Source organism: Camellia sinensis, chromosome 7 (genome assembly GCF_055761805.1).
Source record: "Camellia sinensis isolate YWXY chromosome 7, ASM5576180v1, whole genome shotgun sequence".
In the NCBI taxonomy this organism is placed as follows: Eukaryota; Viridiplantae; Streptophyta; class Magnoliopsida; order Ericales; family Theaceae; genus Camellia; species Camellia sinensis.
The window spans coordinates 3,685,595-3,746,542 of record NC_138967.1 but is presented as its reverse complement, the minus strand read 5'-3'; the positions used below and the strand labels follow the sequence as shown (position 1 = coordinate 3,746,542).

General features: G+C 37.1%; 3 protein-coding genes, 1 long non-coding RNA gene and 1 other non-coding gene across 12 annotated transcripts; 3 read left to right on the top strand and 2 right to left on the bottom strand.

Moving 5' to 3' along the window:
• Positions 1-234: 234 nt before the first annotated feature.
• On the top strand, positions 235-7,662 carry LOC114314574 (DNA-directed RNA polymerases II, IV and V subunit 9A). 2 transcript variants are annotated; one of them, XM_082881581.1, is made up of 5 exons: positions 331-425; positions 1,368-4,015; positions 4,203-4,278; positions 5,689-5,847; positions 7,349-7,662. In XM_082881581.1, exons 2-5 carry the CDS (start codon positions 3,987-3,989, stop codon positions 7,427-7,429), a joined length of 345 nt encoding a protein of 114 aa, XP_082737707.1. In that variant the 5' UTR covers positions 331-425; positions 1,368-3,986; the 3' UTR covers positions 7,430-7,662. The 2 variants fall into 2 exon arrangements, with proteins under 2 accessions (XP_028116840.2, XP_082737707.1); XM_028261039.2 differs by lacking the exons at positions 4,203-4,278; positions 5,689-5,847; positions 7,349-7,662 and having other exon boundaries at positions 235-425; positions 1,368-2,465.
• A 1,069-nt stretch (positions 7,663-8,731) lies between these two features.
• LOC114314573 (RNA cytidine acetyltransferase 2) lies at positions 8,732-35,703 on the bottom strand. Of its 7 annotated transcripts, none has more exons than XM_082881575.1 (28): positions 35,568-35,703; positions 32,274-32,385; positions 32,083-32,174; positions 31,082-31,253; positions 30,858-30,980; positions 29,779-29,952; positions 28,935-29,045; positions 28,694-28,827; positions 28,586-28,597; positions 25,268-25,349; positions 23,190-23,288; positions 22,604-22,740; positions 22,288-22,385; positions 16,292-16,415; positions 16,124-16,211; positions 15,876-15,975; positions 15,744-15,796; positions 15,160-15,336; positions 15,036-15,073; positions 13,524-13,620; positions 13,038-13,217; positions 12,840-12,948; positions 12,667-12,736; positions 12,445-12,592; positions 10,634-10,762; positions 9,571-9,696; positions 9,285-9,350; positions 8,732-9,207 (listed from the first exon to the last, which is right to left on the bottom strand). In XM_082881575.1, exons 2-28 carry the CDS (start codon positions 32,376-32,378, stop codon positions 8,983-8,985), a joined length of 3,069 nt encoding a protein of 1,022 aa, XP_082737701.1. In that variant the 5' UTR covers positions 32,379-32,385; positions 35,568-35,703; the 3' UTR covers positions 8,732-8,982. The 7 variants fall into 7 exon arrangements, with proteins under 7 accessions (XP_082737701.1, XP_082737699.1, XP_082737700.1 ...); XM_082881573.1 differs by having other exon boundaries at positions 35,572-35,690; XM_082881574.1 differs by having other exon boundaries at positions 31,187-31,253; positions 35,572-35,690.
• Positions 16,674-18,867, top strand: LOC145796456 (uncharacterized). Its single transcript, XM_082881580.1, has 2 exons — positions 16,674-18,247; positions 18,561-18,867. The coding sequence occupies exons 1-2, from the start codon at positions 17,194-17,196 to the stop codon at positions 18,593-18,595; spliced, it is 1,089 nt and encodes a 362-aa protein (XP_082737706.1). The 5' UTR covers positions 16,674-17,193; the 3' UTR covers positions 18,596-18,867.
• LOC145796457 (uncharacterized) lies at positions 25,358-27,186 on the top strand. The gene is made up of 2 exons (XR_014336864.1): positions 25,358-25,543; positions 25,586-27,186. It is a non-coding gene; the product is annotated as an uncharacterized LOC145796457 (long non-coding RNA).
• A 10,520-nt stretch (positions 35,704-46,223) lies between the features above and the next one.
• TRNAH-GUG (transfer RNA histidin (anticodon GUG)) lies at positions 46,224-46,295 on the bottom strand. The gene has a single exon. It is a non-coding gene; the product is annotated as a tRNA-His (tRNA).
• Between the last annotated feature and the right edge of the window lie 14,653 nt (positions 46,296-60,948).

Sequence of the window (60,948 nt, the reverse complement as noted above, 5' to 3'; positions counted from 1 at the left end):
AAAAGGCAAAAAAAAAACCTTAACCCAAAACACCACCAAGTACTTCTCAAAAAGTTGAGTGATTTCTTAATTAATTAATTTTAAAATCCAAAAAAAAAAAAAAAATTAAAAATTAAAAGGAAAATGCATGAGACCCCCAGTGGGGTACTGGGGTCTCTCCTGATTGGTCCAAAATAATTTTTTTTTTTTTTTTTTTTTTTTTTTTTTTTATTTTCCTTCCATTGCCAGCCCCCCACGTGGAGGTGGGGGGGTGCTGGGGGTCCTTCCCTGCTGGGGGTCTCCAGCAGGGCTCAAATTAAAAAATCTTGACCGGGTTGGAGTACGTCATTCTAGGCCTCACCGCCTCCGTGAGTCTGAGGTTTATATCGGGGGGGTGGGGTGCTGGTGCTCTCTCATCGCCGCCTTCTACATCTGGATCTGAGTTGGTACGTATGAGTTTTTGATTTCGCATTTAATATTTGAATTTTGGAGGTGTTTATCTACACAAGCACAAGCACAAGCACAAGCACAAGCACACGCGTATTTGCTTTTGTTGTGCATCTGAGTTGTTCCTATTGTTGCCAAATCCATTTTTTGTTTTTAATTTCGTTGCAAAATCATTAAGATTAGATTATAAACGCCAACTACCTCCAAAGCTAGGTTTTTTCGTTGTCGCAGAAGATCAGAATCTAGGGTTTCGATACTAGATCAAATTTATTTATTTATTTATTCTTTGATTGAATTGGTGGTGGTATTGCCAGAAAAATTAATTGAGAATTTGATTATGACCGATGATTTGGAGATATTTGTGTGTTGCTTTATTTAATTGGATTGTCATTTGTTCCTTGCTTTTGCTTTCTTATTTCATCAATAATTAAGTGTGGATTCATTTTCCTGTGGTATTTTAACCTAAATTTCCAATGGCCTTTACATTCTTCGTTTTCATTTTTAATAATCTCGTTATTAGGAATGAAGACAAAGTGGATGATTGAATTTGTTTGGTGGTGCATTTGATCTAAATTTGTCTTCAATTTTAACCATTTGTATAGTTTGATGGTACCCTTTTGTCAACCCAAAAAAAAAAAAAAAAAAAAAAAAAGAAATATGAATGAAAGAACAACCCATTTCCAGGGAGGTATACCTCCAATTGGTTGACTTCAGGAGGACCAGACCTCCATAAACCTTGTTTCTATGGATGAGAGTTACAAATGACTGAACCCATATCCCTAAAAAGTAGAAAAAAACTATCTAGAAATTGCCTAACCCACAGTATTATACCTAACATTAGCTACTTTCTTGAAGTTTCATTCTTATGCTTTTATACCTTATCAGTTGGGAACGAAGAGTTCATTCGTTTGTGTTGGACTAACATTTTGTTGTGTGTCCAGGATACTGACTTCAACTTTGAGACGGGTTTTCTAGGCATATAGGCGTGGAAGCATCTGCATATCGTGATCTAGTTGTCGACTAACAAGATGTCATCAAGCAAGAAGGAAGAGAAAAGTGGTCAGGATGCAGCGGAAAGGATTAAGGCTGCTGCTTTGACAGCAGCAAAGGGGCTTAGCCGTGCTCAGGCTGAGCGAGCAGCTGCAGCTGCGGCCAGAAATGTAAATGCATATGGGCAGAAGGAAGAAGGGCCCAGTAGATGGCAGGAGAGAAAAGAAGCAAAGAGACAGATGTATTTGATGAGTACTGAGAAACAAGTGAGATTAGGTGAAAGGAAAGACCTCAAGCCATCGATGTCTACCACGACTGGCTCAGCTTCACAATGTCAGAAATGTTTCCAAGCTGGGCATTGGACTTACGAATGCAAGAACGAACGCGTTTACATCTCACGACCATCTCGTACCCAGCAACTTAAAAATCCAAAGTTGAGGATGAAGTTGTCGATTTCTTATGACGTGGATAACCCAGATGTTCTGACGGAGCCAAAGAAAGAGAAGAGGACAAAGAAAAGCAAAAGGAAGCATAGGTCGGACACTGAGTCTGGCAATGACAGTGAAGCTTCTGTTTTTGAATCTGATAGTGGTTCTGTTACTGGATCTGATAATTCTTCGGCAGAGAGTGATTCGAGCTACAGCTCATCTACTGATTCAGAGGAAGAGAGGAGGAGGAAGAAGAAGAAGCAGCAGCAGCAGCAGCAGAGAAAGAGGAGGCACCGGAGGCATAGCTCTACTTCTGAGTCTTCTGATTCGGAATTGGAGTCAGAATCTGATTCTGACGATAGGAGCAGCCGGAGGAAGAGCAGGAGGCACAGCCGAAAACGCTAGGCAACGTGGTTTTGAATATCAGCCAGTGTGAAAGATTTTGAACTATTGATATCATGAATATTGGCAAATACTGTTGGATATGTTAGACATGTTGGGAACAGGCCCTCCATTCAGTAGGTGTTTTGCTTTTAGCATTACTACTTAGTAATTGTGTGAGGCATGTAATAATTTCAGAATTGTAGTTGCTTTTCTCTATCAAACTTATATTGGGGTGAATTTCTAACTTCATTTTTACAGTTTGGTCATGCAATAGGATTATATGAAGCAGGGTTTCTTCTTGTGGTTTTGTAGCACCGCATGATGAGGTATAAACATGACTTGTGCTGTTACTGAAATGCTGCCTTGGTGTTTCGTTTGCAGGAATAATTTTGAGCAAGAATGAAATGATTATTGTTTGGTTACCGAATTAAACATGGAAAATAAGTAGACCTGATTTATTTATTTAAAAAAAAAAAATATCGTTTTGGTCCAATTAGGTAATAGTTCTTTCTTATTTCCTTTCTTTGAGCATTACTTCAGGGAGATCAAATCGGTTTCGTTTCTGTCAACCCTCTAACGGGAGAAGGTCAGTGGAAGAGGAAAGTGATAGGGGCGATGGAGAGAAAAATAGAAGAGGAAGGGAAAGGGGAATGGGAAAAGGTCAGTGGAAGAGGAAAGTGGTAGGGGCGATGGAGAGAAAAGTAGAAGAGGAAGGGAAAGGGGAATGGGAGCGACAAGGATTATGAGTTAGGGAAACGGGAAGTGAGGGAGAGTGGCGGAGGAAGGGAAATGGGGGGAGGCAGTGGAAGGGGATGGAGAATAGACGGTGGAGGATAAGGCGGCGGTAAATGGAAGGAGAGGAGACGGGAAAAGAGAAGACAGTGCCATTAATAATAATAAGAAGGAGAATGATAGAGTTGATATCGTGTAGTCTAGTGTATAATAAATTTAAATAGTAGTAATTTGAATGTCGATAAAATTGGATAATGATTTAGTGTGATTAAGGTAGAAATTAAAATTATCTCAAAATAATTTTATAAATGAAAGATTGACATAAATGTTATACTGAGCACGAATTAATAGTTGAAATTATATCTCTTTCTTCATATTAAAGTTTAATTTGTAAGGAAAAAAACTCATGAATTTGATTTGTTACTAGAATTAAATTTGAGATTTTTTATTTTATTTTTTTATAATTTTCCTAGAAACAAAAAAACAAAATGAGAGTTAAACACGCACATAATTTCTTTCTTTTTATACCTAAGCCTTCGTTTGGGAAGTGGGTTGACTTTTTGACTTTGTGACTTTTTTGGCTATTTTAGCCTGGGTTAAAAAGCTTGGTTTGGGAAGGGTTTTTTGACTTTTTGGCTTTTTTGACTTTTTTTGTGAGGGAAGGGTTTTTTGACTTTTTGGCTTTTTTGACTTTTTTTGTGAGAGAATAGTTTAATGATTATGGATTGGATGTGATGTTTTGTTTTTTGTGACTAAAATAGCCTATTTTATTTTTTGTAGCTAAAATAGTCAAAAAAAAAAAAAAAAACCCCTAACTCTTCTTGCCAAACGAACCATAAATCTGTACTCAACTCTCTACTAATCCTCAATAAAAAAAATTTAAAAAATTCGGTCTATAAAAGCACTTGAACCGCCATTAGAGAGAGAGAGAGAAGAAAAAGCACAAGCAAAGCAAGTGAGGTTTGAACAAAGGCAGAGAAGAGAACCCAAGTCTCCATCTCTTTCTCTCAATCTCAGATTTTCAAAATGAGTACCATGAAATTTTGCCGCGAATGGTTAGTCCTTCAATCCTCCATTTTTCCACATTCGCACTCACAGAGATATATGTTCGTTCACTTCTACATAACCCTAAACCCTAAACATGGATGTTAAACCCTGAAAACCCTAAACATATAAATTAATTGTAAATGTAGACTTATAAATATGTGCTTAATGTGTATTACACTTGTGCTCTCCCCTCAGCAACAACATTCTCTACCCTAAGGAAGACAAGGAGCAGAAAATCCTCCTCTACGCTTGCCGCAATTGCGATCACCAGGTCTCTCTCTCTCTCTCTCTATATATATATATATATATATGTATATACACATAGAAAGACGGCTAAGTTAGGGTTTTGTGGGTGAGTACACGTTTCATCAAGTGTAACACATTTGCTCCATTGATTCCGAGCTCGGCTTTTTAGAAAGCCCTAATTTTCTCACGGGTTTTGTTTTTGACAATGTGTGTTTTGAGTAATGTGTATTATGTTAGCTTGGAAAGTGCTTTTGCTTTCAAAATGTCTGTTACAATGGGAAAATTATTCAATATTTCCGGAGTACAATGTGTCTATACTCCCTAACCAATCATCATTTAATATGCTTCTCATGTTCTCCAATCACCCAACACAATATCCAACTTATCCACTTATCCACTTCTCCACCAAAATACACGTCCATGCTCCGAGATTATTGAATAATTACTCGTTACTCTGTCTGGAGAAGGGTTATGCTACAAATCTATGGAGTGCAAATATGTTGATTTCTTTTGAGATGTGAAAGGGGAAAATGTGGAACCACTGATTGAAATTGGGACATTTGAACTGTGATTGCTATGGCGATGTAAACACTTTGTCAGTTCAAGTGTTAGGTTCAGGCGGTGTTTGGGAAGCGCGGGTAGTGACTATTTTAGCCTCAACAATAAAAAAAGTCTTTTAGCCCCTTTAGACCATTGATTTAAAAAAAAATATATATATATATATATATATAGCCCGGCTGTGGGCTGTCACAGTGACAGTGTAGGACTGTCACTGTGACAGGTTGGTTAATTATAATTTTACCCCTTTAAATTAATTTTGAAAAACGTGAAGTTAGAGACAAATTTGTTATTTTAACTTTAAACATCATTTCAACACACCAACCCAAATAAATATCCGTCCCATCTTCCCAAACATAAAAACTAAAATAGCCAATTAAAATAGCCAAAAAGTCAACAAGCCTCTAAAATAGCCACTTCCAAAACACCCACTCAATAAGCTTTGTCCATCTGTATTCATGTAAAAAAGTTGAATTCTACTGGAAATGATTGGTGGGGGGAGTAAGACAGAACATCCCCTCATAGAAACAATGAAATCTTTGTTTCATTTCTCAGTGTAGGTAAAATGTATAATATGAGCTGCAATTTGTTTCAGGCTTATATGGCTCGAGAGGAGGGATTGGTTGACCCATTCTTGAACCAATTTTTGGACTTTGTAGAAGTCTTTGAATAAGATTTTGATGTTCAGATCATAGAGGGTTTTTTTTTTTTTTTTTGGTATTGTAGTATCTGTCATGGATTATATTTGGTTAGGCATGTGAGATCATGTTCTGATTTTATTAAGATTTCACTTGGCATGTTCTTAGCTTACTTCATTAGGGGTTAAAATTCTAGTGCCTTTAGGCCCCTTAAATTTTCTTTCTTTATCACTATACAGGAGGTTGCCGATAACAATTGTGTCTACAGAAATGAGATACACCACGCTGTGGGGGAGCGCACCCAAGTCTTGCAGGATGTGGCTGCAGATCCGACTCTTCCACGTACAAAATCAGTTCACTGTGCTCAATGCGGTCACGGAGAAGCAGTTTTCTTCCAGGTCACTTTTGTTGGTGTGATTATGAGTTATATTTAAACAAAAAACTGTCAATATTGCTTATTTAGTTTGTCAATATAGCTCAAATTAATTGCTGCCTGGGTTCCTGAAGAGATAGGCATTTCAATGTTTCAGTCCCCTTCAAGCAAACTAGGATTTAAAGAGTAACAAAACAATTCTAGCAATCTAGAACTATGGTTTTCATTTCAGAATTAATTACAATAGTTCATGCTTGTATAATTTGAAACTGAAAACTGGATTTGATGATGCACGATGAATTACCAGTCTAAATATAAAATCTACTTGGAAAAGTTCTTAAATTTAAGCAAGAGTAAACTTGAAGAGAAGATCTACAGAACCCTATAGATTGCTAGGGAAAAAGGTCATCAAACCAAAGAAGTCTTCAAAGAAATAGTTTGGTGCAATGGCAAATTTCATAGTTGGTGTTAATATTGTGACATCCTTTTGGGTTGGTAGGGGAGTAGTTTTTGTAGCCTCTTGCTTGGTTTTTGATTTGTTGTCTTCTTTGCCTTTTCCTCTCAGCTTGTAACAGTTTGTTTTTGTATGGCCTAGCCTCCCGGGCTGAGGGGTTGGTCATTTGTTTCTTGGCTAGATCTCTTGGGATGCCTCTTTATGAGGAGTTTAGCGGGTTTGGCTTTGTCTCTGTGTTTTCATTATTAGAGAAGTGTTTACTCGCCCAAAAATATCTAAATTTTATGTCTGAGAAAACTGAATGTTGAACGAATGTTAATTTATAATATGAAGAAATGAGTTTTTGTCAAGTTCTAATATTCCCAAAAATTTAGAGTTGGCTTTTTGAGTTTTATTGAAGTCTTCTACAACGTCTGCGGACTGCATGCACATGCTAAATACTCTGGTGCTCTTAGCTGTTTCACTCTCTTGAGGTCTTAGCCTCTCTATCTATGGAGTACATTAAATGTACAACTTCTTAAACTAATGAAGTCCCATGATTTAGTTCAACTCATTGAGTTCTAACTTTGATAGTTGTTCTGCCAATGTCTATTTCTATTTGTGCACTTTGTTTCTACTTATTGTTATGCTCACTGATTTAAGCTTCATGGTTTTTCTTTTATTTTATTTTATATATATATATATATATTTAAAATTCCCCAAATTGTATGCCATTGTGAGAAAATTATTTCCAAACTAAAAAAGAAAAGAAAAAGTGGAGGTTGTTTTATCATTGCAACAAAATTAGGGTCTGGAAAACGTGGAATTGATTAGCAAAATCATCTTTCTTTTCCTCTTTATCTTTTGCTATTATTTTCATTATGCATTTATAAGGAATTTGAGAAACTTGTAGAAAATTAACCTTATCATGAGTGTGTTGTGAAATTCTTTTCAAGTGTTTGTTAGAAACAATATAATGTGAGCCATTAAATGATCAAGTTTCCTTACAAACCTCTCTGTAAGTACCTGATCAGTGAGGATTATAGTTTGTGATTCTGAACTTTCCCTTTTGTTTGTTGTACTAAATATGCAGGCGACTGCAAGGGGTGAAGAGGGTATGACACTGTTCTTCGTTTGCTGCAACCCCAACTGTGGCCATCGTTGGAGAGATTGAGATCGATCTCCTTATGATTAATCCCATACTGTAGCTCAGTCTAGATGCAACTGATCACTAGCCATTGTTCTTAGCTGGATACATTTAATGGCGCAATGAAAAACTTTTGATTTATCTTCCGGTGAAAGAAATGAACTCTGTAATGACTTGTTATTGTGTACTTCCTGAATCTCAAATCCAACTGTTATTGAAGTTTTAACATTCTGAAATGTCAGCCTATATGCGCTTTTTAACTCTGGTTAGAACTATTTGGTTTGGTATGATTCTGAGATCGCAGCTGCAAGCAGATCATTATAGAAACAGCTACAAAATCACATGTAAATGACAATGTGCCAACAATTTACGCCATTCGGCTGGCAAGGTTGCTGGCATTTTTCAAAATCAATTGATGCTTGTGGTTTAATCCTTTACAGACACCATTTATTTTTGCTTCCTTAAAAGGGTGATGGGTTTATGGTATTATTTTGAGGGAAGTGTTAGGTGTGTAAGGTGCATATCATATACATTTACATAAGTTTTCATAAATATACATAAGTTACTTCATAAAATTGCGTAAGATCTGATAAATATACACAAGTTGTGATTTTTAAAATTTTTATGAATTAACTTACATATGTTTGTGAAAATTTGCACAATTTTGTAAAGTAATTTACATATATTTGTGAGAATTTATACAAGTGTATATGGTATGCATTTGCGCACTTAAGAATTGCCCTTTTGGATGAATTGCCCTTTTGATTGCCAAGTCCAAAAGGCAAACTTTAGATGAGAAATTACAAGACCATAAGAAGTAGGGACATTATTTACCAAAAGGTTGGGGTACAACTTCTAATGTGACTCCTTTGCATAGAAAAGTTTGTAATTACTTTTGCTCTTCTACTTTGATTTGTAATTCTTTCAATTTTAAATCTTCGGAGTGTAAATTTGATCACACTTTTGTAGTGTATGAACATTACACTTCGATCTGATTGATTCTTTAGGGGAAGGTAAATGTAAGACCACCACATTCAACCACCAATGGATTAGTGTATTGTTCACCTTGGTGCAATTTTCTCACCATTTTCATGTTTGGTTGAGTAAAAATGAAATGTATATTACAAATAAAATCATTATTTACCAATCTAAGTAGTGACCATTCCATAGCTAGCCAAAGAATATTCGTTTCATCGCTGCTTAAAATTTTTGCAAACCAAACACTAGCTCAAGGCTCGTTAAGTTCAACCACAAGTGAGCCTATGCCCCAAATGTCTCTTCTTCAATTGAAGCAAATGCAACTTGTGTGAGCAGGAATGAAAACTTCACTCACTTAAATATCATGTGCATTTATATACACAAATAATAACTAGGTATGCACACTCCATAATTACTGTGCTGTTAAAATATAAGAAATTACAAAATTTGAATAATATAGGAATAGAAAAAAAAAATGAGACAACATGTGTTCATACCAAATCACCTATACACTTCATATAATAGTATAGATAGTATATATTTAATAATAATCTATTAAATATTGAAGTACTCAAACTGTAACTTCTTTGATTGGATGTGATTCATAGATTGCTTTTCCTTTTCCTCTTTTTACTTTCAGCAGTTTTGCTGTTTTTACCAACTTTCTCCTTTTTACTACTGTTGGACTTCACACTTATAAGGCCGCTGGGAGATATCGTCATGCAAGTTCGAAGAGTTTGTTCGAATCCTGCTTCCCGATCTGCAATACAATATTGTTGCAGCGACTCCAATTTTAACAGCCCCGCATTATCAACTTTCATCTTTTCCTGAATGTCAAGTGTATATTATATGATTAGTCTGAGCATATGCCACCACCAAGTTTGTTTTACAAAACATGACTCACCATTACTTGCTTCGCACCATCATCTAGATCATCCTCCACTGATATGCTATGAGGCATCAATGAAACCTAATTGTAAAATCCAAAGAAAGAGTATGTGAAATAGTGATGAACCAACCTAGCAGAAAGAAAGCTTCTACAAGCGTGTAAAAATTACATGAAGCTCCCATAAGACAATGTAAAAAGCAGTTTTTTAAAGTCACATCTCACAAACTTTAAGAGGCACACCATAGTTGGTTTTAATCAAAGCATTGGGATTTCATAATACCATAAATTAATACTTGCTTACCTCCCTTTCTTGAGGGAAACTTGAGACAAAATTTTTGGTTAGAACATCATATAAATGCTTGTAGATTTTTATCATAATTTTCCGGAACAATGACAATACTTGCTCCCTTTCTATCTTCATCATTCCCTGTTATGTAATGAAAGCAATTGAACTTCAACTTAAGGTCAACCAAAAAAGGAAAGAAAAAAACAAAACAAAAAAAATGTAAACTAAGCTCAGCCTTGTCCCAACTAAAACAGCCAAAGAAAGAAAAAGCATTCACACCCTAATGTAACAATATATGTATGCAGTTCAATCCAACAAAATTAATGCAGCATCAAATTCTCAGAAAAAACAGGGGCACAACCATGTTCTCAGCAAAAACAGCATCATGTGCTCCCAAAGATTTGAACATTCCCTTTACACATCATATTTATAAAAATAAAAAGATAAAAAGGTCTGCTTACAGCAAGGTTGGGAGAGGTAGTAGGGGCGGCCTTACCCTCATTTTTTCCTTTTATTTATTTATTTATTATTATTATTGTTAAGGTAAAAGTAGTCCTATAAAAGGCATGAACAAAAAGAAAAACATTTTTTTTTGTTGTTGTTGTTGATTGACAAGAACTCTCATCCTACAAGATCTGGCCACTAGCACACCAAACGTCCTTTAATTTTTTCCTTTGTAGTAAATGATATTGTTGTTGGCTAATACTAATTTAATTAATATTAACGAAATTGTGAAACCTTCCACATCGGTTGAATGGCTCATCATTAAACACCACCACTATTATCACAACATAATTAGAGAGATAAGTCGCACAAATAATATTGGAAAATTAAAATAAGATACCCACGAAACTCTGCAGTCTGCAGTTCACTAATGACACCTATCATTGACAACTCTTATAGCCAAAATCTTGATGCTAATGTTAGCGTCTCCCAAATTTAGAAACATCCTATCATCAATTAGGTATATTTCTCGGTTTTGCCCGAGTATTAAAGAATTACTTGAGTTTAAATATTGCAATCAAATTTTATAAAGCAATTAAAAGAAGAATTTGCCTAATTTTCACCATGTTCAGACCTTAATATCCGTTATATCCTGGATCTGCAAGCCCATGCACAGTAAAACAGAAGCCTGGAGATATGACAAGGTAATTGGAAGCTTCTCCTGAAAATAGCATTGAGCAAGGATTGGCACCAGAGGCCTGACCTGCAAAATGGAAGAAAAATCAAATCCTAATCTGTTTTCAAATATCTGCTAATGGCATCTCTACATGAGATTCAAATGGCCAAGGAAAGAATACACAAAATGCACAGATGCACTAGCACGCCTCTAAAGATCAAGCAAAAAAATTTCAAAACACAGTTTTAATACTTCAACATAGTAAACTCTATAAAATTTTCAGAAGCAGCAACCATCTATAGTACTTCAACATTTACTTGCTCTTTAAAAGGAAATTAAGAGGTTTACTCAACAATGATTAAGTAGAAGATTGGCATGTGATATAATCCAGCACACTCTGTATATAGTAGCCAAACCACTGCGGGTTTTGGTAACTGTGAGATGTATAGAGCCTTACCCTCATATGTGGAAAGGATGTTTCCATTTTTCAAACATGTGATACACAGGTCGCAACAGAGCAAGTTTTCCATTGCACCAAGGCCCGCCCTTGGTTGTATAATTTCAATATCAAAGAAAATCCTTTTTTGAAATAACTATGCTGATAACTATCGCATTTCTATAATATTGAATTAACATCTCAAATGGCATCCTTTTCAACTTTTCTCATTGCCCTTGTAAATTAATCAATTTAACTTAAGCCAAAAATAACCAATATACAAAGACCAAACCATCATAAATGACTAAGTACCATTTGAAAACTATTCGGTTTCCCAAAGTCATCCATTTTAATTTATTGATCCTTGTTTCAATTAATTCATCTGAACTACGTATTTTAACAATACAGATCAAAGGTTCTTACTTTTCTCAAGTTCAAAGGAGAGCATCAGGTATAGTTAGTTAGTATGTTAGTTCTGTAGGAAGACATGTCGCTATTTGTGGGAAATTGAACCCAGAGAGGAGAGAAATGTGATCCTTATTTTACTACTGGGCCAGACACCATGTTCTAGTTTCCCTTGTACCACCAACAATGCATATCAATATTTTGCCCATCTCAAATGTCATACAAATAAAGGTCTCTCAATAAGAGTATTACCCAAGCGTGTCAGACATTTTCTTCAACGTGTCTAAATTAAATATATTAATTCCTAATAACAAACACTTTATAGACACTTCGGCGATGCTTCTTGAACCCTCCGTACAAAACTATGTGATGAATCTTTTCATAGTAGCAATGTTTTGTATTATTTACTTTAATATGTTTTAAAGCATTTATAAGATGAATACATCATGTGTGTTTCTATATTCTACAATTTTTTGACATTCTTTAGATTGTAATTATTACGTGAATGAAATTTTAATGTTTTAAGTTGTGGGATATATGGCTTTTAAATTTAATTAGTGTTATGCTGTTTTTTCATTACCTTTGAATAAACTATTCATATATTTCATATATAATAAATTTATAAAAATATAAATTTGTAACATATCCAAGGCATAGTGTGTCCTGCATTTTTTTTAAAAAACATTAATGTGTCGGCGTGTCAATGTCAATGTCGTATCGTATCTACGTCGTGTAACATGTCCGAGATACTTCAATCAGAGATACTTCACACACTATTTCTACAAATTATGCAAGAATATGTTCACTTTTTTTTAGCAGCTATACAATTGGTACTAAGAAGAAATGTAAACAATTACTATTAAGCTAGGATGCATCCATAGCAACCAAGTTTCAAAACCCACTCACAAGAAAAGTTCTAACATCTCACCTGCCCATAATCTTTACGATTATTGGTGTAAGCTTCCAGCAGCTTTATATCATCTGGCAAAATAATTAACTTCATCAACATTGTAGATTCATCTTTTGATGATACTGAAGGTTCACCTTCAGAGAAGTTAATCTTTGGGTCCAAGATGCTACAAGAGAGAAGATAGATTCATGAGTGAGTTAGCACGCAGCACATGAAAGAAGAAGTCTATTGGGATTTTACCTCATTGCAAGCTTGTAATCCAATTCCCTAAAGAACAAAGGCAACCGTCTCACAAAACACCGTTTGAAACCTGTGAAAGGCATAGAACTTAACTGTACCATTTTGAAACATGAAAAACAAGTAGAATGAAAAAGAAAAAAACCATAAATGCTATGCAAAGAAAAATGACTTACGCTGATGAAATGGACTAAGAAAACCCACTGGACCATTTCCACTGTCTTCAATCTCATCAGTATTTAAAGGCTTAAGGACCATGCAACTGTGCTCACCAGTCACATTATTCTGACGCAACAAGATTACGAGTCATTAAAGTAAAAACTAAAGGTTATATGGATCCGAAACAAAACATAAAAAACTGTGTATATAATTACTGGATGGTCACAAATGTAGAAAGGAGAAAACTTGTGCTTCTTCCAGAAACGAAAAAGATCAGCAGTAAGGCCAAACGAAGCACCAATATAATGAAGACTTTCAGGCAAGCGCTCACGAAGAGGAATAAGCATAGCAGGTAAATTCTTCCTTGGAGTTACTGTTTCTTCTAGCAATGAAACCTGCAATTTTGATCAATTCTAAATGGATGCAACAGAAGATAAACATCCCACTATGTTTTAAAAAAAATAAAAATAAAGAAAGAAAAAACACTGACAACTAGAAAAATCTGTGCACCTCCTTCAGCACAACACACAAAGTATGAGAGAGAGAGAGAGAGAGAGAGAGGCAAACAAACAAAACAAAGCACTCACAACTAGAAAAATCAAAGGGTGGGAGGAGAGATGGGAAATGAAATTTCTCACACTATAAAAAACACACACCACCCAGGTGCGTTCATATTAAACTAACTTCAGCAAAGGCCAAACCTTCTCCGAAGCTTCTCTCACATTGACCTGGACATTTATATCATCAGGTTTCTTGATGTCCGATTCACTATTAGGAGTTAATTGGCCTTCATAATACCTGCAAAGAATTGGAAATATCTTCGTTAAATATATTAATCAATCAATGCCATGACAAATCATGTTAACAGGATGAATGCCTCACAATCAATTGAGAATGGTTGTAATAATTTCATTACCACAACCTCCAGCTGAATACTAAAGTTCATTGCCTTAAAAAGAAAGAGCCTTTAAATTAAGTTATGAATCATTTGACAAGTCACTTGTTCTGAAGATGTAATTACCAAGATGACCCTCTCTTCCCTTTTATTTTATCTTTAGCCTTTTATTTTAGATTGGAAAAATTAAAATAAGACCTCGCGATGTTTCCGCATGTCCTTGCTGTGTCCCATGAAAAAAAAAATAATTAAAAAATGGACATGCCACATGGCGTGTTTCATAATTGTTCCTGCATGTCCCTATCGTCTCCGTGTCCCATACGTGTCCGACATTGCTACGGCACCTATGTTGAAGTGTCCGTGCTTCATAAGAAAATGCAAAGAACTGAAGAAAAAGCCAAATAGAAATGGACCAAGTAGAAAAGAGGTATAGATGTAATAGAGAAACCCAACAAGAATGTGTTACCAAAGGAGAATCAGTCGCCATTTCCTTTCTACAAAAAGTAAGTAGAGATATATTATCTACCCCCTTTGTTGTCACAAACCCAAAAGCTAAAAAATACTAAACCTTACCAACCAAAGTAATGTCAAACATCATGCTTAAAATTTCTAATGCAGTCTCACACAAGCACACACCCAGAGGTGGGATCTTTTTTTCCTTTCTGTGAAAAAAAAAATTAATTAAGGGTTACTTTACATTTTTCAGAAGGATTATTCATTTTTTAAGAACACAGATTTTAGAAATAAGGAATATTAAGGTTTTTTTTTCTTTTTCTTTTTTTTTTTTTGGTCTTTGGGGTGTTTGCTTTTTCGGTTGGAGGGGAGGGGGCATATGAAAATGACTATAACCAATATTATATAGATTGCAAAAATATATATATATATTTATGTACATATATTTTATAAGAGGATTGCAGAATATGTGCACACACATATAATGTGATGACAGTTAAAAAATTGTCAAATTGTTTAAATTCAACATTCTATCAACACGGGAAAAATAATTAGCAATAGGATGACAATTTAACAATAGTCAAATATTCGAATTCAACATGATATTCTATGACCTAAGGTATAATAAGTTCCAAAATGTATGTCATCATAAAATTAACTACTGACTAACTGAATCATAGCATTGCAATATTCAAATTGTATTGGATATTCAGCATGGGCATACGTCTGTCAATTTTGACAAAAGACCAAACACAAAACCAAGTTTAAAAACTAAACAAGCACAAGAACTCCACATTTGTCCAAGGGCCTTCACAGCGTATGAAGAAATGAATTTGGAGGCAAGAGTCATAAAGTTTCCACAAACCTCGTGAGTTGGTCCAAAGCAGCTGAGCCATATCCATGCTACAAACATAGAGAGTGCAGTTATTAATCAAATGGCTTAGACATTGTATTTTGCAGTGATAAAAAGTGAAATGATTGATCGTTACCCCAAGTGCGTATGGGTGAACAGCTATTCTTACAATACGGGCACCTGAGAGGGTCGGAAAATCAGTGTCTTCAAACACTTCACAAAATTTCCATGCTAGTTGATCCCCTGAAGGTTGACGACCCATACGCAAGCTTTGCAGTGCAGAATCACGAGAAATCTTTCCTTCAAGGCAGACCTGTTTGATTGACGATTAGTACCCAATTATTATTAAGATTTTTATTTTTTTAAATGAAAAGTTGGAAACAAAAAATCAAAAATAAAGAAATCAATGAAGTAAAGAGCATGTAATATCTTAGTTCCAAAAGTCAACTGTGATAGGAAGTTATTGCAATTGTAACAAACTTGGTAAAGAACATTCGATAGAGTGAGAATTTTAATATCACAAACTTGTTAAACACTTCCACTTAAATTTAAGATATGAGCCTCAATATCAACTTTAATATCACAAAGAATATTTGGAAGTGAACAAAACAAGAAGGAAAGAAAAATCATCTAATAATTCATGGATGCAAAAGGCTGAGCAATGAGAAAAATTAAGAATAAATAAAAACTTAAAAAAAAATTGTGTACAAAGATACTCACTTGAATAACACAGAGAATATCGGGAAGGATGTTCTTAGATTCATCAACAGGACCTGCATAAAAGCTTGCTGCTGAATTCTGCTGCCTAAAAGAGAATGGAATTGCATTTGGATTTATAAAGAAGAAATATACCAAGTAATACAAATAAGTGGTGTGCTGGAGCATCAGCCATCAATTGTAAGTCATTCGGAGAATTTTTGTAGTGAGATGCAACATAAAGAGCCACCATCCGCTGTTAAAAACATAAATAAATAAAACAAACAAACAAACAAAAAAGAAGTAACAAACCCCCCCACCCGAAGAAAAAAAAAATGCATATCGGTGATTATGAAGGCAAAGTAGATTAACTTGCTTTAAAATCTAATGAGTGTTTCAGGTACCTGCAGAAATGCTTCACTTTCTCTGTGAAAGGAGAACAGAGTATCTTTATTAACATAGTACAAATTGCATTCACTGGGATGGGGGAACCTAATAGTTCAAAAGAGAGAATTTGTCAACATTGGAGGAACAACTAATTTTTATATGCTTTTAAACAAACCGATGCTAACCTGCTGATTGGAGGGATCGAGTTTGTAATATCCAAGCAAAGTAAACTGTTGAGCCAAGTCTCTATAGGATCCCCAGAAGCATATCTGATGGATTCCTTAAGTTCTAATTTCTGGAAAAACCCAACTGTAACAAGAAGGTGAAAGTATTGATCTTTCCGTCTCCACATCAAAGGGCAAAAAAAATGAAGAACTGTTAAGTATTATTGTATAAGGGTAGTTAAGGATAGTTATGTCTTTTGTTCCTTTAGTCTTTTATTATAAGTATGTGTAACCCTAATAGGTTTAAGAGTGTGAATAATATACAATTCTCTTCCTTTTCTTTCTTTTATGCAAATCTAACATGGTATCAGAGTATCATCTTCCTTCTTGAAGATTCGTTTCTTTTTCTTGTTTCTTTCGTTCTTCCTTGTACACAGAAAAAATCGACAAAAAAAAAAAAAAAAAAAAAAAAAAAAAAAAATCTTTTATGGTCGAAATTTGATGGGTTTTCACCCTAGATTTTTATTTTAATTTTTTGATGAGTTTTTGAGTGTTTTTCCAATTTTTGTTGATTTTTGGAAAAAACGATTGATTTTTTGGAAGCCCCTGCTGCGGCCTGTTTTTGGCTGTTTTTTCCCTTCCTCCCTCTACCTTGGGAGCCGACTGGGACTGATCTAGGGTTGGGAGGACTGGTTTTGATGATTTGGCAAGCTTTCACTCTATTTTTGTCAATTTTCCTCAGTTTCAGCACGTTTTCTCTCAGTTTCTGACTGGTTTTGGTCTCTCCAGCCCCTGTTTCGGCTCTGTTTTTGTCTCTAGAGGTAACTATTGTCCCTAAGTTGAGTTGGTGGATTGCCTCTGTTGGTTTTTGCTGTTTTTCGACTGGTATTTGCTTTTTTCCTATTGTGGGCATTTAATTTTCAATGGCTGAGGGTGAGACTAAGGATACAATTAGTGATGAGGGTGGCCTCCGTCGTGTTATGACTCTTACCGACAATCCCTCTCTTCAAATTAGTCCTGTTAAATTGGATGGTTCCAACTATTTGATTTGGTCCCGCTCATGTGGTCTTGCTATTGCTGCTCGCCGTTTGACTGGCTACATTACTGGTTCTCTTCCCCTACCGGATGGTGATGCCTCACTCCATACTCAATGGATTTCTGAAAATGCTCTTGTTATGACTTGGCTCATCAACTCTATGCAGCCCACTATTAGTCGGAGTTTCCTTTTATTAGATACTGCTCATAAGATTTGGACAACTGCAGCCCAAATGTACTCCCAACAAGGTAATGATGCACAGGCGTATGAGTTGAGGAAGAAGCTTCGGAGCTTAGATCAGAAAGATAGATCACTCGCAGTCTACTATGCTGAGTTGAGTAGTTTGTGGCAGGAACTAGACTATTACCAAAGCTTCCAGGCTGTTTGTTCTCAGGATGCCACGTTGTTTCAACAAACCGTTGAGAAAGAGCGTGTGTATGACTTCCTTGCTGGCTTGAACTTGGAGTATGATCAGATTCGCGTCCAGGTGTTGGGTCGTTCACCTTTTCCCACCCTACGCGAGGCTTATGCCCTTGTCCAGCAAGAGGAGAGTCGCCGTAGTGCTATGGTACATTCCTCTATTCAGGATCGTTCTGCTTTAGCTGTTGCTCCTCCTTCTCGGGCTCCTCGGCCTAGTCCAGTTCAGTCTGGGAGTCAGGGTACACTGGTTGATCGAGATCGCTTGAAGTGTGATTATTGTGGGAAAGACAGACATGATCGAGAGCATTGTTGGAAACTGAATGGTCGCCCTACTCGGGGTCGAGGTCGTGGTAGTACAGCTCGACCCCAAGCACATGTGTCCGAGATTGCTGTGAGTCCTTCTGAGCCCAACACTCTTTCCCAGGATGAGTTACACACTCTCAGACGTTTGATGGCTCGACTTGACTCTCCTTCTACCACAGTTTCTTCTACTTCTGCTTCTTCCAATTTTGCCAACACAGGTATTCCTGCTAGTGCTCTTAGTACCTTACATCGCCTTCTTGGATTATTGATTCCGGTGCCACCGATCACATGACAGGTGCTTCTAGTCTTTTCTATTCTTATTCTCCTTGTTCCGGCCGAGACAAGGTTCGAGTGGCTGATGGCACTTTATCCTCTGTCTCTGGCAAGGGTTCAGTTCATTGTTCATCTTTGCTTTCTCTTTCCTCTGTGCTTCATGTTCCTACTTTTTCCACTAATCTGCTTTCTGTTAGTAGTCTTACTACTTCTCTAAATTGCTCAGTGACATTTTTTCCTACTCATTGTGTCTTTCAGGACCTGGCTACGGGGAAAACGATTGGCAATGGTAGAGCACAAGGTGGGCTGTACTTTCTGGATGCCGTTCCTCCTGTCGTCCCATCTCAAGCTCTCAAGTGCACTATTGGCTCCTCTCTTTCTCTCCTTCATCAGTGGCATCGCCGTTTGGGTCATCCTTCCTTTAATGTTTTAGAGAAACTTTTTCCTTCTTTAGTTCGTGATTGTCCTAGGAGTATTTTTGGTTGTGATGCTTGTGAACTTGCAAAGCATAAACGTACTTGTTACCCTTCAATTAATAAAAGAAGTACTTTTCCTTTTATGCTTATTCATACTGATGTGTGGGGCCCTTCCCCTGTGGTTTCTACTTCTGGGTATCGATGGTTTGTTACTTTTATTGATTGTTTTTCCCGTGTGACTTGGATTTACTTGCTTCGAACTAAGAGTGAAGTTTTTTCTTGTTTCCAAACTTTTCATAAAATGGTGACCAATCTTTTTAATGCTCAAATCAAAATTCTTCGTAGTGATAATGGGACTGAGTATGTTGATGGAGTTTTTCGGGCATATTTAGAGGAGCATGGCATTCTTTATCAGACTAGTTGTGTTGGTACTCCTCAACAGAATGGGGTTGCCGAACGCAAGAATGGCCATCTTCTTGAAGTTGCTCGCTCTCTCTTGTTTACCATGAATGTCCCTAAGTCTTTTTGGGGTGATGCTGTTCTTACCGCTGCTTACCTTATCAACCGTATGCCTTCCAGTGTCCTCCAATTCCAGATTCCTCTTCAACTGCTTCCTGTCGTATATCCCACCTCGTCTCTTCCTCCTCGGGTGTTTGGGTGTGTCTGTTTTGTTCATTTGTAACCTCGTACTCGTGGGAAACTCGATCCTAAGGCTGTGCGTTGTGTCTTTATTGGTTATTCTGCTACTCAGAAGGGTTACAAATGTTATGATCCTCACACTCGCAAAGTGTATGTCAGTATGGATGTCACTTTCCGTGAAGCTGTGTCCTTCTTTCCTTCTCCTCCGCCATCTCCTCCGGGGGAGAGTAGTGGTATGGATGAGATTGCGGATGAGGAGATGGCCTATCAACACGAGTTGTCTTTTTTCCTTCCTAGTCAGCGGACTATTATTTGTGGTGAGGGGGAGCCTAATAGTTCTCTTGATGTGGAGCCTGACATTAGTGGTCGTTTGGACAGGGCTGATTTTAAGACTTATTCTCGACGTCCGAAAGAGCAAGCATCTCTTGTGCCACCAAACCCATCATCATCCCTCATGCCAGTTCCAGGTAATGCATCTCAGTCTATCCCTCTACCTGTAGTTGAGAGTCCTGTTGTCAATGATTCGAGTCTTCCTATTGCTCTTAGAAAGGGGGTTAGGGCATGTACTCAACACCCCATTTCTAAATTTGTGTCATACGATTCATTGTCTTCTACATATCGTGCTTTTGTTTCGTCTTTGTCTTCTGCATGTATTCCCCAGGGTTGGACAGAAGCTATCAATGATCCTAAGTGGAAAGTAGCTATGGTAGAAGAGATGCAAGCTCTAAGCAAGAATAACACTTGGGAGTTGGTTTCTCTTCCTAGTGGAAAAAAGCCTGTAGGGTGTAAATGGGTGTTCACCATCAAGCAGAAAGCAGATGGAACAATTGAACGGTACAAAGCACGGTTAGTGGCCAAGGGATTTACTCAGACATATGGAATTGATTACCAAGAAACCTTTGCTCCTGTGGCGAAGATGAATTCCATTCGAGCTATTCTCTCATGTGCAGCTAATTTGGGATGGCCTTTACAGCAGTTAGACGTGAAGAATGCATTTCTCCATGGTGATTTGGAGGAGGAGGTATATATGGATATACCACCAGGATTCTCATCTCAGTCTACAGTTGGGAAAGTTTGTAGGTTGAAAAAGGCGTTATATGGTTTAAAACAATCTCCTCGGGCTTGGTTTGACAGATTCCTAAAGGCTATGTTGAGGTTCGGGTATAAGCAAAGCAATGCAGATCACACAATGTTTGTCAAACGTCACGCAAATAAGGTAACTGTGCTTATAGTGTATGTGGATGACATAGTTGTGACAGGTAATGATGAGGGAGAAGTGACACATCTTAAGATGCTGTTGGCCAAGGAATTTGAGATCAAAGACCTTGGTTCATTGCGGTACTTTCTTGGGATTGAAGTTGCCAGATCTGACAAAGGCATCTTTCTTTCTCAGCGAAAGTATATTCTAGATCTTCTTGAGGAAACTGGCATGTTAGGCTGCCGACCTGCTGATTCTCCAATTGAGGCTAATCACCATCTTTGTAGTGGTGTTGGTGATCTTGTGGAGAAGGAAAGGTACCAGCGACTTGTTGGAAGACTTATATATTTATCCCACACTCGTCCAGATATTGCCTATGCGGTTGGGATAGTGAGTCAATTTATGCATGAGCCTCGTGCCCCTCATTTGGATGCAGTGTATCGTATTTTGAGGTATCTTAAATCTGCTCCTGGAAAAGGGATTTTATTTTCCAATCATGGTCACTTGAGGTTGGAGGCATTCACAGATGCTGATTGGGCTGGTTCTATAGATGACAGGCGATCTACCTCCGGTTATTGTGCATTTGTGGGGGGAAATTTAGTGACATGGCGTAGTAAGAAACAAACAGTGGTGTCCAGATCTAGTGCAGAGGCAGAATACAGGGCTATGGCGCATGGTACATGTGAATTGATGTGGCTCCAGTCCTTGTTGAATGATATTGGGTTTGTTTGTAGTGAACCATTGACACTGTACTGTGACAACAAAGCTGCCATTAGTATTGCTCACAATCCTGTTCAGCATGATAGAACCAAGCATATTGAGATTGACAGACATTTCATCAAGGAGAAATTGAATAAGGGTTTCATATGTATGCCTTTTGTGAAGTCTGCAAATCAATTGGCTGATGTCTTTACTAAGGGTCTTAGTAGTAAAGTTTTCCATCCTATTTGCTGCAAGTTGGGCATGAGAGATATCTTTGCACCAACTTGAGGGGGAGTGTTAAGTATTATTGTATAAGGGTAGTTAAGGATAGTTATGTCTTTTGTTCCTTTATTGTATAAGGGTAGTTAAGGATAGTTATGTCTTTTGTTCCTTTAGTCTTTTATTATAAGTATGTGTAACCCTAATAGGTTTAAGAGTGTGAATAATATACAGTTCTCTTCCTTTTCTTTCTTTTATGCAAATCTAACAAGAACCTTTATCATTGCAATCAATTTTATCATACTGGATAGTGACGAAATGCATATTGACTTTTATGAACTAAATAGAGTACAGTTAATGTAGGTATTAACTATTTAACGATCTAATCTCATGCAGCAAACAAGAAAGGAAAGCAGTACTGAAGCTAAGGACTTCCTCAGAGGATAGCCTTTTACCAATTAATTGTCCCAACAATGGATCTCAAATTCCTCCACATTACATATCTCATATATTTTTTTCTCACTGTAACAGAAACTATTTATCATACTACAAATCATACTTTTAGCTTTTGAAGGCAAAAGCATGAGACATCTTTACTGCCTAAATAGACATAGTGTAGAAGGGTAAGCAATCCTAATTATGTCATCATCTATGAGCATCACACTGACCCCTCCCCACCACGGCAGTCAAGGCATAATGAATTGGGCAGAAATTAGAATTCAAACATTCAGCAATGAATAAGACTCAAAAAACAACGATTTAAGAAAACTATAAATGCTGCCATAAATAGAAGCTAGAAATAAATTTGGACCATTGTGACTGTCATTAGTGCTCGAAACCTTTATCTGACTTTGCTTTTCCAAATGACTAAGAAGCTTCAATGACAAGGAACGACCAGTGCCTTCATATCTGTAAAAGAAAGAACATTCAAAACAAAAACTAAAAACTAAAAAAACAAAAACCAATGAGGTTGCTATAATGTAGACATAATTGGAGAAAAGGGGGGGAAAAGATATATGTGCCAAACAAACTGTCATTTATAGCCCAAAGAACTCATGAGGAAGAGAGTTAGACAGACACCCAAAGAATGACACGCACAGAGATGGAGACAGGGATGCATATCATACCCGTTCACCGTAGATGACAGAAAAACTAAGTAAGGCCCGAGCAAGGTCCTAACAATAGCTAGGGGAATGGCAGCTGCTTCATCAATAACCAAAAGTTCAACTTGGGAGAGTTTTACATGGTCATGAGGCTGGATATACTGCATCAAAAGCACATTCAGATTAATGAAACAACATAAACTGAGATATAATTTCAAATATCAACATATAGTGGCAGATCCAGAAATCAGCTCAGGAGGGGCCAAGAATTGCACAAGTCGGTTCAAGTTGAGTTAAAATCGAACCCAACCACTAGACAAAATGAACACCAAACACAAAAAATTCTAACTTCCATGTTCATGACAGGTCAAAAGAAACTTCAAAAGGGATGAATAACAAAAGAGAAAAATAGCAAAGGGCAATGCACCAAGAAATGGTATACCTCTTTCAATTTAGTCATGCATATCGCACAATTTTAAAAAGGAAAAATATCGTATGCACTTGTGTTGCAAGTAAACTTCAGAAGAAAAAAAAAAAAAAAAAAAACCGGCTTATGATATATAAGATCACAAATAACATATTGTTACAGGAGATAAACCAGTCTATTTACCTGCACTGTTTGCCTATGCTGCTTGAATATGTTTATTTGTGTAATTGCTTTCTGGTAATCAGGATTACTAGTCCTCAGCAAATCATAATGCAAATGCTCCTAAAAGGAATTATGAAAAACGAATCAAATAAAATTAAAGAGTGATATTAAATGTAGTATTAAGGTCTTCAGAGCATAGGACAAAAAGCAAAAAACAACTATATAATTAAAGTCATAACAGGATGCCAGTGACACATGACTATTTTAAGGGAAAATGATTTTTACAGCCAAGGTAGTTATTGTGCATGTAGTCCTTCCCCATTCTTTCAGTTACATTTATGCAGCCAAATTTATCAAATAATTAGTGCATCTGGGCTCATTTTGTTTACAAACAATTTACCAGCAACATTTTCCCGCTCTCTACCGTGATAATAAGAGTGCAGTCTGGATTGCTCAAAACCGTCTTCCTTGAGCGGACAAGGCACATACAAAGTGACTGTCGTTTTGTTTATCAGAGTCTTCAGTTGAGTTCCACTGATGGATCTGTCACTCATCTTCTCTTCCTTGCAACTTGCAGATTTCTTCCTTACAATTTAGTCCTTAGTTTTTATTATGGTTTGTTTTGTGTTTATTTGGGAAAACTAGGTAATTATGTGTAAGGATGTTATTTGCAATAACACAACACACAATTTCCCATCACATCTACCATGAGAAAGTTTAATCTACAGGTAGTCACACAAAAGTATTTCAGGGACTTGTTATAGTTAGTTTCTTTCAAGATGCCTGATAGAAACTAGAATCTCTCTGTATAGAAGTGGCATACCAAGGGCTGAAACTCAGGCTGGCTTTGGAGGTCAGGTAGAGAGGAATGAAACCTCAGAGGTCAGGTGGCATACCAAGGCCCATGATAACAAACCTCCTATTAGTTCTATCCAATTAGTTCCCTTTCAAATTTGAATTCTACTTGGATGGGGTTACCTTAGCACCAATTGAAGATAAGTTGAGAGAGAACGAGCTAAGATGGTTTGGTCATGTACAACGAAGACTTATAGATGCAACAATAAGGAAGAGCAATATGATCACCATAAATGGAAATGTTAGAAGGAAACGAAGATCTAAACTAACATAGGATGCATTAGTAAAAAAAATATATGAATTTTTTTAATTTAAATGAGCATAGATCCCTCAACAAAGCAGAATAGCAAAAAAAATTGATGTAGCCAACCCCACTTGATTCATACACAAGGCATAATTTGGTTTGGTTTGGTTTGGTTCTTATGCCATAGTTCTACAGTTATAATATTTTCTTCCATTGAAAAAACCATGCTTAATTTAAAAGAACCTTATCATCTTAGATTTTCTTCCTCTTCTTACAAACAACTAAAAAAATAAGAAAGAAGAGAAAGGAAAATTTGATGTTTAGGGTGTATTCATCCTTTTTTGGGAGTGACAGAACATTATTCTGGCTAATTATCCAATCTCATGCAAGAATATTTTTGGAAAGTTCATAAGGGAATGTTGACCCTCTCCACCCACACTTGTTTCAATAGTTAGAACCAAAATATGCCTGTCGATTTTCATACTTATACTAAATGATTGCATCACACTCCAAATAATCAACACACTTCATGCTCATTTCCATTCTGAATGCCAGGGATCCACATTCCAAGTAGCAACAATATGGTAAATGTACTCCTGAAATCAAGAGCATCAAAGTCGGACTGCTAAAGAGAGTTCAGGATGTTATATTGCATAATAAGTCAATGATATATTCCTATTAACTCAGTTGTCGTTTATTTAAATTGTCCTTGTTCTTTCAAAATTACCCCTTTTTCTTCATAAAATTATCATTTAGCAAAGGAACCATACAAAAATATACATGTAAAAAATAAAATCCCGAGTACACATAAATTAGATATAAATGTAAATAACATATACCGTCTAAAATCAAATAATAATGAAATGGATGAATCAATTTATTGAAAAGAAAATGAAAACATGAATTTCAAAAAAGCCTATAAGCAGTTACAATACGCTACAATAGATACAACATGCTTGTCGCTACAAGTATCAAAATGACTCAAGGAGATACCACAAACCTCGTATTTCAGCACATGCAATCCCCTACAAATGAACTCAAACAGAGACTTCAAATTTTGTGGTGTAGGAGCAGTAACAAAGTGTAAGAAATAATGTATAGAGAAAGAGAGAGAATAAATTGTATGTATTATTATTGATGTTTTTTGATATATTGATATCTATTATAATGATTCATGATTCCTATATATAGAAGAGGGTGAGTGTGTAGTAGGTAAGGAGTAGGTGAAGTGGAGGTGGTAGTGGTGTAGTGGGTTAGGTTTAGTGGAGTAGGTGAGGTGGTAGTGGTGTAGTGGGTGTGGTTTAGTGGAGTAGGTGAGGTGGTAGTAGTGTAGTGGGTTAGGTTTAGTGGAGTAGGTTTAAGTGGGTGAAGTAGGTGATAGGTTTTAACAGCCCCCCGCAAACTCAAGGGGGATAGGAACTAACCAACTTGAGTTTGGAGAGAGTTACAAAACAAGAAAATACATAAAAATAAAAGAGGATAGGTGACACTGTATGGTCGTGTCAGACCATTGGTGAAGACACTGGATGGTGGTGTCATAACGTTGTAGAGGACACGGTATGGGGGTGTCATAACGTTGTAGAGGACACTGTATGGTGGTGTCAGACCGATGTAGAAGACAGTTTATGGGGTCATGTCGGACCGTTGTAGCAGACAATGTTGTGACAGTTGTTGTGACAGTTTACAGAGTCTTGCTGGACCCTTGTAGAAACTAACCGGAATCAATGTCGGGACAGTTTACAGAGTCTTGTCGGACCCATAAGGGAGCTAACCGGAATCAATGTCGGGACAGTTTACAGAGTCTTGTCGGACCCATAAAGGAGCTAACCGGAATTAATGTCGGGACAGTTTACAGAGTCTTGTCGGACCCATAAAGGAGCTAACCGGAATCAATGTCGAGACAGTTTACAGAGTCTTGTCGGACCCATGAAGGAGCTAACCGGAATCAATGTCGGGACAGTTTACAGAGTCTTGTCGGACCCCTAAAAAGTCGCACCCTCAAAAGGTGTGCCCAATCTTTCAAAAGGCGTGCCATCAAAATGCGTGCCCAATTTATAAAAAGACGTGCCATCAAAAGTTGCGCCCTCAAAAGGCGCGCCCACTTCATCAAAAGTCGTGCCCGACAGAAAGCGTCGAGCCATCAAAAGGTGAGCCGGAGACGCGGCGAGGCACGTGAGCGACAGAGTGGCGTGTCGGCCGCGTCGTCAGTGTCGATATAAACCAATGCGGAGGCTGTGCTTGAGGCAGAAGCGAAGACAAAAAAACTTCTGAAAATCCTCTGAAAACAACTCTTCCTTTGCTGAGAAAGAAACTCTGTAATACTCTGTAACCAACCCGTCTCTGAAACACTCAGCAACATGGCCTCTTCTTCCCGTCCAGCTACCCAGAACATGGCCTCCTCTTCCCGTGGTCTGCTCACGCTCTTTCCAGAACTGAACGAGTCCACAAGAGAAATAACTGGTGCGGTGGCCAGTGAACCTCAACCAAACACCTCTGGTTTTGCTCCGTTGAACTTTCCGATGCGGTCGGTGGAGCAAAAAATGGCGGTGCAGTCGGATGTGGAGGCCAATCAGTATACCTTGAAGTCATGTGTGGAAACCATGACTGCGGTTACAAATTTGTCGAACCGGCTGCAGAGTAGGACAAATGAGGTGCAGCAGTTAAACGCCCAACTGGCTCTGCTCCAACGCATGTATAAGGATGCGCGAGCAGAGATAAGTGTGCTAAAGGCGGAAAACAAGGAGCTGAAGCGGAAGGCCAGTTTTATGTTCCGATTTGGAGGGCCGCCATATGCTGCAGTGGAGGAGCAGGGAGTAGTGATCATGCCCAGTGGAGTGGGAAACACGGAGGCAACACCGGCAAGGGCCGCCCAAGACGGTGGCAAGAAGAAAAGACCGGCGGAATAGGCGAGAAGAAAAATCCCACTGTTCCGATTTGTGTTGGTTGTGTTTTGTTTTGTTTTGTGTTTTTTTATTTTTATTTTTTTTTATTGTGTAAAATGCTGATCGGGGTTGATCCCCGGCATGAAGAAATGACAAGTTTGTAAAATGTTGTTTTTTTTTTTTCTTTTTTTTGTTTTTTTTTTGTTTTGGGAGTGTTTTGTTGAAAAAATAAAAATAAAATGAAAGAAAACAAGGGAGAAAGAAAATAGATAAAAAATATTTATAGATGGATTATATGAAAAACATCAGTGCGATTGTTTCAAAATAAAGTGGGGTATTTAAAAAAGAGGAAAAGTGACTTGGAAAAAATAAATAAAAATAAGTGATTTTTGAAATCAAATGGAGGAGAGAGAGGGACAAACCCAAAGCCAAAATTCCTGCAGCGAATCACTTCGCAAATCCTAGCATGAGCTTTTTCTCTTTCCAGGCTTATTCATGAATTTCCTGGTGATTTCAAGAGCCTCTGGTGGCATTGTGGCAGAGAACACCCCAACCTGGATTTTGGGTGGCAGCAACTGAGAACACCCCAACCTGGATTTTGGGTGGCAGCAACTGGAAAATATCATAGATCTGATTTTTAAAAACCTCGTGACAGCATTTCATCAGCTTCATCCAAGACAAACATTTTGATGTAAACAGGGCGAAGTGATTGTCTCCGCAACATGTCAAACACACGACCAGGAGTACCAACAACAACATGAACCCCACTGGAGAGAATGCGCTGATCTTCGCGCACACTAGTCCCTCCAACACAAGCATGAACCTTCACACTTTGCTGGGCAAGTTCAAGAGTGGGTGGAAGAACCAAAGCTTGGCACTCAACCAAGCTATAATCTAGCTGCTGCAGAATTCCAGAGCAGAATGTTGCAGTGTTTCTAGTTCCAGACTGTCTCGTCATATGAGGTGAAGAATTCTTCTCCATCAGCCTCACACATGACTACAGTTGCACAAATGTTTGTTGATTTTATCAGCGGAATAGGTTGAGGTCCGGCGGGCGGCTAAGGTGAGGTTGCCGCCCGCCGGGGAAGCGAAAATACTAGGTTTTAAACCAGCTCTGATACCATGTAAGAAATAATGTATAGAGAAAGAGAGAGAATAAATTGTATGTATTATTATTGATGTTTTTTGATATATTGATATCTATTATAATGATTCATGATTCCTATATATAGAAGAGGGTGAGTGTGTAGTAGGTAAGGAGTAGGTGAAGTGGAGGTGGTAGTGGTGTAGTGGGTTAGGTTTAGTGGAGTAGGTGAGGTGGTAGTGGTGTAGTGGGTGTGGTTTAGTGGAGTAGGTGAGGTGGTAGTAGTGTAGTGGGTTAGGTTTAGTGGAGTAGGTTTAAGTGGGTGAAGTAGGTGATAGGTTTTAACACAAAGATATTTGAGTACCTACATTAAATCGTAAGCTCTTCAGAGAAGAATATGATAACAGAAATCTGAAATAGATAGGCTACTCAAATAGTTGTGTCATAGTGTCTAACGCACCCTGAGGCAATAGCTCCTGCAATTCCTAAGCCAAGAGCTGCTGATTTACCTCGCCCACGTGGGGCAATAAGCGCAGTAGTGCTCTGGGGTTTCTTGTCCAACACAGCATCAAGAAATGTAGAAACTGCTTTACCCTAATTGACAAGAACAAGCAGAGCTAAGCATGGCCAGTCCCTTCAAGATTTTGGCAATGAAACCCAGTAGCCTTGCTCAGATGACAGCTAATAACTGTGATATTTACCTGGTCAAATGTTGTACACATCCCAACCAATGGACCAACACAGAAAACATCATGAAGCTGCGCCTTTAAATGCAACAACTCTTGGTCTGCTCCCGGTTGAGAATCACAGCCCTTCATTAAACAAAAGCAGAGAAGAAATGGAAATCAAATTGAAAACATGTCACCAAGAGAACCTTAAATACAAACTAAAAGCAAACAAATGAAGTAACCATTATGCAGTTACTCAAAAATTTAAAATTTGATGCCAACTAGTATATCTTCTTAAAGTTATCTTCTGAAGATAGAATAATACATGAAATTATGCTATAAACACTAGGAGCCAACACAAGATCCCAAACGGTTAGGAAATTTGTTGCCAAGTCTTATACCTATTATCGAATTGAATATCTTTCCTCCCATTCAAAACCTGGAACGTATCATTACTAACATACATGAAAAATTCTTAGTTTTGATGGCCACATTTAAGGGTTGCCTCTTCACAGTTTTACAGTCTTCTAAAGAATTCCAATACAAACAGAATGCGAAGTCAAGTAACTAAATTTTTAACAAAAAGTATTAATAACAAACAAGATGAAAATAACCACAAGAATTAAATGTCAAAACATTACTTTAAGGTTTGCCCCTTCACAGTTTTCAGTTCATTTTGTACACTTCCATTTACTGAAATAAAATAAATTCAATGTAATAACATATTGCTAAATAAAACGGATGGCATAGGTTTTAGCTAAAGTTTGCCAAAAGATACTTTTCAAGAGCACAAAATAAATAACGAAAAAAAAAAAAAAACAGGTAAAACATTGAGCAACCTTCTACAGTACTCAACAAAACAGAACAAAAAACTTGCCTCAATGATGGATGACACAGTTGTTGACTTCACATGAGATGAGATTGGCAAAATGTTAAGCTCGTCATCCACAACCAGGCATGCTGTGCATGATGCAAGAGAAAGCAAAAACCGTTCATTGAATCGAGGAACTATCTCAGAATGTGATTCTGTTCGAAACCTTTCATGAATATCCTGAAAACAGCAAATAACAATATTGCAAAAAGATTATATACATGAACATTAATATGAAAAACGAAATGAGAAATGCTTCCGTTGAAAATCCCTAGAACAAGTATCAGCGCTTTCATTTCAACTTATTGCAAATCAAATGAAAACATATTAGAATATATGTGTGTGTGTGTGTGTGTGTGTGAAAAAGGATTGATGATAGAGATCACTGTCAAAATGACATAAAGAATCCCCCATGCAAACTTTCGACGTGAGACTTAGCACGCACCAAAGCAGTCTAGAATGTTATAACTCAGCCTTATCACGAAGAGCCCAATTCAATTAGAATCAGAATCGATCACAAACAACACGATTGGCTCATGATCAACCCCAGAAAAGAGTGACCCCCCCGATGATTGGCTTGTGATCACAAATACCACTATTGGCTTTGATGCCATAAGTAAGAACCTCAGGAACTCACTCAAAAGGGCTAGGGATGTCATTAGGGTTCATTACTCGTATTTATATACCCTAGATTCCCCACGCAAACTTATGAAGTGGGAGGGGAGAATGCATGCGCGTGAATGGAGCAAATGGATCATTACAAACAATTTTGTCAGGTTTCCAACATATAAAAATGACATCAGCCCTCGTATGCTTTTAAGTGAAATAAGCTATTATATGCTATCTTCAACCATCTTCCTTTATAGCATTAAGTGGCCCGGGAAAGGGGCAACCAAAAAACAAGTACTACCAGACATGAAATTTAAGGTATACTTCTGAAGTACCAAGTGAACATGCAAACCCTTAAGGTGTGCATATGTGTGTGTGTGTGTGTGTGTGTGTGTGCAAGAGAGAGAGAGGGGTGTGAGGGGGTGATCATATATAGTGAATTCACATGACTGAAGGGAGAAAGAGTAGTAACAAACCATAACCATGGTACAGAGACTGCTTAGTGAAGAAAGTGAACGAAGAAGCAACACCACCAAACCACCACCTTCCACTGTCTCGATGGTTCTTGCAAGGATATTAGGTGTCAGAGCCTCAAAGTCCTAAATCCATTTAAGCAAATAAAAGGGTCAACCAATTTATAGCATCACAAATATTAAGAAGTTTATATTAGCTTATACAAATACTTGGGTAAAGACTGAACCTGTAAAATGCACATGCCATATGTGTTTCCAAGGATTCTATCAGATTCTCCATAGAAACAATAAGAAACGTCCCTACTTTCAAGAAAAAGTGAAAATGCATCCACCTTTTCAGGATCAAGAAGACCCCTTTGCATTAGCTTCTTGACCTGCTTTGTACGTTTTCTTTTGTGGCTGATGATAAAAGTAAAAGAATTAGAAAATTAAACAACATACACCACTTCGTCACCATAAAAAGAGCAAAAATCAATGCTATGAAGACCAGTAAAATTATGTGTAGTACATGTAAAAATATGAAAAATAAAAAATTGGCAAGCAAAAGATCTTCAATTTTTACGCAGACAATATAGATTATAACAGCTGTAAGCGAAATTCCTGAACCCAAAGTGTGAACCAGACAACAAAAGTCTTAACTTGGTCTCAGCCCATTGCCAGAGCAGTGATTGAGGTAGGCTGGGATGACCCTAAATGATAAGTCCAACAGCACAATTATCCATTATAATAGAGCATATTGACAAAAGATAGAGAGCTTGACCGAAAAACTTGCAACGTGTAACACAAAACAGGCAATTTCACCATTTAAAAGGTAAGGCTTGGCAAATAAAATAACAGCATGATTTAGATTATCTGCGGGTGAATCCCAGATGGTATTAGTACAAAATACAGAAAGTCAAACTCAGGATCAAGCCCAAACCAAGCAAGGTTTGGCATGTGGGAAGCAACATGACGGTCTTGGTCCCAACAATCTGTTGTCAATAGCCACACCCTTTATCAAAAAGGATTAGAAATTTAAGCACATTCCATCAAACCCATGTTTCCAATTGTTTAAATTTTCTGGAATAAAAGAGTACAAGATTATAAATGCCTCTCTAGATGGATAATTTAAAGTATGCATTTAGCTTGTGAATAGACTTAAACAAATTAACTTATCAAAAAGAGAGACTAGCTTCAAACAAATTAATATAACAACTTCATTTATATTTATTAAAATATTTTTAAGTACCTGCTAAGTTCAAGTTTTTCCTTGTAACACCATAAGACAGTTGGGCGGGATTTGATGTCTGCCTTGCTTAACATGTAGTGGAGATTTACAATCTGGAACATGCATGCAATTATCATACAAAGAAACTGATAAAGTGAACATATATAGTAGATGAACAAAAGACATTAAACACATTAAAATGAGAATTGAACCTGATCACGAGATTTATCACCAATAATGACAAACATGGACCTGTGCCTTGTCTTTACCCCATTCTCAATCAAAGTCCTGATGCGCTCATCAACCTTCTTCCTCATGTTGGACCTGAAAATAAGATTGGTAAAAACTAAAAGCATTCTATGACATACAAGTTTCCACTTGCCAAATTTCTAAGTAGGCGAAAGTATACTCTATATCTATTAAATAGTTAACATAACTACAATATCAAAAGTTGGTTCACACCCAAAACCAAAGCAACCTAAAATCATTTAACTTACAACTAGCATTCATATTCTCCCAAGTCAAGATCCTAACTCATCTAAAGAAGTAACTAATAAGAAAAACAAAATTAACAAGACACCTATATCCTATGAAGCACGGACACGGACACGCAACACGACACGGACACGCCGACACGTAAATTTTCAAAAAATGGGGGACACGACACGTTGGGGACACGTTCAATATATATAATTAATTTTATTTATTATATGTCATAAAATTATTAAAAAATAAAGGTGGAAAAATTATTAAAATTAACAAAACTAATAAAATATAATTTTATTAAAATTATCAAAACTAATAAAATATAAAATTAACAAAACATATAATTTTATTTATTATATGTCATAAAATTATTAAAATTAACAAAACTAATAAAATATATATATATATAAAACTAATTAATATATATATATATATATATTCTAAAAATATAAGACATTAACAAAACTAATTAATAAATATATATATATATATATATATATATTCTGAAATAAGGCACACCATACAGAGGGGAAAAAATATAAATGAAAAAATAAATAAAAAATAAAAGTATACTCAGACAGAGAGAGAGAGAGAGAGAGAGAAACATCGACTGACGAACGAACGAAGACCAGAAGAAGAAGGAAGAAGACCGAAGCCGAGGAAGGAAGAAGAAGGTGTACCTTACGAGCGACGAGCGATGGCCGAGGAGCGACGATGAACGACGAGCTACGAGCAGCGACGAGCGATGACGAGCAACGGACGAGCGACCAGGTTCTCTTTCTCCTATGCTATCTTTGCCTTCTCTCTCTCTTTTTGTTCTCTGCTATCTTTGATCGACTTAGGGCTTTGATCGATTTAGGGCAAATATAAGTTATTTTTGTTTTTTTACATATTGACCCCAAAAATATTTTGTAAATTCTGAAATTGACCCTAAAAATGTTTTGTAAATTCTGAAATTGACCCCGTGCGTGTCCCGAAAGTGTCCACAACGTGTCCTGGACGTGTCCGGCTTCAAAAAAAATAAAAAAAAATTGGACACTCTCTAGTGCGTGTCGGACACGTGTCAACCGCGTGTCCGTGTCCGACACGTGTCCGACACTGGTACGGAGCCCTCGGAGAGATGTCCGTGCTTCATAGCCTATATCTATACACATTTTATTGTTTTTGTTGTATCCAAGGTTCTGAAAAGCGGTTGCGGTTGCCGTAACGGTGGCGGTGATGTGGTTGCGGTTGCGGGGTGTAAAGGCCGTAGTGTAACGGTTGCGGTAACCGGAACTGTGAATTTTTTTATTTTTCGCACAATTTGAAAAAAACTTATCGATACGCATATTTTTTTTCCATGATCATATTTATTGGGTTAAAAATAAATATTGATCAATTTTTGTAAATTTTTAAGTATGATTCAATATATTTCATATTTTTAAATCACTGTAAAATGAGTTTTTTACATTTTATTTTAATAATTAATGACTTTATATTATATAAAAAATCAATCACTAACTATTACATATAAGATAAACAATGACAAAAGTAAGAGAATAAATAAGAGCCTGAATATATATATATATACATATTTTAACTAAGCCAAATAGCTAATGACCACACTTACTATTATTATTATTTTCAAACAATATATAGATAGACACACACAAACAAAATGGTTTAGTGATAGCAGCTAAATAGAATAGCATAGGCCTTACAGTTTCAACAAATCAATAACATGTTCTTCATCTTCCCTTTTCTCTCTCTCTACCTCTTGCTCCTCCATTTTCTCTCTTTATCTTCCCTCTTCTCTCCATCCCTCTTCCCCCATTTTTAGCTTTTTTTTTGTGTGTTTTTTTGAAAGAAACAGTTTGGAACCGTTACGTAACGGTGTGTAACAGGCCGTTACGGCTGTTACAGCACCGTTACGACCGCTACGGCAGCCGCTACGACCGACACACCTGTGAATCTCATTCACAGTGCAAAAGCGGCCGTAACGGGTAGCGGTAACCGCCAAAACCGTTACGTAACAGCGTTACGTAACGGTTGCGGCCGCTTTTTAAAACCTTGAGTTGTATCCATGCAGTATATACTGTGAATGTTATCATAATCAAGTAGAAGATCAAATAATAAGGTTGTCAAGGTTGAAAACAAAAGAAAAATAATATGCTTGTGCGTCTCAAAACACACTCTAGTTAATTTCTCTATACACCCCACCCCACCATCACCACCGGCTTCCATCACCGCTTTCCACCTCCGCTTGCTGTCCCCCAGCCACCACCACAACCTTTCTCCAAAGCCGCCATTGCAGTCCCCCACAGCCTCTCATCCTTGCAACCACCACCATTGCAATCCCCACCCTCCGTGACCCACCACCGTCACTATGCACCAACCCACGCAGCTAGGGGGTGCCCCAAGCCTGACCTTCAACCTCATGTTATCTGTCTAAGTCTGGCCTAAGCTCAACAAATTAAATTCAGGCTAGCCCAGTTGCCCAAATTGCCTTAGCCAACTAAAATCCCTAATTTGGTGAATCTACTGCCATAGAAGTAATTCCAAACCCAATCCATAACAACCTGATAAATTCATACCATAGCATACAATATAGGGTCTTGCTAACAAGTGCCCTGCAGGCATAAGTGACAACAAATTTAAAGAATACAAGACACTTTTCACTAATTTAATACACTTTTATTGAAATCAATGCACCTTTTCACATTTTCATAACTCCCCAATATTAAACAATGAATGGGGCCACTTGTTAGTATTTGCCTACAATATATACCGAGACACGGAGAATATCTATAAAGTAAACGCTGGACTTTGTGTCTTGAACTCATTACTTTTCTTTATGCCGAGTGGCTTCTTTTGTTCCCTCTTCTTCAATTGCATTGAATTCAAATTACATATCAGCACCAAAAAATATATATATATTAATAATCGAAAAGATAGAGAGAGAGAGGTTAACCCCCCCCCCAAACAAAAAAAAAAAACGAATAACAAGCAATAAAAAGAGTCGGAGAGAGAGAGTGATCGACCTACACGGGTGGGCTTCGCCTTCTCTTCGCCCTTCTGTCTGTTCTGTGACTCCTGTGACTCAATGGGACAGAGGGTTTGTGATAGTATATATAGGTTTCCTTTGGCATAATGGTTTGCGGTGGTATGAGCTAAAATTAGGTTGCTCGCGGATCGGTTTTGTGCGATTTACGATTCGGTTTTGACCCGCTCGTATTTATGTGGTTTGAGAAAAAGTCAATCTGTAACCCTCGGTAGTGTGGTTTGCGGTTTGTGCGAATAGGATTTGCAGATGTGCGAGCGGTTTGCGGTTTTCATTTTTTTTTTAAAAAATTAATTTTTGAGTTTTTTTTTCATCGAATTCAGGCATCAAATTCATTTTATATATTTGTGATCATTTGACAACAATTTTTCGATGTGTTTACAAATAAAAATTGAATACCAATGCATTAAATAAAAGTACTCAAAACAAAGAGACCTTACACTAGCATTTTTGCCATAAAAAAATGTATATCAATGCATTAAAAATTGTACTCAATTAGAATTGTCAATTCAGTAATCAATAATCAAACTAGAAGCTCCATCCACCACCAGAAGGAAAATTTTATTAGGAAAAAGTGGATGAGTTACCAATGAAAATCATATAAGAAATCAAGTTTAGGACTTGATAATTCTACGATATTGAGAAAGTTGATAAATACTTAAAAATAAGGATTCTAGTGTCATAGAGAACATAATGGTGCTCCTGTTAAAGTTACAAAGTTAGTATATAAAAAATAATAATAATAATTAAAAGTACGGGCGGTTTTTGCGGTTGCGAGTTAAAACCCGCGACCCACCCGCAGTCCATAAATTTGTCATATTTCAAACCGCATCCGCTTGTATTATGTTTGCGAAACCGCCCATTTATATGCGGGTTGGGCGGTTTGAGCGGTTCAGATAAACCGTTGCCCACCCCTATCTAAAATAGTCATAAAAATATAAAATAAGTTTAAAAATTAATAAGATAAAATATTATATTTAAATTATTTTTATTTTATTTTATTTTCTCATAAAGGTTTAATAAGCTAAAAAATTTATTTTGTTGGCTTATTGTTCTTACGAAAAAAAATATTATAAATGTGAGTGCACTAGTAAAGATTGAAAAATCTTTACAGATTAAATTTAAGTCAATTATCAAACGATTGTGTTGACAGTTCTTTTGCCTTAATAAAGAGGACTTCAAAATGGCCAAGTGTAAAAAAAAGAAAAATTAAAAGAATAATGAGGAAGACGGAGAAAGATGATTGAGTGAACAATCGGGATGATTGATTGAACAATCAAGCTAACTATTAATTTACTTCTACTCATATGCTTTGAAAATGAAGTACATAAAACAAAATGCAGAAAGTTAAATGTAGAAAATATAAATGACAAAAAAAATATAAATCAATCGTTTTTTATTTGAGTTTTGAATTTTTTACAATGTAGCCATGAATTGTTATTTATAGACAAACATTTGTAAAAAAACTACTTAATAACTACCATATTCTTTCATCTCCCACACTTCACACTCCATGATCTTCCACTTCATCTCTATGTCTTCCTAACTTCCCTTAATCTCGGATTCATGTTTCATGTTCTCCATTCTGTCATTCATCATTTTTCTACATGTGTTTAATACTTTATCACTTCTCATAACCTCCACTTTATCCTTCATCATCTTTCTATATGTGTTTAATACTTTATAACTTTTTATAACCTCCAAATGAGTAGGAGAGTATCACATGTCTTGCAATTATATAAATAATAACTAATAAAAATTATTTATTTATTGTGCCAATATATTCTAAACGAAATTTTTTAATCTCAAATTAAAATAGTTAATGAGTTAAAAGAGTCAACCGACATCCTAAACGGACCAATGTTTTAAGCTTGCAATGTAAACAATCTATATATATCTTCTATCTATACTATTATTAAGTAAAGACTTAAGTTGGTTTAGTGAAACTTTAGTTTCCTTATGTCATGTGACAACTTTATATATGCTAAAATAAAAAAATTATTATACACCACGTGAGTAAGGCCTTGTTTTTCATAACCTAAAAAGGTCAAAAAGTCACTATCCTATTTAAGTCACATCATCTTATTTAAGTTATATCACCTCTCTATCACATCACTTCAAACTCAATCCATACCCAACCCATATTTCATAAAAAGTCAAAAAGTATACTTATTTAGATCATTCCAAACAACTCCTACGTTTTGAACAAGATCTTGGGTTTCATTAATAGCATACTTATCACATAAACAACATATATATTATGATATTAAAATTTTTATTATTAGTTATCTGAATTATACACACCTCGCGTGGGGCAAGATCGGTTGAGGTCTGAGTAGTCGACACAAAGTCGCCATTTACCATTGTTCTTGCGAACCAGGGCCACGTTCGATAACCATCTAGGGTAGTCCACGTTCTTAATGAATTGGGCCTCAAGGAGCTTGTCAACCTCTACGGCAATAAGAGTATTGCGCTCAGGATGAAGATGCGTTGCTTCTGGCAGTAAGGTCAGAAAATAGGGTTCAATGCTGAGGCGATGGGTTATGAAGAATGGGTCAATACCCGGCATATCTGAATGGGTCCAGGCAAAGACATCATTGTGCTCGGTCAGGAGGGCAGTAAGGTCGGCCTTTGCTTGGAGGGATAGTTGGCTGCCGATTTTGGCAGTTTTCGTTGGGTTGGTGGGGTCGATGAGAACCTCCACGAGCTCCTCCACAAGTTCTCCTCTGACCAGCTCGCCCTCATCTTGGACGTCAAGTCCTTCAATGATCATGGCTTCCTTCAGCTTGACTTCTTTGAATGAGGCGACATAACATTCCCTGGCCACGGTCTGCTCTCCCCTCACTGTCACGACCCCCAGATCGGTGGGGACCTCAATGGCGAGGTAGTAAGTTGACGTGATAGCTTGAAAAGCATTTAGGGCGGTGTGGCCAAGGATGATGTTGTAGGCGAATGGGCAATCGACAACAAGGAAGGTGAGCAGCTTTGTAGCCTGCCGTAGGTACTCACCGATTGTGATGGGAAGATCGATGGAGCTGATTGAGGTCACCCGGTCGCCAGTGAAACCGACCAAAGGGGTTTGGAGAGGAGACAGACTTTCCTCCCTGATTTTGAGCTGCCGAAAGCAGTTGAAGAAGATGATGTCTGAAGAACTGCCATTGTCAATGAGAACTCGCTTGTAGTTGGAGAGGAGGGCAGAAATGACGAAAGGGTCATCATGAGGGTAACGGATGCCTGCACAGTCGGCGTCCGTGAAGGTGATGGGCTCGGTCCACTGTTTGGGCTGTTTAGGGGGTTGGTCTACCGTGGCAACTGTTTTGTCTGAGCCCTGCCTTATCTTTCTAAGTTCTGCCCTCTGAGCCGAGCGGGATGGTCCTCCACAAGCAAGGCCACCTGAAATAACTTTTATTTCACCAACAGGTGGGGGGGATTACCTGGTGGCCGAGGCTATTGTGGAGGCCGATCATGGCCTTGGTTAGGTTGGGCTAGCTGCTGGGGAGGGGTGCGCCGACGGTTGTTTCTAAGGGGCTCAGTTCTTTGCCTCTGCTGAGGGCAGGTGTCCGTGAACTGGCTGAGGCACCCCTGACGTATTAGGGTCTCGACCTGGTCTTTGAGGTTAACACATTCATCAGTGTTATGGCCATGGTCCTGGTGAAAGCGGCAATATTTGGACTGGTCTTCCCGATTGGAAGGGGTTCGTGAAGGTCGGGGCCATTTGAGGGGGTAGTCCCGCTGGATCTGATTGAGAACTTGTTCCATGGGGGAATTAAGGGGTGTGTACCGCTCGAACCGACTAAGCGGTGGGGCTGGTGCCGACCGGTCAGCTCAGGGGGATCGGTCGGTATAGTGTGGTGTTTGGCTATTATACTGGGTGTTTCTAGGTTCTAAGTCTTTTCTCTTTTCTCCGGGGGTCGGGTTTTTGGTTATTGGATCTTGCCGGGCGGCTAGGGAATCCTCAGCGTTCATGTATTTTTGGGCTTTGGAGAATAGGGCTGCCATGGAGGTCAGGGGTTTTTTAGAGAGGAAGAACAGGAAGTCGGACGACCGCAGACCGACTATGAAAGTAGTGAGGATGACCTTGTCATCATTTTTCGCTACTTGCAGGGCCTCGGTGTTGAAGCGGGTAAAGAAACTGCGTAGCGACTCCCCCTCGGTCTGTCGAATGTTGAGGAGTTGGGTTGCCGGGCGTCGCTGGCACTGGGCTCCAATAAAATGGCTGAGGAAGGAGTCACTGAGATGTTGGAAAGTGAAGACGGAGTCTGCTGGTAACTGGCTAAACCACAGCGGAGCTGACCCCTTTAGTGTCACGGGGAAAACTCGATACATGATCTCGTCAGGGAATGCATGGAGGATCATGAGGGTTCTGTAGGTCTTCCAGATGGTCGACTAGGTCCGTCGTACCGTCAAAAGAGTCGCTGGTGGGCATCTTGAACTTGGGGGGTAGAGGTTTGTCCCGAATGGAGGCGACAAATGGTGAGTTTGCTGTGATAGAGGGTTTATGCTGGATGTTCTGCATGACCCCTTGGAGTTGGAGCTTCATGGCTCAGAGTTCTGTGTCCCAGAGAGGGATGTGGTCACCTCCGGAGGGGAGCGGGGGCTGGACGTTATTGGCCTCTCCTTTAAGGATTGGTGCCGGGATCGATGGTTGTGGGCCCGGGGTAGCAGGTTTATACCTGGGGGAGGGGGTTGCAAGCCTTCTTTGTCGGGTGGGTTAGGCTGCGGGATAGTATGGGTCGGGGCTTGTTCGTGGTTGGGAGGAATATCGGGAGGAGGTGGAGGGGGCATAAGAAGGTTTCTTTGGAGTAGGGCATTAATCAGGGCTTGGTTTTGCTCGGCCATGCGGTTAATGCTGTTGGTAAGCTCGATGAAATATTGTGGTGGGTTGTTTGGATTGGGGGAGGCTTGGTGGTCGCCAGCATTTTGGTGAGAAGCCATGGATCTAGTCGTGACCATACACTTCAATGGGTAGCGAGAAAGGGTTATTGGAACAGGGTATCCGGCGACAGTGAACAGAACTGGAGCGAGGAGCAAAGCGTTCCCACAGACGGCGCCAACTGATGATACAGTTACGATATAACGGTTCCCAGGTGGAATGGGTCGGACTAATCCACGCTTCTTCAACCGGTAATTGAGTGTTCAAGCCCACTAGAGAACTTGCACACAAGTTCAATAGGGGAACGGGAAGTCCCCCAGCGAACCCTCCGACGAGCAAGTTAGAGAAAGAGAAGTGTAATGTAAAGATATGAATTGGAGATAGAGAACTTAACCTTCTTCTTGTCTTCAACGTCTGCTTATATCCTTTGGTAATCATTTCGCCATCTCTTCCGACCTGCCACCTTGGCCGAAAGTCTATGATGTAGCTTACCTTGTTCAAGGTGAGGGGGTGCTATTCCGACGGAGAGGTGTTGTTGTAATAAATGCTGTGATAGGCTGCATTAATAGCGATGTGCAGTGGCAATAATTTTGCAAATCTTTGTCTGCTGATGTGGCTTGTCCTTTACCTGCCACATGTCTGAATATCATTGGTTCTTTGTGCCATGTTGGCTTCCAGTTGTTCAGGATCTCATCAGTTGGGTTATGTGTTGGGCTCTAAGTGATGGGCTTGCGTTGTTCATAGTGGGCTATGACCTTTGTGGGCCTAACCACATCAACACTAATCATATATTGTCTCAAAAATTATTTAATAAAGATGGATCATTATTGTCTATATTATTATTTTAAACACCACATGGACAATATTATGTAATATTTCGAAATTATTAAATGATCACATTTAATCTCATGAACAATTATCAGTCTTTGTTCTCTTTATTGAGACACTTGGAATTGCACTGGTGTTCAATTTTCTCTTTCTAGGTGTTCATGTTTTGTTTTTGAGTTGATGAAACAAATAGTGGAGCCACCTATGTGTCTCGTGTAAATCATTTTGTGTTCCAAAAGCTATGTAAACAAGTTGTTATTTGATTTGATGGAGCTGTGAATGACTTATCTATGGAGTTTTTGGCCCCCCACAAACAAATTTATTAGCCCATGGAGTCATATCTCCCTGGTAATGTCTTGCACTTTCTTCCTATAATTGAGCATAGCATGCAAATTAAAAGTGTGTACTAATATAGCTCAACTTTATTTATTTTTTCTTAGAAATCATGACCTATTATTTTATAGAGTTTGCCTAAATATTTTATTTAAATTTTTTTAATAATAATTTTGAACAAGTCATATAGCTCAATTTTTAAGATCTTATAAAGCTCAAGTTAGGGATTGAAGCCCCTTTCCCTCTCTAATTTCTAATTATCATGTCTTCTAAAAAATTCATATGAATAATTATCAAGTTATAGAGCTCAATAATTATCAAGTTGTAGTAGTAGAGAGACAGTTTGTGTCGCCTTCATAAGTTTCAAGAGAGAATTATATCTAAAACATCTTCTACCTTAAATAATTGTAGATGATATTATATCATTAATAATTTTATTATTTATATTATATTCTCAATTTTGAGTTGTGAACATTGTCATTTTTTTCTTCCCAAGAATGTCCTCTCTGTTAAATAACCGTATCATATCATTAATCAAATAGTCTAAAATTGTTAAAAGATTTTCCTTATTCATGAAACCACTTAAAAATTTAAATGTAAAATTGCAAAAACAATAGCTAGTGGATATATATATATATATATATATATATAGAGAGAGAGAGAGAGAGAGAGAGAGAGAATCCTAACATGAAATCAATTTTGTGAAAAAGATAAGTTTCACGGCTAAAGTTTACAAATATCCATATTTAATTAACAAAAGATCATAGAAAAATAGAATGTTAACAATGTTAGCCAAAAAATGTTGTTCAATGAAAAATAGAATGTTAACATGAAATCAATTTTGTGAAAAAGAATGTTAACATGAATCCTAACTGTAATGTACCAGCAAAAGATCATAGAAAAATAGAATGGTTTTAGCTTCCTAATTAACAATGTTAGCCACAAAATGTTGTTCAATGAACCATCCATAAACAATTTTAAAAGTTCTCTAGCTCAGTTATTTCAGGAATTTGAAAAATCGGTGGCCCAAATGACAAAGAGAGAGAGAGAGAGAGAGCATACCTGAGTAGCTGTCGTCGTCGCCGCACCGCCGCACCACCGCTAGCCCTTTCCTGTTCGTCGCCGCACCACCGCTAGTCCTTTGTCGTTCGTCGCTCGTCGCTCGTTTAGGGATTTTGGGGGAAAAATTTTTTGTTTCAAACAATTAGGGATTTCGATCCAACTGATCGAGCGGCAAGATGAAAGGGAAGAGGGGGGAAATTTCTTTTTTTACTTTTTTGCGACGGCACGTTTTACACCGTCGCAAATGATACATAATTATTAATAAACCGACGCCATTTTGGTAATCCTTTTTTCGCGACGGACATTTGTCGTCGCAAATTGTCGAGTATTTGCGACAGCAAACTTATGCCGTCTCAAACAAATTTTTTTTTTTGCGACGGTTCAAAAAGCTGTCGCTAATACTTTCGCATTTTAATACCTACCCGTGCAATTTTATTACTGATGGCTAAACGCCGTCACTAAAACTCTTTTTTGCGACGGTTTATTTTGCCGTCGCAAAAAATCATTTTTTGCGACGAGGAACACGCCGTCGCAAATGCTTTCGTGTTTTTTGCCCTCTTTTCTTGTAGTGTCAATTGTATAAAACTTAAAAGATTTAGGGATTTAGAGATTTTTAATTTAGGAATTTGAGGATTTTAAGATCTTCAAATTTAGGGTTTTTTTTTTATAAATGAAATCAATCAATCTGTAAGGCTTCGTTTGGTTATTCCAATTGGGATTAAAAAAATACAAAAGACAAAATAAATTAAATAAGTTAATAAGATGAAATGTTATATTCTAATTCTAATTATTTTATTTTATTTTTCAAAAAAATTAATTTTTTTTTTTTTTTGTCAAACGAATTTTTTAATTTCAAACTAAAAAAAGTTCAAACTCTAAAAAGTCAATTAATTTTTTATTTTATTTTTTTTGTGAAACGGCAACTATAAGAATCCTTGAACAAGAAGAGAATGATTTAGGCCAAGTTTGGCATCTTCCAAACAATCCAAAAAGTCAAAAAGTCACTATTCTATTTAAGTCACATCATCTCATTTAAGTCACATCACCTCTCTAACACATCACTTCAAACCCAACCCAAATCCAACCCATATTTCATAAAAAGTAAAAAAGTCCACTTATTTAGTCTTCCCAAACTTGGCCTTAAAGTTGTTCGAAAAGGAGAACAAAGCTCAGTAAAAGTCACTTCCTCTTTGTTTAACTCTTTGGGAAGGATTTTATTTGCTTCTGCTTTTTTGTGGAGGATCTTTCAAGGAATGTGAGGGAGAATAGGGTGATTGAAAAATTTGGGATAATTGCTGCTTTGTTGAAATGGATGAGTCTTCGGGGATTTCTCTCTGCAAATGTTGTGATATTGAAAAGCTGGGTTTTTTTTTTTTTTTTTTCCTCTGTATTTGGCTGACGTGGCCAGCCACATAAACTTCTGTGGACAAATATATGCTCCATCCTCTCTGTTTGTAGAATTACCTAAATTTGTTACTACAATTTTTTATAATTCGTAAATAATAAAATAAAACTTGTCTCATTAAGAGGTTGTATGGCACGTGCTAAAATATTTAGTTCATGCTATTTAAACATATTATTTTATTTAAGTTATTGTTATCTTATTTGAGCCATATTACTTCTTAGTTAAGTCGCATCACCTCTCTATTATATCACTTTAATTTTAATTCACATTTCACATTTTTTTATAAAAATTCAAAAAATATATTAATCTGACACTTTGTAAACAATCCCTAATTAAGTTGTCACACAAATAATTATTTTTTTCTAAAAATATTCAATATGTGTGATGTGCACGGGCACATTAATCATGGTGAATGTTATATATGGAGGATTATTAAGTAATTTTGGAGTATTATTTCACAACATTCTTGCCATTTGTAAGAGCATCTCTAATGGTATTTGTTATAATATCATTACTATTGCTATAATTTAGCAATGAATAGTAGTAATTTGTCAAATTATAGCAATAGTGCTTCAATGGTGCACATGCTATTTAGGCAAATCTCAACCAACTTTCTCTTCAAATTTGTAGATATTGTTTGGATATAAATTTTTTAGTGATTTTTTTTTGTGACGTTTTTTTAACTGTTTGTAAATTTTTTTTATATATATTTTCATTATCCCCGACTAGGCAAATATAAAAAATAAAAAAAAAATTTGAAAAACTAAATATTTTTGTTCCACTGTGTTTATTTATTTTTTTATATTATTGTTTCATTTCTGATATATTATTGTTCCACCGTGTTTATTTTTTCCATGAAAATTTTGTAGCCAAATTCTGTTTATTTGGATGATGGGGCAAGTTTGGCAATTGCCAAACTTGTTGCCAAATTTGAGAGATGAAATGGTATTTGTCAAATTTGGCAAGGGTTACAGCAATCCATTGGAGCAACATTTTTGAGAATTCTCGTCAAATTTTGGCAATGGCAGCTCAAATAGCTTACCATTGGAGATGCTCTAATGTATTTTTTTAAAAAGAGACAAAAGAAGAAGTTATTATATGAGTCTTGCATTTCACATTGGCTTACCCCCCACCAATGGGAACAACATATAGAGAAAAAAAACACAATATATGGAGAAATTTTATTAATTTTATTAATTAAAAAATGATAATTATCACATTTTGTAAAATTTTATTGATTGGTACACTATAACACCACAATGACATGGTGCAACTAATCTATTAAATAATTTATCGACAAAAAAAAAATAATGAGATTCACTGTTTCAATTAATAAAATGCAAGTTGAGGAATCCTTTGTATTTGTCCCGTGCCTATAATTTCTACATATATATGGGCGGTTAGACAATTCCGAAGTAGTGATTGTTTGGGATGAGCATTTTTAGTTTTATTTTTTTGGTTATTTTAGTCTAATTAAAAAGGTTATGTTTGAGATAAGTTTTGATTTTTTTGTAATTGAATTGATAATTGTGAAATAAAAAATGAAATGATTATAATTTGAATGTGATATTTTGACTTATTATCTATTTTAATATATATATTTTTTTATCTTTATTGACTAAAATAGCCAATAAACCCACATCTCAAAGGGCTTGTGAAATTGTAGTGTACACAACATGCTTAATAATTTAAAAAGTTTATATATACTTAGGTCTCGTTTGACAAGTGATTATTTTAATTTAAAAGTTAAAAAGTTACTAAAAAAATCAAAAAGTCAACAACTTATACCAAAAAGTTAAAGATTCTCTTTACTCTCTACTTTTTGCATATATTTTCGTAACAAATCAAAAAATATCCCAAATATATTAGTTTTTTTTACCTCATATTTTAGCTAAAAAACTAAAAAATTATTAAAATAGCCTGTCCCAAACGAGGCCTTAGGAGTTATTTGGAGATAACTAAACAAGTGCACTTATTTGAATTGTATCATCCTTTTAATTTTCTACATATTTTTTTATAAAAAGTAAAAAAATACACCAAAAATGCAAACCCCAAATAGCCCATAATTTTGCACACTAACACGGTATACTTGACCAAAAATATTTACACAAAAAAATGTGAAAAAGAAAGCTTTGTGTGGCTGCTGGGATTCGAGCCCAGGTCTCCACGGCCACAACGTGGAATTCTTACCACTAAACTACAGCCACCAGCTACTTGAAATCTCTTCACTAAATTATATCACTTATAATCTTGGGAGAATATCCACAAAAGTGAAAGTGAAAGTGAAAAGTAATTACAAAATAATGAAAGTACAAGTATTCATGCAGTAAATTGTGCAAGTCTATTTTATACTTTCATCACTTTATAATTATTTTGTGATAATAACATTTTTATGCAATTGTTCCCATAATGTTTATTAACATCACATACTTGTATAGAAGTTTATGATCATTGTGAGATTTCTTGGAATGTTTGGTAGGTCAAATTTATAATGTGATTGTGTCTTGATCTAAGAATAAGTTATAAGTGATCACTAGGAAAAATAAAAAATAAAGACACCACATATCATATATGTTATACTTAGGGTTATTTTTGAAAGAATTAATTTTTTAGTAATTTTTTAGAATAAAATTGTTCCTAAAAAAACTAATGTGTTTAATAGTAGATATGGAGATTATTTATATTGAATCGTTTGAATTGTTCATACAAAATGTATTTTTTAATTAGTCAAAAACATAATGAATATATTCTTAAAGGATGATCATTATGTTTTATTCATACACTTATCATATAAATATATGTCACTACTATTTTCTAAGTTAGCCACAATGATATAAAATAGGGCAAACTTCACTGTACCCCTTTGTGGTTTGGGTTGAGTGCAGTTTACCCTCATGACATTTATAAATCACCACATAACCCCCATGTGGTTACTAGATTGAAATGGTGTGCACATCCCATTTTTGACCGCCTGTAAGATTTGGGCGCTTTGTTCTAAACACCGGATGATGAAAGTTACACTGTGCAATCTTTTGAATTCTCAGTGACGAAATTTGGATTCAAACTCTAATCCCAAACCTTACACCCCATTTTGGCCAAACTATTTTAAACCTTAAAACCCTTTTTTTTAAAATATTTTTTCAAATGTTTCTATGATGCTTTGAGACTCGTATTTCATTTAAAATATTACACTTTTCGGTAAACCAAGTAAGGACAAAGTGAAAATAAATGGAAGAGAGATGAACTCTTGGAAAAATCTCTAAAAACATCTTATTTATAGGTTTGGAGTTGAAGGAAATAGGAGGGGATGAAAGAAAACTAGTTGGGGGAAAGGTTAGGCATCAAACCATTAAGAAAGAAATAAGCAGCCTTCACTAAATTAGGCATATCTCTCTGAATACTTAGAATTTAGATGTGATGCCATCACAATTGGAAATTAGACTTCCGGGGCTTCAATTTAGACTCAAGAATCACCTAAAATCGAGTTCGGATAAAGGGGATATGCCAGTTTGAAGTCGGGCTTGAAATGCAAATTTTTGGATCCGGCTAGGTTTGTTTAGACCCGGTTGTGGCCCATTTAGACCCAACTGAGTTTCAATGAAAACTTCTCTAGAGTCCCTTTTTAGGCCTGAATTTTCATTTTTGGGTTCGGCCGTGTGTTTTTGGACCTGGCCAGGTCTCATTAGCACTAAATAGAACAGTTGGTGGGAATTAGACAGCTGTTGTTTTTTGAAGATATTTTTGACAAATTTGGCTCAAAATCCATAAATAGGACCTCCAACTTTAGATTTTAAAGTTAGAAAAACCTTTTAAGAGGCTTAGACATTGATGAGTTATCCTTGAACCTTTAAGCTTCCTTTGTTCTTCAAATCAACTTTCACCCTCCATATACCATTAAAGCTTGGATTTGAAGATTTCTTATAGAGATTTCAAAACATATTTTCAAAACCCAAAGGGTTAGGAAATATTTCTAAAGACTTTGAAGGTTTTGAGAGTTAAGACCATCCATCTTCCTTCCAAAAGCTTCCTTGACTTCATATCACCTTTTAGCTATACATACACAATACATATACCATTGGAGCTCGTTCTTGAAGCTTTTTGTTGAATTTTCAAAGCTAATTTCAAAAACTTGAGGGTGTTGGAATCAAGTTTGTTAACTAAGAGCTTACCTCTCTTTTCAAAAGGTATAATTTCGCACCTTCTTCTTTTATCTTCTTCTACTCTTTTCCTCTATTTTTCTTGTCTTTATATACTAAATTTCAGAGTTTTAAAGGGCTGAAAAAAATGGTTTAGAAGTCCAAAAAGTGTAGGGGTTAGCCACCCCTCCTTAGTCTTACTTATTAGCTTTGGGCCTACTTGCTTTTGGCTTTGTTTTGTGTTCTTTTAACATCATTTATCTACTATTTTTTGCAAGTTAAGGGTTGTTTTAGGGCTTTTTAATTTATTTAAATAGCTTATGCTTTGAATACTTTGCTTGTTATGTTGTAAGTCCTCATAGCTTCGGTTGTTTAGGCCTTAGACACCGAGTTATTCGAGTTGATAACTTTCTTTACTTAGTTTTCATAGAAAAAGTCTCATTTTAATAATCGATCTCGCATAATCATTTCTGCATTCTCCCTCGTTTCTTGTTTTTCTTTGTTTGAGAATTGTTTCAAACGATTGATTGTTATTCGAGGCATGAGAAAGAGACCCTATGCTCAATGGCTTAATCTCTTCGGAGGTTCATCATCAAGGCATAGCCTCCCTTTCATGTTAAGGATCATTTCTCGTTTGAAATTTCTTCTCATTTAGTGAACTTAACTATCACTTTGGACAAAATGATTAAGTAATGGAAAAGTAAGTAAAAAAGGATTAATAAAATTGGTTTAAAATCAACTCAACCAACATAAAGAAAATGCTTAAATTTGGTTGGATTCGGCTGAACATTATGCTGAGTCCATCACGTCAAGAGTCATCATATGTTACTTCATGATGTTTTAATGAAACCTGAGGCATGTCTACCTCCCTCTTTGAGCTAAATTCATGATAAGAGGGAGGGGTGGTCACTTTTCATTACGTCCATAAGTTTATGTCAAAATCTTATCCGAAACCATCACACAATTAACTTGCGATCGTTGATGGCTTCAGAATTGAATTCACTCTTCTCTTGAGTTTTATGATAGAAGAAAGCAGAAGGGACAAACATGGCTTAAAGTTGCTCTGTCTGCACTGTTTTCACCTAGAACGCAAAAACATATTTTTGCAAGAAATTAGGGCACGACCGGCCTTGTTTGGACTCGGCTGGGCCTCATTAGGAGTCGACCTGGCTACAATGTTTGGTAAACAGAGTGCTTTGGCAGAAACAAGGAGCAGTGGCCAAAGGTGAAACAGAATAGTTTCCCAGAAGACAAACATAGCAATTTCTGAGGATTGTCTTCGTCGGCGCTCGTGGGATCTTTGTTCATTCTTTATTTATTATTATTGTAATAAATTAATAGTTATGCATTTATTGTTTATTCGGATTTGTAATAGTTAGTTTTAATCCGGACACTTGGACGCTCATTTGGACTCTCTTGCATGAGGATAAATATATAATAATTGTGTATGTCTTCCAACCCCAATTTCTTTCTCCATTTTATTTACCCGCTTATAATGGTAGCATCATATTTACTTAACATCTTCCATGACTTGCATCCATTCGTCTTACACACATAAGAGTTCGGCTCATCATTCTAATCAATGTCAATTTTAAATTCCTTATTTGAATACATGTTTTGTCACATGCCTTGGATTGACTCACATGCCATGCTAGTAGCCGAGCCTAGTAGTTGCATTTTGTATGTGTTGTATTAGTAAATTACATATTAGAACATGCATTTTTTTAATTGTTTTATTTCTTTTGGGTTGTTTCGGAGTACTAGGTGAGCATTTCTTGCTTTAGCATATTGCATGAATGTTAGTGTTGTTATATCCAGCATGATTACCATAAGGCTAAGTGCTTAAATGATATTCCTTTTTGAATGCCGGTGGATGAAGGCCTTTTTACTTAAAAGTTGGAATAATTTGATTAAATATAAATACGAGCTCACTTTTTCAAGTGATATGTATTCAAAATACTTTTTCAAAGCAAACATAAAATCAATGCATTCCAAATTTTGTGACTTGGTCTATATTTGTGTGCATCACCTAGTAAAGATAGCATAAATAAACGGAACAAGAGCATATAATATAAATAAAAATCACATCATGATTCATAGACGCCGGTCTTTGATCGGGTGAGTGGGGTGCTCAATTCATGACCTTCCCTTCTCATACCTAAGTTCCCGAGCCGAGACATTTTGGTGATGACAGACTAATGGCCTTTTGGCACGAGTCACGGGTTTTTAAAATTTTTCAAAAATATTTAGGTGGCGACTCTGAAATCTGGCAATGCAGTCCATTTTTTGGCATCTTTTGATTCAAACTTGATTTTCTAAAATGGTTTGCTGCATTTGGACTCTTTTATGTTTATCCATTTCACATTGCACGTGTGAAACCAGATTCAGAACCACGGGAGTTCGAACTATAGGGTTATCGTATCCGAAAGAAACGCAAAAAGTAAGCTACCATTTTTAGCAAATCTGCTGGGGGCTTAGAGAACTTGACTTGAACTTTATGATTTGAAATTTTACTTATAGATATATGTTCTTTGCGTTGCATTTGCATTTGTTACTTTAAGTCACTGTGTTTTCCATCTGTTATTCTTAGACAGCTTGCTGGAGGCTTGCCTAAAAAGCTTACCAAAAGGCTGGCCGGCCATGGGCTCTGCCATGTTGAAAATACAACCCTTGAATTTGGATTATTGTTGTGCCGCTTGATCATCCTTTCACTTTTCAGTGTTAGGTATGAGATATATATTAGGTAATCTTGCTGAGGTACTGTAACAATCTCGATCTGTAATTAATTACTAATCCGTAATTTAGGATGTTAATTAAGTGATTAAAATAAATTATGTGTTTATTGTGTATTTTGCATGCTATTTGACTTTCTATCTGTTAATCGTAGAAATATCTGTTGTGAAATCTATTATGATATGAAAATTGAAAACCTTATCAGCATCCGAAACCGGAATTCGTTACATGAATATATTATTTGGAATATTTAAAACACTTTGGTAAGGTTAATTAAAAATTGATTCAGTTTGGTAAGTTAAGTTGTGTTTGCGCCTAATGTTTCAATTATTGTATAATGGCATCATAACTATATATATGAGCCCTTAAGCTTATTCTTGAGCTCAATTTGTTTCATTTGAGTGCAAAATTTTGAGAATTTATTTGAGAGAGAGAGAGAGAGATTGCAATTCTAGAGAGAGAAAAGAAGGGATTAAAGGAGAATTAAAGATCTTGGCTAGAATCTATCAAAATTAAGCTAGAACAAGAGTAATTCAAGACTCTAGGTAAGCTTTTGACTACTAATTCATGAAGACTATGTGTTGTAGAGATGAATTCATGGAGTTTTTATGATCATTTGCATGTATTTCACATAACTTTGTCAAGAAGATGAAGAATTTGATTATAATTCTTATATGCATGTATATATAAGTGTTTAATCATCACTTTGATCATGAGTTCTACCATTTGTGTTGAGTTGGGAGTATGAAATGTACATGCATGCATATGTCAACAAGTTTTGTAAGTAAATTCCATGTTTGAGGAGTCTTAGGAAAGAATTAAGAAGAAAATTCTACCTACATCCCTAAACATGCTGGGTTTTGCTATGTCAAGTTTGATTTTGATCATTCATGTAGAAATTATGGATAATTGGCACATGCGTGTTTGAATCATCACATATTACCTCTTAAATCATGTTTTGAAAAAGAGTTTTGTATATGTTAAAAGCCTTAAAGCTCAATTTTGCTAAAAATATGGACTTTGAGAAAAAGATTTTATGAAATTTACATGCATTGAGGTTTTGAATCCAATTTCGGTTAAATCCATGAGTTTTGAGCTAAAGGTTTGTAAAGGATCATGTATTCATGTGTGTGGATAAGTTTTCTAAGTTTTTGAACACGCCATGCATGAGTTTACCTTTGAAATTGCATGTTTGGAGCTCAAGACTCTGTTTTGAAAACCCAGAATTTTTGTAGGTCGCTTGAGCGAATATGTTGAGCATCCATTACTTTTGTAGAGTTTGAGGGTTGGCTCGAGCGACAGAAACTACGCTTGAGCGACCAAAGTTGAGCTCGAGCGTGAAAATCGAACTCCTAGAAGTTTTACAGAATTTTGCAGTCTGCACGAGCGACCAAACTTGTGCTCGAGCAAAGGCCCTGTTTTCATAAATTTGACTAAGTGTTTCAACTCATATTTTGGCATCCTCATTGTATCCTAGTATTCCTAAACTTTAATTAAGCCATAATAATGCGGATATGAATTAGAAACACACTAAGAAAGAAATGTACTAAGTTAAGAGATTACAAGTGTGTGTTTTCAACAATGTGATAAAAAAGAACAAGAATCAATGTAAAGAGAACTAAGCCGTGATGGCCATATGAATGTGTAATGATACGATATGTTTGTGCTATGTACATTTTGACTGTAGGTCGAGAATTGGAGACCGACCAGCCGTTTCTGGATACCCACTGTGAGTAACGTTATTGTAAAGATATGTTCATACGAATTATGTTCCAAACGTGATTTGATAAGTTATGATTTTTGAAATAATATTTGTTTACGTGAACGAATGTCCTATGTTTAAAATCTATTATGGCATCCATAGATAGTCCCAAGTCATAGGGGACGACATGTTAATGCGAGTCCATGATATATATGTGATTACAAGATCTCGTTAACCACTTCATTATGGTGATATGTGTTTAATCGGTATCCAGAACCGATTACTCTAGTCGGAAAACGATGTGATATGTTCTATTGGATGTACCATTACTATGTTCAGATATAAGAATTGCTTTTGTTATGATCTGTTTAATGACTATGATATGTTCAGAATTCGTTCACTAACCTCTTTACATTAATGTTATTCACTGAGTTTTAGCTCATCGTGTATGTATATATATATGCATAGGTGAGCGTTCTGGGGATCAAGCCTGAAGACTTTTGTCTGGATCTATGTTTTGTTATCAGTCAACCATTGTGCCTCACGTGGAGGTTCCTGAAGTGTCACGTGTTATAAGCTCTGGTTGTTTCTGTATATTAGACTTTGTTTGTTTTATTGGCTGTACTTAAGATGCTATATAGTTAAGTGTGTGGGTATAACGTGAGAATGATTTTTGGTTATGTATATAAAATTTTAAATATTCTGTTTCATATAAGTCAACACAGCTTATTGGATGATTATATTTATGTATTTGCTTCCACTAGCTCCTAATTATATGTTATTCAGTTCAAAGGCCTTTGGTAATCCCAGGATTACTGGCCGGTTACGACGCTAAACCTATAGGGGTAGGTTTGGGTCGTGACAGGTACCCTTTTGGACAAATCGGCCTAGTGCATGTAGTGAGCTCTACCGACCATTCAAACTAGGACAAAATGCTCTCCCATTTTTTTAGGATGTTGTAATATCATTTGTTTGAATAGTAAAGCTATAAATCACTCCAAAACTAAGACAGGGAACCCTAACCTTTCATAGGCGTGTTTTGAATGTTTTTGTGCAAAATGTGAAATCTTTGGAAATGTGTGATGCAATCCTGGGAGGATCTTAATCTCGTGGCGATTTTTTTCAAAACTTGAGGGTCATATCAGAATCAGAATTTGGGTCAAAATTTAGGGGTTTGTGTTTGATAAACTAGAGCCATGGCCAAACACTGTATCAGAATCAGAATTTGGGTCAAAATCTAGGGGTTTGTGTTTGATAAACTAGAGCCATGGCCAAACACTGTATCTTGCTTTATTGTGACCAGCATACCCGGTATCCTGATCTGATGGAGCATTTGTTTTTCATGCAAGGTTTTCTGAGCCAAAGAAGGAGCAGTACCCAACTCAGCAAAGGCCAAGCCCAATCCAACTCGAAAAGACTTAACCCATCATAGTTTATCCAATTCCACAAAAAAAAACCCATCCAGCAAAGGTCCAGTCCATCTGATCCCTAAAGGCCAACTTAAAAGAGATCTATCCAATGCCAAAAGACCCATTCTAAAAAAGCCCAATCCAATCGAACCCATTTAGGCTAATCCAGTTCAGATACGTAAAGTATAACCGGGTTGAAATCCTTGTTAGTCAGCTCTTAGCTTACACCCATCCAAACTCAACAGACCCCGTGATGGCTTAAAGTCCAGAAAAAGTTGTGGCCATGATAATGCCCCTAAACCAGGGAATTGCCATGCAGGATAAGACCATTGTTGAAATGCAACGCCCATTTGGGACATCTACCACACATCCAGTCCTAGGTTCCCAACTGAACTTTGACCCACCTCCACCAGTTGAAGATTTATAAGGTCCAGATCCTTGAGAAGGGTTGGCTTAAGCTCGAGTTTCAAACCTCCGGTGTAGTCTAATGAGGGGCTTTTTTCCCTTGATATTAATGGGCTCGACCCAACCTTGTTAAAAATTGCTAACCTTGAGAAGCAATTCAAAAAGGCACAGGGCATTAACTCCATTCCCGACATTGAGGATGGGTACATCGAGGCTGCTGTAAGGTTCTCAGACAGATTCAAAATGCCACTCATTGACCGTTTCAACAGGTATGGAGATCCTATGGTACATATCTGAATTTTCTTGGACATCCTGAAAGCAATGGGTCTAACTAAGCCTCAGAAACTCTCTCTGTATAGAAGAACCCTGTCGGGGTATATCAGCTACTTAGTACGCCAAGTTTGAGGATAAAGTGAAGCAGAACTGGGAAGGTTTGGCAGAAACATTTTTCAATCAGTATTCTCACAACACCCAAATTGAAATGACCATCCAAGAGCTTGAAGCAACCCACCAGAATCCTAAAGAATCTTTTATGGAATTTGTTGCAAGGTGGAGAGGAAAGACAACACAAATGACAGATCGACCTTTTGAGAGAGACCAAGTGCGGATAGTGGTGCAGAACCTTGAGCCAGATATGTTGCAAAAGTTAATAGTCGCTCCACTGTTCACTTTCAAAAATTTGCATGAATTAGGGATTCAGATTGAGAATACATTTAACAAAGGGATTATTTCTAGAGTAAGCAAATCAACAAGGAGGGTGTTTTCCAGGAGTACTAATGTTAGCAGTAGCACTATTCCCAAATCCACTGAAATCAATACCGTTGCCACCAATTCCCAGGCTGTTGACCCCTTTGCCAATACTAATCCACAAATGGCCAGCCCAACCCGAGCTCAAGGCAGAACTTTCACCCCCTCCATATGAGCCTAACCAGCGAACTAAAAGTCTTGATGGAAAGAAGGTATCTCAAACCCTTTTATCCCCAACCTCTTCCTGACCCACTCTCTGCTAGACATAACCGCACCAAATACTGTGTGTATCATCAGTAGCGCGATCATGGCACCGATCGTTGCTACCACCTTCGTCATGAGGTTCATAATCTCATCAACAACCAGACAATAACTCCACGCCAAGAACCCAATGTTACCACCAATCCACTTCCCATCCACAACCAAGTACCTCATCCTCACCTTAACCTCATCCATACACTACTACCTACCTTTGAACCCAGTATATATATATCACTCCATCCCATTTGCCCAGGCCAGAGGTGTTCATTGTTGAAAGTATCAATTTGTGTATGATAGATACACCCACTCCAATTCGGATACATCAAGAGCACCAAATGGCTGAACCCACTACTGTTGAGATGTTGAGAATGATTAAAAACCTTCAAGAAATGGTAGCAGATTTAACCTTTGGGGTTTCAACCCCATCAAAGGATTCTCCAATCTTGGGATAAGCTAAAGGTGAAATGGGCCAATCAAAATCAAACAGGCCTTACCCAAATATAGTCATCCGACTTTTTGATAGGCCTGAAACAAGTGGCAAGAACAAGACCAGGGCAAGTATTGATCCCTATGCACATCTTCGGTGGGCTATTGAAACTTTGAAGGTCAAGGGGTTGAATAAGCAGCAAGTGCTCGCAGTTGTTGTAAAGATTGTGGATGACACTTTTATCGCTCAGGTTGAGAGCATTTTGACTCTAGAGGCAAACAATGAAAATGGATGCTTTACTAGAAACACCCATCCTAATTCTAATCCCAAGCCCATACATACCCAGCCAACACTTGCCAACCCATTTGCCAATATTTCTAACACTGATGCTTTCTCCTCCCAAAAAAGAACCTTTGCTCATCTCCATATGAGCCCAACCTGTGCATTGAAGGTACTGATAAAAGGGTATCTTAAACCGCTCAATCCTCGACCTCTCCCTAACCCTCTCCCACCTAGAGATGACCCTACCCAGTATTGCGTATTCCATCAGCAGTACGGTCATCATACTGACCATTACTTTCGCCTTCGCCATGAAATTCGAGACCTGATTGACAATAAGGTCATCAACCCACCTGAAAATCCCAAAGCTGTCAATAAATCTCTCACTGACCGTAATAGATTTCCACCCTATAACATAAATCCCATCTATAGCATGCCAACGACTAACCTTGACCCTAGCCAGCATGGTCAAAAAGATGTGCGGGGACAACCGGGGTAATTGTGAGGCTCGATCTGTGAGACTTAGTTTGAAAAGTCTGAAATCAATCTTACTGGGTGTGGATGTTAGTGTTGCTGAGTTGAAGGCAGGTTTGGACCCTACCGTGGGCTACTTGAAATTGTTTTTGAAATCTGCAGATAGACTTGGAAAATAAAAACCCCTTTTGTTCAAGGGCACTAATTTTGTTTTGAGATTATTTTCTTATAAATAGTTGAGTCGTGTATCGAGTTGTAAGTTTGATTTTCTTTATCTTTTCATGCGTTGTTGCGTTAGTTGAGTTTTTTCTTTTAAGTTGCTCTCGCATACCCTCAAGTCTTCGTTGTTTTCAATAAGAAAGCGAGAGTCAAATTTTTGATCATTTTGTTGTGCCTACAGTAATGCATGTGTGACCTGTTTAAAAAAAATAATAAAAATAGAAAAAACTTTGAATTTGTTTTTCGAATGAGATTCTGTTAATAAACTCGAGTGTTGAGAAGGATCCCCCGAACGGTTTGAGTGAATTCTGACTTATCGACGTAAAGTCGTTCATGATTTCAAAAAATTTTAAGCTGTTTCTTTCACAAAACTTGCGAAGATAAGTTTAGAATTGTGCGTGGTGTTCTACATTGTCCTGGGAATTCTCTTCGCCGTTAGGCGATCATTTTGGCAAGCACAAGGCGGCTTGCAGACCTGCAAGTGTGAAACAGTTTTTAGACCTCACAAAACGTAGAATTTCTTCCCCTGGTGTTTTCATTACTTCAAAAAAGAAATGGATAAAAGAAACCAAAAAAAGGAAAAGAAGAAAACCAAAAAAAAAAGAAAAGAAAGAAAAAAGAAAGGAAAAGAAAGGAAAAAAAAAGAAAAGAAAGAAAAAAGAAAAAGAAGAAGAAAAGAAAGAAAAAAGAAAAGAAAAGAAAAGGGAAACGAAATCAACCATCAAGTCAGGGGTATTCATTGGAATGCAATCCAATCAACCATAAGGAATTTAACTTTTGTCTGAATTCAGGAAAGCCAATGCGAGGAAGTACCATGAGAAGAACCAACTCTGAAAATGATGCAAAAGAAAAGGACAAAGACATGTATAAGGAATGGAGAACCAAACTCAAATCAAGGCGAAGCCAGTTCCAGTATTAGGGCAAAGATGATTATTCACCACAAATGTTACAACGCTATCCTTGAGGGGCTCGCTAGGCCGAAAACCCGAAAAGGCGACCTAGGTAAAAGTTAGAGCATAAAAAATGAGAAATCAAATAAATAGAGCTCACAAGGTTGAAAACCCTAGGGAGGCGACTTTGGCAAAAGTTAGAGCACAAAAGGAGAGTGTCAACACCCGAGTGAACCTTAGCCATAAACTACGTTGACCTGATTCTCATTCTTAGTATACGTTGTCAACTTTATCCTGAAGTTCAGTCTCAACCATATCCATCTCATTCATCTCAACCCAATCATCTTGCCCAATTTACTTCGTCAGCTTCGCTTTAATCCATGAGCTACACCGACTACTACACATACTTGCATTGGGTAAAAAAGAACTAGCTTGAATCAACAAGTGGAGCAATTTTCAATACTTGAACTTATCAGTAGAATCTTTAACTTGAGCGAAAAAATGAATCAAAATTGAGTTCTAAAGGGAATATAAGTAATGCTAAGAGCACTATGAATGATCAGTCACCTTGAGTCTTTTTCTGCTTTTAGGTCAGTTGTGAGTTCTGTTGTGTCGTACCCAGTGTTTGTCTCAGTCTGCTCTTTTTATCAAGTCACCATAACATGTCTCTCACTCTTCATCGAGTCACTATAGCGTGTCTGTCACTCAAAGTTCAATAGAGTGGCATCGCCAAAATTCCATATATGAGTGTTCGTTCCAAACTTGAAAACAAGTCCATGTGTGGAATTCATAAACGAGCTGAGAGTGCCCATACAAGGGGGCAACACATTCATGATCAGTGTATATAAGGAATCCGTCACTACTTTAGAGGGGGCTGGAGTAAGTTCTCAACATGCTAAGACAGAAAAGAAGTATGAGTTTGATTGGTTGGCAATCGTTCTAAGATTTGATGATCCCCATCACATGTGCTTGCATAATGTTTAAAAATATGGCCAGTGACTGGACAAGAGAGGCACTTTTCAGTACATCTGACTGGGCCATCCATTAAATAAGGGGTATGAACCCAACCGATGGCCAATGACTGGACACTAGGGGCAATTTTCAATGCATCTGATCGGGCCATCAATTGAACAAAGGGCATAAACCAAACCTTCCCAACCTTTCTCTCAATCCGCTCAGAGCCATTTGTCAGACTATTTCCCTTGGATTAGGGTATGATTTTGATATGATTCAGCTTTCGAAAGTTGTCTCTGACAATTTTCAAAACTCTCTCGGGATTGCCATCTTTCCTTTGATTAATACATGTGTTTTGGATTATGTATGCATGCTCATACACTCTGGTTGATTTGAACTGCGTGATTGGTTGCTCTTGCTCTTGACTTTGTTTTGCACTTAACATAGTTTTGTCGAGTTGTCTCCCTTTGTGTTACATTTCAATGAGTGGTAGCAAGTTGCCCTACACTCATTTCATAAGGTACATGATGCATTACTCTAAGTACTGCTTATTTCCCTTTACATGCCATGCATCTTTCACTTTGCATCGCACTGCTTTATACACCTTGCATCGCACTGTTTTGTGCATTCGTTTGCATTCACCGTGTATCGCACTGTTTTATGCACTTTGAGTTCGCACTATTTTGTGCATTCACCTTGTATCGCACTGTTTTATGCACTTTGAGTTCGCATTGTTTTGTGCATTCACCTTGTTCGCACTGTTTTGTGCACTTTGAGTTTGCACTGTTTTGTGCACTTTGTATCACACTGCTTTGTGCACCTTGAGTTTACATTGTTTTTGTATTGCACTGCTTTATGCATTCAAATTGCATCACATTGTTTTGTACACCTTGCATCGCATTGTTTTATGCACTTTGAGTTCGCACTATTTTGTGCACTTTGTATCGCACTGTTTTATGCACCTTGCATCGCACTGTTTTGTGCATTCACCCTATATCACATTATTTTGTACATTCCCCTCATCGCACTGTCTTGTGCGTCCAAATAGCATTGTTTTGAGCATTCACCTCACTTGCACTGTCTTGTGTATTCATTAGGTCTAGGAGACTTTAAATCCTTTAAAGGTGCAATTCCTTTGGTGTTTGTTGTGACCGAACGACTTTAGGCGGTCTGGTATCGCCACGTGACTGTGTTTATAATGAGTTCCTAGGAGATCAACTGAGACGGTGTATGGACTCGCCTTTTTCCGCGCCCCACCTTTCGAAAAGGTTTGAAAAGAAGGCTTCACAGTTCAGACTCCCATAGTTCTGAATCTAGTCTCACAAGTGTAATGTGAAACTGATAAACACCAAAGAGTCCAAATTCGGCAAATCGTTTTGAAAAATTGATTCTGAATCAAAAGGTGCCAAAATTGGACTGCTTTGGCAGATACAAAGTCATCACCTAAATATTTTATTTTTGGAGAAATTTAAGAAACCCTGACTCATGCCAAAGGCCACGTGTCCGTTATCACAAAAGTTGCCTCGGCATGAGAACTTAGGTATGAGAGGGGAAGGTCATAAATTGAGCACCCCCGTTCACCCGATCAAAGATCGGCCTTTACTAATCATGATATGATATTTTATGAACATTATGTGCTCTTGTTGATCATTAAGCTAGTTTTACTATGTGATGTGCACAAGCAAGTATAGACTAGTTTATTCAATTTGGAACAATTCGGCTCATGTTTGTTTGCGAAAATGGTTTGAATTTGCCACCTCAAGTGGGCTTAAAATTTGCGGATTTGCCACCAAACATAGTGGGCTTAAAATATGATTTGCTACTCAACAAAGTGGACTTAAAACACACATTTGTTAAATCGTTCTAATTCAAACAACAATCCTTCATCCACAGGCATTCAAGCGGTTTAGCATTCAAGCACATAGCCTCATGGTAAACATGCTAGACAAATATGGCAATCACACTCATGCAAGTATGCTAAAGCGTAAAGACTCACCAAGTACTCCAAGCTAAAACAGAAACTAGTTAGAAATATGCATGATCCTAACTATACAAGATGCCTAATGCAACACATGCAATATGCAATTAATAGGCTTGACTACTAATATGGCATATGGATTGATTTGAACAACATGCGATTAAACACGTATTCAAATAAGATATTGAAATGGCAATGCAGTTTGAATGAATGAATGGATGCAAGCATGAGATATTCTAAATTGAA

Excerpts from the sequence above, each read along its gene's own strand:
- LOC114314574 (XM_028261039.2), top strand. The coding sequence starts at position 1,455 with ATGTCATCAAGCAAGAAGGAAGAGAAAAGTGGTCAGGATGCAGCGGAA.
- LOC145796456 (XM_082881580.1), top strand. The coding sequence starts at position 17,194 with ATGGCTGAGGGTGAGACTAAGGATACAATTAGTGATGAGGGTGGCCTC. Across the intron at positions 18,248-18,560 it reads TTCCAATTTTGCCAACACAG|GACCTGGCTACGGGGAAAAC; the intron begins GTATTCCTGCTA and ends TGTGTCTTTCAG.
- LOC114314573 (XM_082881573.1), bottom strand. The coding sequence starts at position 35,675 with ATGCCAAAGGAAACCTATATATACTATCACAAACCCTCTGTCCCATTG. Across the intron at positions 16,212-16,291 it reads TCGATCCCTCCAATCAGCAG|GTTCCCCCATCCCAGTGAAT; the intron begins GTTAGCATCGGT and ends TTGAACTATTAG. Across the intron at positions 9,351-9,570 it reads GTTTCCCTCAAGAAAGGGAG|GTTTCATTGATGCCTCATAG; the intron begins GTAAGCAAGTAT and ends TTTTACAATTAG.